The sequence below is a fragment of the Lissotriton vulgaris genome, chromosome 3_1, assembly GCF_964263255.1.
Source record: "Lissotriton vulgaris chromosome 3_1, aLisVul1.2, whole genome shotgun sequence".
Classification (NCBI taxonomy): Eukaryota; Metazoa; Chordata; class Amphibia; order Caudata; family Salamandridae; genus Lissotriton; species Lissotriton vulgaris.
This window is the reverse complement of record NC_141689.1, coordinates 654,473,868-654,545,956: the sequence shown is the minus strand read 5'-3', so window position 1 is coordinate 654,545,956 and position 72,089 is coordinate 654,473,868.

Here is a 72,089-nt window from a genome sequence, read left to right as displayed (position 1 = left end):
AAATAATGCACCCAGATCCCAAACAACTGAACCTAGCGATCTGGCTCCTGAGGTCATAGAGTTTGGATATTTAGATCTACCACCAGAATGTATGGAAATCATTAAACAAGCAAGACGTCCTACCACCAGAGCATGCTACGCAGCAAAATGGAAAAGGTTTGCTATACACTGTAACAGTAAGCAAATCAACCCTCTGGACGCATCCACTAAACAAATCATTTGCTATTTACTACACTTACAGCAATGTAACTTAGCATATACCTCTATAAGAGTTCACCTCGCAGCTATAGCAGCGTACCTACAAAACAGGCAACATCTTTCCCTGTTTAAAGTACCAGCAATTAAAGCTTTCATGGAAGGACTCAAAAGAGTCATTCCACCAAGAAGACCACCTTCCCCAGTCTGGAATCTCAACATAGTACTTACCAGACTAATGGGGCCACCCTTTGAACCTATGCCTAGGTGTGAAATACAATTCCTCACATGGAAGGTGGCCTTCCTCATAGCTATCACGTCACTTAGAAGAGTAAGTGAGCTGCAGGCTTTTACAATTCAAGAACCATTTATGCAGTTACACCAAAATAAAGTGGTTCTTAGAACAAACCCAAAATTCTTACCAAAAGTCATTTCAGCATTCCACATCAATCAGTCAGTGGAATTACCGGTTTTCTTTCCAAAACCACAAACAGTAGCAGAAAGAGCCTTACATACATTAGATGTTAGAAGGGCCATACTGTACTATATAGAAAGAACACAAACTTTCAGAAAGACAAAACAGCTATTTGTTGCGTTTTCTCCAACACACAAAGGCAATCCCATCTCTAAGGCGGGCATTGCAAGATGGATTGTAAAATGCATTCAAATATGCTACTTAAAAGCAAAGAGAACATTAACTGTTCCTCCTAGAGCTCACTCTACACGTAAACTAGGAGCATCTATGGCATTTTTGGGAAACATCCCACTAGATGACGTATGCAAAGCAGCTACCTGGGTTACACCACACACCTTCACAAAACACTATTGTGTAGATGTGCACACAACACAACAAGCTAGAGTGGGACAAGCAGTATTAAAAACTTTATTTCAAACAGTTGCAACAGACACTGGCGACCACCGCTAGGGAGAGAACTGCTGTATAGTCTATTCATAATGTACCATCTGCAGCCCATATGCCTCGAACGGAATATGCTACTTACCAGTATGCATCTGTTCTTGGCATAGAGGGCTGCAGAGTGGTACATGCCCTCCCAGCCTCCCCGGAAACCTGTGTCTGTTGCAACATTATTCTTATTTAGATACACTTACATGGGCATTCTTGTCTGTATTCTACTACACTACTCCATCTAACCCTACTATGGAAAAACAATCTAAGGATGGAGCCGATGCCCATGCGCACTACCAACTAAGGGAGGAGTCACCAAGATACAAAAGACTCTCCAAGAGAAAAACAAAGTGCAATCATCCGAGCCCAACACCAGATGGCGATCTATTCATAATGTACCACTCTGCAGCCCTCTATGCCAAGAACAGATGCATACTGGTAAGTAGCATATTCCATCTGGTAGAGACGATTCTAGCCGCAGATTCCTTCACAGCCCGCCCTTCCTCCCCGTTCTGCGAGGACCTTTTGCTTGGTCTTATGCATTGGCTTCCCTGTGGGTGGCTATTTCCTCAGTGAGTGCATTTTGTTGCGTTCTGACAGGATGATCGTCCTGTTTACTGTTTCCTTCCTCCATTTTTGGCACATTGGAGGGGAGGTTTATAGGTACTTCTGTGCTTTGTGCTCTGGTTGCCCTAGGTTGGGGCCTACCTTGTACCCCTCCTCTTCCCCTTCCATTTCTAGGGGTTCTGGCCCCTTTGCTATCTCTAGGTTGGGGTCTTTTTGCCCGGCCTCTGTCCCTGTTCCTTATGGGGGTTGTCACGTTCTGTGATGGGACTGTCGTGGAATCTTGTCCTGCCTTGTTTGTCCCGGATTGTTTCCCCTTCATTGTTGTTGGTTGGGGTCGTATTCCTGCTGCATATTATCATGATATTTTTTGGTTTACTCTTTTTCTCCTGGGAGGCTATCTCCGTACTGGAGGGATTGCTGTTCAGGGGTGTGCTCTGTTCTTTCTTCTTTCCCTGCCTTTGTGTGCTACAGTGTCTGGCACTGCTCCTTATGGTATTGTTCCTTACCATCCCTTTTTCTATTTGTTCTACTCTTTCGCACACTGTTCCTATACTCTCACAGTCTTGTCTGTTGGCTCCGCGTTGTGGCGCGAAAAAGTTCTCCGGAGAAAACTGACGTTGGCGCGCTGGGGTGGGACTTATGTGACCTCGCTGACGTCACGTTCGCGGACATCGCCAGGGCGGAGTTGTGTGATGCCGTCACCCCGGCGCGCAGGTATGCTGTGGCAAAATTCCGGATCCAGTCTCACGCCTGGCGATAATTTTACGTTAAGGAATCTGCAGCTAGAATTGTCTCTACCAGATACATCGTTACCGAAGGTAAGTAACTCGTACATCAGGGAACCTGTCCAAACATGTCCAGATCTCAGAGGGCACTGCACGACAATTGCAGTGGTGGCTCCATATCAACCTTGCGGGTGTTCACGGACAACACCACCGCCATGTGGTATTGCAACAAACAGGGCGAGGTGGGGTCGTGGACCCAAAGTCAGGAGGCTCTGCGCCTCTGGACATGGCTGGAACATCAAGGCATGACCTTGGTGGGTTAACACCTGTCAGGTTCTCTGAATGCCAGGGCGAACAAACTCAGCCGCTGGTGCTTGATGGATCATGAATGGCGTCTGAACTCAGCCGTGGCGCAAGGTCTCTTTCTGCAGTGGGGAGAGCTTTGGTTAGATCTATTCGCCACCGATGAGAACGCGCAATGTCATCAGTTCTGCGGGTTAGGATTTCAAAGGCGGCATTTGCTCAGCAACCCTTTTCGTCACGAGTGGAGCTGCAGTCTGTTGTACGTCTTTCTGCCTATACCACTTCTGCCCAGAGTGCTGAAGAAGATTCAGCACGACCGGGCTCAAGTCATCCTTGTGGCTCTGGATTGGGCACGAAGATACTGGTATCCCGAGCTACTAAACATGGCGATCGATCCCCCGATCCGACTACCTCTTCGGAAGGATCTTTTGTCTCAGCAGCAGGGGACGGTCCTCCACCTGAACCTGTCCAGCCTCAACCTCCATGCGTGGAGATTGAGCGGCGACAGTTGACAGCTTTCGATCTTCCTCCCGAAGTCTGTGATGTCATTCTGGCAGCCAGGCGTCCCTCCACTAAAACGGTATGCGCCTGCAGATGGAGCAAGTTTGTGGCATGGTGCACAGCTAAGGCTGTGGATCCCCTTTCTGCCCCTCTTTCCGAAGTCCTTCTGTTCCTTCTTTCTTTGGCCCAGCAGCTCTCTGCTCTGGGCACTATCAAAGGTTATATTTCGGCCATCTCTGCCTTTCTATGTCTTCCAAAACAGCCTTCTCTTTTTAAGTCACCGGTTGTTAACCGTTTCCTGAAAGGCATTACGCACAAATTTCCTCCTGTGTCGTTCATAATGCCTCAATGGGACTTAAACCTTGCCTTGACAAATCTAATGTGCGCTCCCTTCAAGCCCCTTCATAACTGTCCTTTGCGTCTTCTCACTCTCAAGACGGCTTTCCTGTTAGCTATCACCTCTGCCAGAAGAGTGAGTGAGCTCCAGGCTCTTTCTTCCAAACCTCCTTTCCTTTCTGTTCAGGTGGTTTTAACACCTTCGCTGCGGCGGCAATTCCGCCGCAGCGCTAAGGGGGCGGGGGGGCCGCGCGGCGCTCACACGCTGGTGACGGAACCGTTCCGTCACCAGCCTCGGGTGAGCTGTGCTGATGACGGAGCGGTTCCGTCATGGCCCGCCCGCTCAATAGAACGCCCAGCGCAGGTGCGGAATCCGCGCCGCGCAGGCGCATCAGGCGGGCCATGACGGAACCGTCCGTCATCAGCACAGCGCCACCGCGGCTGATGACGGAGCGGTTCCGTCATCAGCGTCGAAGAGGTTAAGGACCCATCCTTCTTTCTGCCAAATGTTGTCACGTCCTTCCACATAGGGCAGACCATCACTTTGCCCACCTTCTTTCCGCCTACGCATCCTTCAAAAGAGGAAGAGAGGCCCCACGATCTGGACCCAAAACATGCGATCTCGTTCTCATGCTTGATTCCGGTCCAGAGAAGACCTGACTTGGCAGTTCGGACTGGACTGTTCCCATGAGCACAGGGTCAAGGCTGATTTGCATATGGCCATGTCTGAATTGGGGTGGTGTGGTGAGCAATAAAACGATAGATTTAGGCCCGATCTCTGTACTGGGGTGAATGTATGACATTGTTCTGCATTCTGTCCATTAAACTGTTGTTTTTGCATTTGTCACCCCGAGTGGGACAGGTATGCTCAGACGTGAGTCCCATGCCCTACACACCTCTGGAGTCCAGCTATCCTGGCTGATGAGGGCTGATAGCCAGAAACCGCTCCTAGGATGCTTTATTCCGGTCCAGGGAAGTCCGGTCCAGGGAAGACATGGCTTGGCAGTTAAGGCTGGACTGTTCCCATGAGGCACAGGGTCAAGGCTGATTTGCATATGGCCATGTCTGAACTGGGGTGGTGTGGTGAGCAAAATAACAATGGATTTAGGGCCAGATCTCTGCACTGGGGTGAATGTATGACATTGTTCTGTAATCTGTCCATCAACAGTTGTTTTTGCACTCGTTCTATCTGAAGCGCACACAATAGTTCTGGGTGGATGACCAACTCTTTGTTGGCTACGTGGGCGCCAAGAAAGGTTGGGCCTTGCACAAATGAACCATCTCTCCGTGGGTTGTTCTGTGCATAAAAGCATGTTACTCGTTGGCCAAGAAGGAGACTCCTGTGGGGCTGTGTGCCCATTCTACCAGGACAATGGCAGCCAATTCTGCCTTGGGACGCGGCGTTACCTTGCAGGGCATCTGTCAGGCAGCTACGTGGGCCTCACTGCACACATTTACCAAGCATTATTTCCTTGACAGTCAAGTCCGGAGTGACGGCTTCTTTGGCCGTTCTGTTCTCCGTGACTTTCTGGTATAATCTTGTTCGCAGACCCACCACTGGGGTTAGTATTGCGTGGGTATCTATTCTAAGGTAAGAAATGTATCACTAACGTGCGTCTTTCAGATGCACAAGTTTCTACTTATGTAACAATATATCTGTAAGAGACATTAGTTAGTGATAGATTCCTTACCACCCCACCTATTCTCCCCGTTCTGCGAACTGATTTCTAGGGTTAAGGTCATCCCTTTCAGGACCCTAGTTTCATGGCACCAGCGGTCAGTTTCTTGCATGCCTCGGCGTTCCTGGCACGGAAAGTCGTGTACAGAACTGATGTCAGCGCGCATATGTGGCGCCTAAGTAGTCTTTGTGACGTCATCTCGGCGCTAACGAATCCAGCGACGGACGCGGAGCCGCCCGACACCACCTACCGACGCGCAGGGTTACTGCAGGCGAAAAACTTTGCGGATCCAGTCTGATGCCTGGGGATATTCTAAGGTAAGGAATCTATCACTAACTAATGTCTCTTACAGATATATCGTTACACAGGTAGGAGCTTGTGCTTCACTCCTTTCATGGCCACCGAAGTAACTACCAACATTGGCAACCCTATTTCGTCAGACTGCCCCGCAAGTTCAGCATTCTCTGTGGGGTCATGGACCAACGTCGCTCTGCACCAGAGGTTCGGGAGGCCAGAAGTTGAGCCAAGCAACAATCCCCTCATCCATCGCAAAACCCTCCTCGTCCAATCCCCCAAGATTATTCACGGCCAGTTGTTGGCAAAATATGCCATCATCTCCACCACTGGTGAGACAGCAACTTAGACAGGTGAGTGTTGAAAATAGTCTGAAGGGGCTACTCCCTTCCCTTCCCTTCGATACTACCCCTCAAACCATGCCCCCAGTGTACTCCGCGAGGAAGTCAAAACTCTCTTGGCCAAGGGAGCCATAGAGAGGGTTCCCTGGCCAGAAATAGGCGGTGGTTGTTACTCCCGCTGTTTTCTGGTCCCAAAGAAGGACGGAGGACTTTGTCCTATCCTCAACCAGAGAGTCCTCAACTACTTCCTCAAAAAGGAGAAGTTGAAGATGCTCACCCTTGCTCAGGTCCTGTCTGCCCTGGACCTGGGAGACTTGATGGTAGCGCTGGACATGCAGGATGCCTATTTTCATATCCCCGTCCTGCCTGCCCATCGTCGCTACCTGTGGTTTTTGGGGGGTCACAAGCACTTTCAGTTTCCCATAGTGGAGTGGTGTGGCTCACTGGTTAGAGGCGGCAGACCCGAGAGCAGAGGACGGCCTGGGACCAGGGTTCAATTCCCGATGCGGCAGGGTCGTGGACCAGGGTCAGCGGACTCGATAATTCTCACCTCGGTGCCTACTCTAACCAGGGATCACACTCGGCAACTCTGGGCATTAGCTTGCCTCATCTCCACAATGGCCCCCCACATACGCCGGGGATGCCTGGTTTCACCTTGGAGATACCCAGTAGGGACCATCTCACAGGGAAAGCAAGGACGGGTTCCCCAGCGGTCTACTGCGCAGACATACTCCTTCGGGAGTCGATTCTAGCGCATTACAAACCCACAAAAAATAATTAATTAATGCTCCCTTTCGACCTCACAAGTGCCCTTTCAGGTGTTCACAAAGGTGATGGGGGTGGTCGAAGCTTAGCTGCGGAGATCAAGGGTTCCAGTCGTCCCCTATCTCGACGACTGGTTGTTGAAGGCAGGTTCACCCAAGCAGTCGTCTCCCACCTCCAGACTACAGCGAACCTCATGCATTTGGTGGAGTTCACTACCAACGTGCCAAAGTAGCACCTAATTCCCTCTCAGATGCTTGCTTTCATTGGAGCAGTTCTGGACACAGTACAGTTTCGGGCCTGTCCTCCTGAACGAGATATTCAGGCTATGTTAACAGTGTTTCAATCTCCATCCTGGATTTCAGTGAGAATGACTGAGGGTGTTGGGCCTCTCATGTCCTCCTGCATTCTGCTGGTGGACCATTCAAGGTGGCACATGTGGGCTCTGCGGTTTGACCTGAAGTTCCAATGGGCACAGCATAGAGGAAATCTTACCGACCTGGTTCAGATATCAAAGGGCACTGCGAAACACCTGCAGTGGTGGCTGACAAACCGTGATTGGGTCAGAGGTTGACCCCTCCCCCACCCAGATCTCACTGTAGTGACGGATGCCTCTCTTCTGGCATGGGCAGCCATCTAGGGAAGGTTGATACCAGAGGAGTCTGGTCTCTGGCGGAAGCCAAGCTCCATATCAACCTATTGGGGCTTCGGGCAATCCGATTGTCACTGAAAGCCTTTTTACCGTCCATCAAGGGAAGGCTGGTACAGGTGTTCAAGCCATGTGGTACTGCAACAAACAGGGCGGTGTTGGGTTGTGGACTCTGTCAAGAGGCCCTGTGTCTCCGGGCGTGGCTGGAACAACAGGCCATTTCCCTGGGGGTTCAGCCTCTGGCTAGTTTTCTGAACGCCAGAGCAGACAAACTCGGCTGAAGGTGCCTTGCGGTTCATGAGTGGCATTTCCATCCGGAGGTGGTACAAGGTCTCTTTCAGCAGTGGGGAGAGCCTTGGTGAGATTGGTTTGCTTCCGAAGAGAACACGCAATGTTAGCAGTTTTGCATGTTGGAGTTTCCAAGGCAGCTGTCGCTCGCCTTCGCTTTTCATTTCAAGTGGAGTTCAGGGCTCCTGTATGCCTTTCCACCTATACCGTTCCTGCCCAGAGTGTTCAAGAAGATCAGGAGCAACTGGGCACAAGTTGTTCTTGTGGCTCCGGATTGGGCACAGAGTTTGGTGTCTTGAGCTTCTGACTATGAGCTATGAGCGTATATACAACAAGAGAGGAAGGGAATAATGGCTACTCTCCCACCCTTTATTTCAATACCTATTATCAACAAAAGAGCGCCAATACGACACAAGTGAAATCCTATATCACAGTGAAAAAAGGTGAAACCTACCTAAATGTGAAAAGCAATGAGGGAGGCAATGAAGATAGAAAAATTATTTATTTTCTAAAAGAACCCTCACTCACCCTAGAGGTGACATGCTTCATCGTGGGGTTCGGTCACAGGGGGGCCGACTATCCCCACCTGTGTGCTACCATGCCTGCAAGTGCAGCAGAGCTGGTATGTGTGAAGGGAGTGATCAGTGAAAAAGGTGTGTTGTAAAAGATCACAACTGTGCCTCAACAAACTTTATTAAGGGCCAGTTGTTCACATTAAAAACTGTGGAGTCACTGGAATTTTTAATTTTAATCCAGGGACTTTAAAAAGTGCATGGTCAACATGTTTCTGCTGGTAGTGCTATAGTCAGCTCAGCTTTCTTCAGGACCAGATTATAAAAAAAGGAAACAAATCCTACGGGGGTCCAAGCACGCTAAGGCCTGCCCACACCGTTAGGAAACAAAAGAGAAGAACAAGTAATTTTTACTCTCCTCGAACCAACTCACGGTTTTACCCGTCCTTAGGACTCCTGCTAATCGTCAGGTGGAGTTTCTGTAGATAAACAGACATTTCAATTATTTTAACGTGCATCCCTTTTGAAATACATGACCAATATAAAACACGTTCATTTTATCTTATATTAGAATTGTCCCCTCAACTACTTACAAGACAATTCATGTTTGTGAAATTCAATATTTTTAAAGTCAAAGGTGATTGGAATATAAATTTCCAAATATCTACTGATTTCTGAATTATTTAATTTCAACAGGATGAGCTATGAGCATCGATCCTCCGATCAGGCTGCCGCTTCAGGAGTATCTTCTGTCGCAGCAGCATGGGAGGGTTCTCCACCCAAACCTATACACTCTCCGCGTCTTTGAATGGAGATTGAGCAGTGACAGCTGGGACATTTTTACCTTCCTACCCCCTTTCTATGTGTGAGAAGTTGGCCTGATATATAGTGCTCACTATTCTAGTGATCACTGTGTATCATACCAAACGACCCTTATTGATGATTGGTTGTAAGTCAACCTTATAGACCAGCTATCCTAGTAGCGTGGACAAAAGCAGTCTTTAGGCTAAACTCTAGAGGGCGTGTTAAGCCAGCTGTTTTACCATCACATATACCCCTTGAACACCAAGTGAAAGGACACCACACAAGTTGTTATAAAAATAAAGGACATTTATTAATAACAAGTCTACCCTGAATTCTTTATGAGTCAGGGAGCTAAGCACAATACAAAACTCTTAAGAAAATACTTCAAGTTACACAAATGCCCGAGGGCCCGAAAAACCATATACACTAAAAGTGGAATGCGAAATACTAGCAGGTAAGTAACAAGATCCAGAGGCTTCAGGATCGCTAGGACTACACTACTGAACCCTAAGGTTAGGAGCAGGAGGCCTAGGGAGATCGGGTGCAGAGTGTGCACTCTCACGCGGGATGCGGGACAAAGTCTATGGAGGCTAGTATTTCTAAAGTTACTGTTTCCGGACGAATCCGACTAGGTAGACTTAAAACGAAAAAGGATCTGGACACTTGGATAGTGAACCAGCGTTGGAGCACCGAAATGCTCAGGTTACCTAGCCCAGGGGCTGCGGCTGCATAGGGTTCAAAAGACGTCGGGAATCCTCGTTGTAGTCTATGGAGCCTGAAAGGAGAAGTTGCTGGCAGGCGACCAGTGAAGATGTTTGGTGTGATCCAAGCCTGGATCGGTGATGGAGATGACCTGAAAGCAGAGGGGACTCAGTTCTTAATCACTAGCCAGTGATTGTGTGGGCACCAGGATGGCACCGGATGAGGTCACCGCGATCAGGTGAGTGGGCGACGCTGGACTCTGCAGTCACACGGGCCAGGAGGCATTGTCGGTGACCAGGCTGGAGGTGCGAGCTGTCCCACGAGGGTGTCTGCTGTCGGCGATGCTGAAACCAGGATTTGAGCAACAAGCCTTGGCTAAGGCAAGCCCACGCTGTGGAGTCAAGATGGCGTCTGGAGTGGACCAGGGGGGTCCGGGGTGCTCCTCTTTTGGAAGGGAGCAAGGGCCAGTCTGGAGCAACCAGACCAGCGGTGAAAACGTCGTGGTACGTCGTCAGGAGGGCCACTAGCCAACGGGCAAGTGACCGGACAACGCAGTAAGTAGCAAAGAGCAGAAGGGCCCCACGCAGGTCTCTTGGATGCTGGGGGGCTGGACTTCGGTGCTGGAGCTGCTCTGGGTTGGGGTTTCTCAAACCCCAGTGCACTCACTCGAGGATCCCTCGGGGGTCGTACTTGTTAAGCGTCGTGCAGGTTTTGAAGATGGCCGGTCCCTCAGGTCTCGTCACACCCACGGATCTCAGCTGGGCTGATGATGCAGGTAGAGGTCAGAAATGCCAGGGAATCCGGGTCTCGTCGAGCTGGTCAGTCTTGATCCGGAGGATGGACGTGCAGCAAACCGCGATGCTTAGGTGGTGCCTGCGGGTGCAGGGTGGCTACTCCTTAGCCACAAGGGAGAGTCTTCAAAGAAGGTCAAGAGTTCCTTTCGTGGAAAGTAGTTCAAGATTATCCAATTTGGGAAGGGGGCCCGCTCCTACCTTTATTCTAGGTAACGGGCTGGCACGCGACTAGGTCCTGCCCATGGGTGGGACCAGGAGGAGGGTGGTTACACCCCTCTCCTTTGTCCGGACTTTCCCCAGCTCAGGGGCTGGGGTGCCCCTGGAACTGGTTTGAGCCGGCATATGCACAGTGAGCACCGGGGTGCCACTTGCAGTCACCTTCCTCTCAGCCCTGCCTGCCTGGGATACACAAAACCCTGTCTGGGATGGTGCTAGCACCGCCCCTGACAGAAAACCCTTTGTCCGAGCTCTCCTCGCTGGAAGGACTCCCAGCAGCAGGAGGTCAGACTTGTGTCTGTGGTGGCAGCATCCATTTTGTGATGCTGAGGCTCGAGTTAACTTTAACCGGGGTTCACAGTTACATACATGTTGTGTCCCTCTAGAAGGGTGGAATGCTAACCCCGTCGCCAGAATTGGCGAGGGGTTAGTATTCCAATTCGTATGACACCTTACTCGACATGTTTTGATAAAGCGATACCAAAGACAGCAAATAACCGCGAGGATTATAATGCACTTAAGAGTATATGGTACGCGTTATCATGGAACAGCTATTAGGACTTGGTTCCGCAAGCTGCAAATGGGCTCAGCTCATTCCAGAGCACCATCTCACATAATTCCAAGCACTCTGCCTTCAGGATTGTTAAGGCCTGCCATAGGAGTAACTGATAGGAATCTATGTGTCAGATTTAGGGTTAGATATAGGAATACTATACCTAAAGCAAAGGGTGATTACACCACCTTGCCCCAGCTGTCGTGCAGCCAGTTGTGTCAGATTTGGATGGCCAGCCAGGGGTGGCATAATACATGGTGCAGCCCCTGGTAGGCCCTGGGTACACCTATGCCCTGGATACCTAAGGTATGCTGTACAGGGACTGATAAGGTGGCCCAGTACCAATTGGTAAATGCACCTAAGGTACATGTGAGTCAATTTAGAGAGAGAACAGCTAGGCTGTGGATCTGATTAGCAGGCCCACAGCCAGGGAAAGTCTTAAACCAGTGAAGCAAAAAGCAAAAATCGGGGGTGACCATAGGATTGCAGACCCCACTCTCCTACATAACCCCCCCCCCCCAAACTTAGGGACATTAAACTAACCTTGACCAGGTGAGTCTTCTTGTTCTAAGTGGAAGTACCGGGAGAGACCATCTGCATTACCATGGTCAGTCCCTGGGCGGTGCTCCACTGTAAAGTCCATCCCCTGTAGGGAAATGGACCACCTATAAAGTTTGGGGTTTTCACCCTTCATCTGATTTAGCCATAAGAGGGGCTTATGGTCGGTCTGAATCTTGAAGTGAGTGCCAAACAAGTATGGCCTCAGCTTCTTCAGGGCCCAACCCACAGCAAAGGCCTCCCTCTCTATAGCTGACCAACGTTCCTCTCTAGGGGTCAGCCTCCTACTTATAAAAGCAATGGGCTGGTCATGACCATCAATATTCAGTTGAGAAAGAACAGCTCCCACACCCAACTCAGAAGCATCTGTTTGGACAATGAATGGCTTGGAGTAGTCTGGACTCTTGAGAATAGGTGCAGTGCACATGGCCTGCTTTAGGTCATCAAATGCCTTCTGACAGCTAACTGTCCACTGAACTTTCTTTGGCATTTTCTTACTTGTCAGGTCATTAAGTGGAGTCACAATGGTTCCATAATTTCTGACAAATTTCCTATAGTAACCAGACAGGCCCAAGAAAGCTCTGACCTGTGTCTGGGTGGTTGGAGGAGCCCAGTCCTTTATGGCCTGTATCTTGCTCTCCAAAGGTTGAACTTGGCCTCCACCTACAAGGTGGCCCAAGTATACAACTTGACTCTGCCCTATCTTGCACTTGGTAGCCTTGATAGTGAGGCCTGCCTTTTGCAGGGCCTCTAAAACTTTCCTCAGGTGGATCAGGTAATCCTCCCAGGTGGAGCTAAAGACAGAAATATCATCTAGATATGCTGCACAGAAGTCATCCAGCCCAGAGAGAACTTGGTTCACCAACCTTTGAAAAGTGGCAGGTGCATTCTTCAAACCAAAGGGCATCACCACAAACTGATAATGACCTCTGGGGGTAGAAAATGCTGTCTTGGCCTTGGCATCCTCAGCTAACCTGATTTGCCAATAACCAGCTGTCAGGTCAAATGTACTCAAGAACTTGGCAGAAGCCAATCTGTCAATGAGTTCATCTGCTCTTGGTATTGGATGGGCATCTGTCTTAGTGACAGCATTGAGACCCCTGTAGTCTAAACAAAACCTCATCTCTCTCTTACCATCTTAGGTGTGAGGTTTAGGCACTAGAACTACAGGACTAGCCCAAGGGCTCTCTGAGGGTTCAAATACTCCCAATTCCAACATTTTCTGTACTTCTTGTTTGATACAGTCCCTGACGTGGTCAGGTTGCCTGTAGATTGTACTCTTTATAGGCAGACTGTCACCAGTGTCCACCTCATGGGCGCACCAGTTTGTCTGACTAGGTGTCAGAGAGAACATTTGTCTAAAGGATTGAAGAACCTGTTTACAATCCTCTTGCTGATGCTCAGAGAGGCTGTCAGAAAAGACTACACCATCTACTGACCCATCATCAGGGTTCTGAGTGAGCAGGTCTGGGAGAGGGTCACTCTCTTCCTCCTGTCCCTCATCTGTAGCCATGAGCAAGCCCATGTCTTCCCTGTTGACAAATGCCTTGAGCCTGTTCACATGAAGTACTCTGTGAGGGCTCCTGGGAGTTCCAAGGTCCACCAGGTAGGTGACCTCTCCCTTTTGCTCAATAATGGTATGGGGTCCAGACCACTTGTCTTGGAGAGCTGCTGGGGCCACTGGCTCCAACACCCACACCTTCTGTCCTGGGTGATACACAGTCAGGAAAGCCTTTTGGTCATGCCAAGCTTTTTGAAGTTCTTGGCTGGCCTCAAGGTTTTTAGATGCCTTCTCCATGTACTCTGCCATCCTGGAGCGGAGACCAAGTACATAGTCCACTATGTCCTGTTTAAGCTTTTTGAGAGGTAACTGCCATCCTTCCTTCACAAGACACAGGGGTCCTCTCACAGGATGCCCAAAGAGAAGTACAAAAGGGCTGTAGCCAACCCCCTTCTGTGAGACCTCTCTGTAAGCAAACAGAAGGCAGGGTAAAAGGATGTCCCATCTTCACATAAGCTTTTCAGGTAACCCTTTTATCATCCCTTTTAGGGTCTTGTTGAACCTTTCAACAAGCCCATTGCATTGTGGATGATAGGGGGTGGTGAACTTGTAGTTGACACCACACTCCTTCCACATAGCAGTCAAGTATCCTGACATGAAGTTTGCACCTCTATCAGAGACAACCTCCTTAGGAAACCCCACTCTGGAGAAAACTCCAAGCAGGGCCCTGGCCACAACAGGAGCTGTAGTGGTCCTAAGGGGAATAGCTTCTGGGTACCTGGTGGCATGATCCACTACCACCAGTATAAATCTGTGCCCAGATGCTGTTGGGGGGTCCATTGGTCCAACAATGTCAATCCCCACTCTTTCAAAGGATACCCCACCACAGGTAGTGGTATAAGGGGGGCCTTTGTTGTGCCACCTGATTTGCCACTGGCTTGACAGGTGACACATAAGCGACACAACTCTTTCGTGTCCTCAGACTTATGAGGCCAGTGAAAGTGTTGGGCAAGCCTGTCCCAAGTCTGGTTCTGGCCTAAGTGACCTGCAAGGGGAATTTCATGGGCCAAGGTGAGAAGGAAACCTCTCAGAGACAAGGGGATGGCCAGCCTCCTGGTAGCACCAGGCTTGGGGTCCCTTGCCTCAGAGTAAAGGAGTCCATCTTCCCAATACACTTTATGGGCACCTGTGGCATTCCCTGCAGCCTCAGCAGCAGCTTGCTGTCTGAGGGTTTCAAGAGATGAACAGTCTAACTGTGCTTGTCTCAAGTCTGCCCTGGAAGGTCCCCCTGTCCCAAGAAACTCAACCTGTCAAAGGCTCAAGTTCTTCTAGGACAGTTCCTTCTGGGGTCTTTGGGTCAGTCTCATGTGAGAGCTGATCCTCTCCTTGAGGCAAGGGGGAAGGCACTGCCTTAACCCTACTGTTCTTTCTCTTGGTGAGTGTCTGGTCCATTGTTCCAGGATCCAGCTCTAGTTCAGCTGGGCATTTTTTGGCCTGTGACCTAGTCACAGCAAGGAGATGTGCTGACAAACCTAACATTTCCACATGAGTCCTATACTCCACATCTGACCATAGGGAGGATTCCAAATCATTGCCCAAAAGACAGTCCACTGGGAGGTCTGAAATAACAACAACCCTTTTGAGGCCATTTACCCCTCCCCAGGAGAAATTAACAAGTGCCATACTATGGGTGGTAGTGACATTGCTAGCCTTGGTCACTAGGTAGTCTGAACCCAGTATTACCTGATCAGGGTCCACAAAGTTTGGTGTCACCATAGTGACACTGGCACAAGTGTCCCTGTAGGCCTGAGCCAATTTTCCATTGATTAAAGGTGTCTGTCTGTATTTGCCCAGAGTACTGGGACTTATTGTAGGGGTCAAATCCATGTCCCCAGTACAGACAAGAACAGCCTGGGTAGGTACTCTGACTAGGTCAGAGCCTGCCTCAGATACCAATGTCAACCCCACTAAAGTCTTAGGGGGAACACTACCACTACTAACTGAACTAGGGGTTGCAGGTGCCTTAGGGGCAGTAGTGGTAGGAGCTGGGCCTTTCTTGGTGCACTCACTAAACCAGTGAGTATTACTTTTACAGTACTGGCACCATGGTTTCTTCTGACCATTGTTCTTCTTCTTTTGGGAGTTCTGGGACCCACCCTCCTTAGATTGTTGGGGCCCTGTTGAAGACTTCTGGTCATTTTGTTTACTCTCATTACCCTTCTGGTCTGCTTTCTTCTGGCCACCCCCCTGGTTCTGGTTCTGCTGCTTGACCCTTGTCCTGACCCATCTGTCTGCCTTCTTTCCCAATTCTTGGGGAGAGGTCAGATCTGAGTCAATAAGGTGCTGACGCAACAACTGATTTTGACAATTACTTAAGATTTGTTCTCTCATAATTAGGTTATACATCCTGTATAATCAGTAACTTTACTTCCCAGTAACCAGCCTTCAAAAGCCTTAGTGGCACAATCTACAAAGTCAGCCCAATCCTGAGACTGAATTTTCTGAGTTTCTCTCAACAGCAACCTGTACTGCTCAGTTGTTAGGCCAAACCCATCAATCAGTGTATTCTTCAGGACTTGGTCATTGTTAGCATCCTCAGCTCTAGTAGTGAGGAGCTTATCTCTACCTTTGCCTTCAAAGGAGAGCCACAGAATAGCTGCCCACTGACTCTGGGGGATGCACTGGACAGTGCAGGCCCTCTCCAAAGCAGTCATCCATTTGTGGATGTCATCCCCTTATTAAAAGGGGGGCACTATTTTACTCAGGTGTCTAGTATCAAAACCCCTGTCCTTATCTCTAGGGATAATACTGCCACCAGTGGGGTCTGCCCCACTCAATTTCTGCTCTCTGGCAAAGGCAAGTCTCTCTTTGGCAAGGGCAAGTTCTTCCCTCTCAATCCTCAGATTGACTTCCCTCATCTTAGCTTCATGCTCTCTTCTCTGAGGGGATGTCATCCCTCTGTGAGAAGATGCCTGAGAGCCATTGGTATGAATAGATCTGTTAGAGCCTCTGGAATGAGACCTAACTCGTCTACTCCCAATGTTAAGCCTGCCTGAGAGTGGGCCTGGGGGTCCCCCAGTTCCATTCTCATGCATGCTTAAGTTGGTCCTGGTGAGCCTACTGACTACTACCTGACCTTTGTCTGCCTCATCCCCTGACAACTCCTGTTCCTCTTCCTCCTCTTCACTTTCTGTTCCATTGAGGTTGAGGTCAGGGTCCCCAAGGGTTCCCTCCAAGGGGGGCATGCTCCCATCTGGATTAGAAGGGCCTGTGTTAGAAGCTCTTCTGGCATCATAAGTCTCTAAGAGACCTATCAGAAAGGGAGTGGTAGGGTTAGAACCCTGTTTTAGTTTCCTGGAGGTACACAGTTGTCTCATCTCCTGGAAGCTAAGAGCTGCATATCTGGAAGTGACCTGTGGAAGGTCATCAACCACAAGGGGGCCCTCTGTGTTCCCTCCTGTGGTAGACCTGCTTTTCTAGTGAGGTGTAAGTGGTGCACTTACCTACACTATGGGTTTGCCTACTGATCCCTTGCTAAGAGTTGTAGTCAGGGTGTGCTAAGCCCTGTTACACTACAACAGCTGGTTCAGTAGAACTCAGAGTATTCTAAGCTAAGTTATATGTACCTTGGTACTTATGTGATCTTTCAAATGATATTCTTAGGATACATGCGAGGTAAAACAACAGCAAGCTCAAATCCCAACCGCTGCATACCAATGTGAGAAGTTGGCCTGATATATAGTGCTCACTATTCTAGTGATCACTGTGTATCATACCAAACGACCCTTATTGATGATTGGTTGTAAGTCAACCTTATAGACCAGCTATCCTAGTAGCGTGGACAAAAGCAGTCTTTAGGCTAAACTCTAGAGGGCGTGTTTTACCAAGTTGCACAATTTACACAAATGCCCGAGGGGCACGAAAAACCATATACACTAAAAGTGGAATGCGAAATACTAGCAGGTAAGTAACAAGATCCAGAGGCTTCAGGATCGCTAGGACTACACTACTGAACCCTAAGGTTAGGAGCAGGAGGCCTAGGGGGATCGGGTGCAGAGTGTGCACTCACGCGGGATGCGGGACAAAGTCTATGGAGGCTAGTATTTTTAAAGTTACTGTTTCCGGACGAATCCGACTAGGTAGACTTAAAACGAAAAAGGATCTGGACACTTGGATAGTGAACCAGCGTTGGAGCACCGAAATGCTCGGGTTACCTAGCCCAGGGGCTGCGGCTGCATAGGGTTCAAAAGACGTCGGCAATCCTCGTTGTAGTCTATGGAGCCTGAAAGGAGAAGTTGCTGGCAGGCGACCAGTGAAGATGTTCGGTGTGATCCAAGCCTGGATCGGTGATGTAGACGGCCTGAAAGCAGAGGGGACTCAGTTCTTAATCACTAGCCAGTGATTGTGTGGGCACCAGGATGGCACCGGATGAGGTCACCGCGATCAGGTGAGTGGGCGACGCTGGACTCTGCAGTCACACGGGCCAGGAGGCATTGTCGGCGACCAGGCTGGAGGTGCGAGCTGTCCCACGAGGGTGTCTGCTGTCGGCGATGCTGAAACCAGGATTTGAGCAACAAGCCTTGGCTAAGGCAAGCCCACGCGGTGGAGTCAAGATGGTGCCTGGAGTGGACCAGGAGGGTCCGGGGTGCTCCTCTTTTGGAAGGGAGCAAGGGCCAGTCTGGAGCAACCAGACCAGCGGTGAAAACGTCATGGTACGTCGTCAGGAGGGCCACTAGCCAACGGGCAAGTGACCGGACAACGCGGTAAGTAGCAAAGAGCAGAAGGGCCCCACCCAGATCTCGTGGATGCTGGGGGGCTGGACTTCGGTGCTGGAGCTGCTCTGGGTTTGGGCTTCTCAAACCCCAGTGCACTCACTCGAGGATCCCTCGGTGGTCGTGCTGGTTAAGCGTCGTGCAGGTTTTGAAGATGGCCGGTCCCTCAGGTCTCGTCACACCCACGAATCTCAGCTGGGCTGATGATGCAGGTAGAGGTCAGAGATGCCACGGAATCGGGGTCTCGTCGAGCTGGTCAGTCTTGATCCGGAGGATGGACGTGCAGCAAACCGCGATGCTTAGGTGGTGCCTGCGGGTGCAGGGTGGCTACTCCTTAGACACAAGGGAGGGTCTTCAAAGAAAATCCAGAGTTCCCTTTCGTAGAAAGTAGTTCAAGATTCAAGATTATCCAATTTGGGAAGGGGGCCCGCTCCTACCTTTATTCTAGGAAAAGGGGCTGGCACGCGACTAGGTCCTGCCCATGGGTGGGACCAGGAGGGGGGTGGTTACACCCCTCTCCTTTGTCCGGACTTTCCCCAGCTCAGGGGCTGGGGTGCCCCTGGAACTGGTTTGAGCCGGCATATGCACAGTGAGCACCGGGGTGCCACTTGCAGTCACCTTCCTCTCAGCCCTGCCTACCTGGGATACACAAAACCCTGTCTGGGATGGTGCTAGCACCGCCCCTGACAGGAAACCCTTTGTCCGAGCTCTCCTCGCTGGAAGGACTCCCAGCAGCAGGAGGTCAGACTTGTGTCTGTGGTGGCAGCATCCATTTTGTGATGCTGAAGCTCGAGTTAACTTTAACCGGGGTTCACAGTTACATACATGTTGTGTCCCTCTAGAAGGGTGGAATGCTAACCCCGTCGCCAGAATTGGCGAGGGGTTAGTAATCCAATTCGTATGACACCTTACTCGACATGTTTTGATAAAGCGATACCAAAGACAGCAAATAACCGTGAGGATTATAATGCACTTAAGAGTATATGGTACGCGTTATCATGGAACAGCTATTAGGACTTGGTTCCGCAAGCTGCAAATGGGCTCAGCTCATGCCAGAGCACCATCTCACATAATTCCAAGCACTCTGCCTTCAGGATTGTTAAGGCCTGCCATAGGAGTGACTGATAGGAATCTATGTGTCCACTTTAGGGTTAGATATAGGAATACTATATCTAAAGCAAAGGGTGACTACACCACCTTGCCCCAGCTGTCGTGCAGCCAGTTTTGTCAGATTTGGATGGCCAGCCAGAGGTGGCATAATACATGCTGCAGCCCCTGGTAGGCCCTGGGTACACCTATGCCCTGGATACCTAAGGTATGCTGTACAGGGACTGATAAGGTGGCCCAGTACCAATTGGTAAATGCACCTAAGGTACATGTGAGTCAATTTAGAGAGAGAACAGCTAGGATGTGGGTCTGATTAGCAGGCCCACAGCCAGGGAAAGTCATAAACCAGTGAAGCAAAAAGCAAAAATCGGGGGTGACCATAGGATTGCAGACCCCACTCTCCTACACTATGCACCTCTGCACTCTTCCAAAAAAGAAGAGCGTCTCAACTGTCTGGCCCCTAAAAAGAGCGTTATCACTACTATCATCGCACAAAAGAGTTCTGGGTGAAAGACCAACTCTTTATAGGGTATGTGGGAGCAAAGAAGGGGCGTGCTGTTTAAATAAGGACCATCTCTTGCTGGGTTATCCTCTGTATTAAAATATGTATCTGATAGAAACTTCTAGCTGCTAATTCCTTACTTTTGAATTTCCCTGGCGTCAGGCTGGATCCGTAAATTTTTGCTGTGCAATCCCGCTTGCGCGCAACGTCGGGTAGCTCCATGCGGCTCTGCGTGATGTGGACGTCTGTTATGATGTCGCTGTGCCTACATTGGCACCACCCAGGTGCGCGCACATCAGTTCTTTTCTTTCCTTGCCAGTTAAGCGCCGATCCGGGAAGAGCTACCCCTCTGCCACTTTTTGTCAGGCTTTTTTCTTGACTTTTGTCGACATTTTTTAGTACAACCTTGTGTGCGCGGGATGTGAACAGTGAGCCCATATTACTATCGATGCCCGGGCTGCTGGCGCAAGTCGCCTCTTAGTTCCCATTCTGAATAGTTACCAAATAAAGAGACGGGCGCTGGGAGCAGGAATCACAAGAACAGGATGTATTACTCATGAGGAGAGCCTGTCATTTCGGACACGAAACACAGTGTCTTTCGGGAGGTGCTCTAACAAGTTCTCTGAGACATCGCCTTTTATACCTTACAAAACATTCCTTATTACAATAACGACATTGTGAAACAAGGAAAAGACATCCCCGTAATCCTCGTGTCAATCCCGCCCCACATATACCCACAATAGAGGCCCTTGACCTGCTGATAAGAGGAGGGGGGTAATCATGCAGCTGAGTGTTCCGCCGATTCTTAGGATATGTGCGCCTGATCGTACCCCAGGGGGTGGGGAGGCCAGGGTCAATAGTGGGTCTTTTGAAGAGGAGTGACTCCATACAATAAGGGGCAGTAAACAGTATCTTCCCGGCTTAGGTGATGGCCTCGGACCTGTGTGGACAGTCAATTGCGGAGGGAGGGTTTACCAACAGAGGGGTTATTCATGAAAGGAAAGGAGGTGTTGGTCAGGCGCGAGCGTGACTCCCAAGGACAGAGTCGCACAGAGCGAGATGTCTTATGACCCGTGCATGAGAGAGCGGGGGCAGTCAGGTACAGCTGGGGAGGGTTATGTCAGCTGAGGCGAAGGATGCTTCTTCAAGAGGAAATGGGGGGTTTTGCGTGGGTCAAGCAGGAGGGTTGCTTTTCAGAGCAGGGTCGCGCAGAGGGAGAGGGTTTCATGGTCTATGCATGTGAGAGGGGGGGTTCAAATACGCGCAGGAGGGAAGCCGGGGATTCCAATGAGCAGGCAAAAGGCCATGGTGCCTAAAATGGCTATCAGGTACATGTGGGCACGGGCTTTTACTGGCGGAGTGGTGCGGTTAACGTACAGGGAAGGGAATGGAAAAAGACAAATGAACGCCGCTTATGTACATCAATTTCGTGATTTTCCACAGTCGCCGCTTTTTACATAACAAAGTTCATTTTCCTATACTTCCTAGTTAATGGGCGTACATATAAACATGTGTGGTTGATGAAATAACGTTTGTCAGTACTAGCAGATTGCATATAACCATGAGCTGTTGATGTGATTGGCAGAATGCAGCATATAGGAAATTGCATTTGTTGGGTTCCTAACGTTCAAACGTACTACATAGCATAAATGCTTCTGACTTTCAAAAAAAATGTGACCAATGAACATTTTGACCAAGTGGTTGAGGGAGGAATTCAGTCCAATATGATCTCTTCGTCACAGTGTCTTTTTAGCAGTGAGCCATCACTGGTAGGCTCTAGTCCGTGTCCTTTCGTTGGCGCTGTTGAGCACCGGCGGTGGAGCTATAGGTCCAGCTCGGATTTAACCTTTCGCGTTGCAAGGTGCGGTCTGTCTTCTGCTGTTAGACCACAGTCCTGTTCCCTAACCAATCCTTTTTTAGTGGCGCCTTATGCTCGGCACCTATATTTCCGTGGCGTAACCCCATTTCCACCTAAATGCTGTTCTTCCTTTCGGCAAAAAGTCACGTGAAAAAGAGGGTATGGTTCAATAGTCGATGGGAGAGAGAAGGCGGAGTGGGATCAGATTTCCTGGGACACACCAAAGGGACCAAGGGAGCAAAGGATAACAAGCAAGCAGGCCCATCAATCGGGCTTGAAAAGGGGGACGGAGGCTTCAGGCACGCGTGGGTATGCGGGCAGAGGGCTTCAGGACAGCCTTTCATCCTTTCGTTTACCGCATTGGAGAGTGCTGCCTCGTCCCGTATTCCTGTTGTGCTGTGGCTCCACCTTGGGTCGAGGTCGCATGTGTCCCATGATCTGCAGCCAGGCTGTGTGTCACATCCGACCCTTCTCCTCCGATGGTCGTATATCTTTGAATGGGTAAAAACAAGTTTTAGAGAACTGGCAGGAGAAGACATTTTTTACATTTGAATTCCACTCGCAATCCTAGTACCTGGGGGTTATGCTCATTGGTCATAGTCAGAAGTCTATTACCATGAAGTAAGTATGTGGGTATTTCTACTGTTTTCGCACCAAATCTAATCGGCGTTCATTCATGACACATATGAACAGAGGTCAGACTCCTGTCACTTGCATATTTCATCAAAAACTCCGAAATTGGCAACATTCAGGGGAGACTCGTCCTTCTAACCCGAGCCTTAACAGTCTTACATATCCCTTTAGAGCTGGCTAACTCTTTCAAACAGAGTGGGGGTGCAATCATTGAAAGTCAGGGTTAAACAGGTTTTTCTCGAGGGGCGGCAGTTAATCATGGTCATCAGTTTATACGTCAGGGTCAGCAGCTGGGGTCAATCAAGTGGGGCGGGGACGCTTCGGGCATTCGCGCTTGAGTGCAAAGGGGTGGGGCAATCTGGGCATTGGGGGTCAATCTGGACATTGGCGCTTGTCTCTAACGAACTGAAAAAATAGGGTGCCATTGACATATAGTTCCCCTATGAAAGGCCAAATTAGGGGACCTTAGTCATCTTACCTGTCCTTTCTTTCTTAGCCAATTCGAGTTCATTTATTTTGCAGAAAGGAGAGGTAGTAATATGACAAGTTACAATCTTTTTAGTTTTTGTCAATTTCGCTGAACACCTTCGTGTTCGATAAGTATCCAATCAGACCGGTGCCAGCGGGGCACAATTTTACCATACAAAGGAAGATGGAACAGGGGGACTCTCGTAGAGAGCGAGAGTCGTCCGCAACCTAAACGAGCCATTCGGTACACGTATGACATGGAGAGAGAGAGAGGGAGAGAGACAGGGAGATAGAGAGGGAGAGAGAGAGAGAGAGAGAGACGTGTACGGTAATAGGTCATTTAGTGCATTCACAACACAGAACGGTAGGGGTCAGGTAACACGGAAACACAAACAGAGGGAAGACATAAATCCCTGCACTACACACACACAAACTCAAACAAGGGAAGACAGCACGTGTTTTACATAAAAAGAAAATATTCACGACAAAACATAGAACAGTTATTGGCCATAAAGATCTCTTTCTGCATGCTGCGCATCTTTAATATCCTATTTACCCACGGGCTGAGCTCTTTTTACCTTTTCCTCCTTTTTCCTCTCGCTTGCTATTTTTACGAGCGTTCTCAATTGCTAATACTTACACCTCGGTCAGCCGGTCAGAAATTAACCTGGTCAGGCTATTGCCCACGGTTGGATCTTAAACCACTTTAGAGTTTCTTCTTTTGGTGAGAAGTTCTTCAGGCGGAGGCAACGGAGGGTATTGATCGGGAGAACAGTCGGACAGCTTAGTTATATCTGTAAGAGTGTGAGAAGGAGGTGGTACATTTTGAACGTCAACAACATTCCTACTTTCCCAGACGGGTGGTGCCTAGGTAACCCTTTCCCCAGAACTATTCCTTGTCCTTTCCCTATCTAGTTAAACGTCTAGTTGCACTATCTGGTGTGCTGGTTCGAGTCAAATTCCGTCATACAGTACTAACCCGTCAAGTTTCTATGTCAGTCCATCCTTCCAGTCGCTACGTTCTAAGGCGGAACAGTCATGCCTAAGTCTACGTCTTTAAAAACTCGTTAACATAAGTACTATGCTCAGATCCCCTTTTTCTCCTTTTGTCGGTCGTTCGATCATCGTTCTTCCATACTTCAATCGACATTCCGACGTGACCTGCAGAAGGGAGGAGAAAGAAGGGGGTGGGGGCAGCATTCAAAACACATCAACGCACAAAACCTGAAGAAAAGATTTTTACCTACCACATACTTGACCTATCTCCACGGGGTCCATTTTCTACCATCTCGGCGTTTTAAGCCCAGAGGAACCAGTAGTGTTAGATAGATAATCATCGATGGTCTGGGTCTCTACATGAATCACTTGATCGTGGCCTTTTAGGTCATGTACAAGGGTGGTGGTCAGGTGGTATTTCTGTGCTATCGCTTAAGGGCGTCTAAAACATTTTTCCGGCTGCCTGTGACACATAATGTAGCCGCTAAGTATCAGGCCCTTTTAACATTCAGCTTTAATCAGGCTTATTTTTTGCTCATATTGGAGACAGTAGTAACACATTCAAAACTCATTAATGCAACCACTACACTTATGCTTTTCCTCTTCAAAATACCTTTAATTAGAAATGTTGGCGCACAAATACGGACCTACAACCCAGTGGGCCGGCTACAGAGAATGAAGTCGGTGGCTACTCATTTCGTAAAGTGCAGCAGTGCAATAAAATCGTATCGAACTTTCTTAAGGGGCGAGTATAATGCTTGCCAAGAATTCAGGCTTTCAATAATATCATCTCATTGCCCAACTATTTACTCGAGACCTAACGTTTATCAATTCATGGTCCAAATGTTCAATCAGTGCTTATTTTATACCAATTCATTGCTTCCAAACATAATTAGTACCCACCCTAAATCAGTTCATTGTCCCAGCACATAATCAATATCCATCTTATATCGCTTTCTTTTCCAAGCACATACTCAATATCCATCTTATCTACTTTCATTGTCCAAAAACTGCCTACATATCTTGGAGCATCAAGGCTGAGCAATCAGAGTGCAACAAGGAGTTTGAAAGTCTCATTTTGTATCGGCGCCATTTTGGGGCGAGGTCAGGCATGTCCCAGTAGAGTCGGAATGCTTCCACTGACTCGTGGTTGGACCAGAACCTGTCTTGGTAGTTCAAAAAGTTTTTCGCAATGGGGTAACAGACTAGCAATATGAACCATCAGTCAAAAGTGGGGAGGGCGGCAACAATCTTTCCTACCGGGTCATTCTGGTGTTCCACCGGAACTGAACAAATCTGTAGCTTTGCAGGATTTTAGTATTTCCACACTGAGGCTGGCGCCGGCAGGAGTGCGCCGACGTCTCGTGGCTCCATCGGAGTACGGGGGGCGCCTCGTGGAGAGGTCGGCCCCCCCGGCTCTTTTTAGAATCTTCAAGGTTGAGGAGCACAGGGCGTGTGCCCGTCCCGGGCAAGAAACCGCCTTTTGATATGGACCCTCTTCCAGCAGGAGCGTTGGGGTGTCGCTGGAAGCCTCCACCTGGAGGGAGGTGGGGGAGGCTCGTTCGCGCCGCCTCCCCCTTCCAGCGACCCCGCGCCGTTCTTCGGCTCCAGCGCTTTGGTATGGCCGTGCCAGGCAATGAAGATGGGGGGGGGGGGTCGGAGGCAGCAAGACATCCCCCCTCGTCATGTGGCGGGACTACCTGCAACTGAGGCGTTGCCGCTGGCGGGAACACCTGCAACTTTCCAGAGTTGTCCAAGACATAATTGAAAAGAGGTGTAGTTGCGGCCATTATAGCTGAAAGAAGCGCCGCCGTCCTCGCCTTGGCTCCGGTCTTCGATGAGGGCCGGATCAGGCAAGAGAGGGGGGGGGGGGGGGGGGGGTCGGTGGCTGAGGCAAGACATCCCCCCCCCCATGGCCCGCAGGGCAGCAGAAGAGGGGAAAAGGAGAGACCATTACGATTTTCGGGCCGTCCGCCCTACAGCCTCCCCTTCCGATGGCGGCCAGCCAGGCCCTGCTCTGCACGCGCTGATGCCTCGCCTTCCGGATGGGCGTAACCACGGACCTGTTGCACTTCGGGAGTTTCCTGAATGGGGGTAGGTGTTTTATTGATTTGTATCGATTTCATGTTGCCGTTATTTGGCGTGGCGGGCAATGAGGCAGACATGTTTGGGGCAGGAATAGGCAACGGAGCCTAGCTACCTCGTGGCTGTCTTGCTGTCAAGTTTTCGCCATTTTATATGTCTTATTTACGAACTATTCCTAATGTTTCTTATTTTTAGTGAAGTCGAAAGCTCATCAGGGGGTTACTGACTTAGCCCGATTCCTTTTATTTTTCCTTCTTTTCCTTAGCTTGTTTCAAACTAAAGTTTCTGTTAACAGGGTACGGTGATCACTTCATATTTTTGTATGTCCTTTTCATTAGGGGTACTCCTGGACGGACCAGATGAGTTACCTCCAATAAATGGTCCGGGTGGAACTAGATTATCAATCAGTGGGGAACACATGCCCCTTCATTAGGGTATCATCCTGGGCGGACCAAATGATGCACCTCCAATTACTAGGGTAGCATCCTGGACGGACCAGATGGCCTACCTCCAATAAATGGTCAATGAGTGGGGAGCATATGTCCCTCCAGTAGGGCAGCCTCCTGGGCGGACCAGGTGAGCTACCCCCAATAAATAGTCAATCAGTGGGGAGTGGGTAGGCCTGACGAATCATAAAGGGGCATAACCTACCCTTTACTACTTGCAAAGACTAGACAGAATATTGCTATTCCACGTTATTTGCAAACAGAAAATACCTCAAACGAACAATTCCTTGGACAACAATGTCCAGTCAATCAATCAATCAGTGGGGAGAAAAACAGGCATGACGGATTACAACGGGGACAAACGTCTGCATTACCTGCCCTTCGCTATATGCAAAGGGAGACAGAATATTCCTATTCGTCTCTGTTTGTGGACAGGGAAGATCTCAAAGAGCAACAATCGATTATTAATCGATATCAAACAATCAGTGGGGAGAAAGGTAGGCATGACGGATTACAACGGGGACAAAAGTCTGCATTACCTACCCTTCTCTATCTGCAAAGAGAGACGAACGTTCCTATTCGCCGCTGTTTGCAAACAGAGAATGTCTCGTTCTCAAGAAGAGAACCAATATTTCAAGTAGCCACCAAAGCTAAATGAACCAATAAACAAACAATATCAGTATTCAAATACCGATTCCAATACAATCAATCAAACAATCAGATGGATAAAACCATCCTACCAATCAGGCGTAAAAACGCCCTACTTAATCTTACCCGGACCGGACCATGCGGACAGTTCTTCGTCTTCCTCCTCCAGCGCCCGATCGTTCTCTTACTCTATGCAGCATTCCTGTGGGATTCCAGTCAGGACAATAGGTCGCTCAAGAGAGGTCCGTTCAGAATCGGTGAAGTTCTTTCAATCGGCAGCCGGACAGGGCCCTCTCAAGGCAGGTATACTCCAATCATTTAGATGTTCACCTCATCGTCTGGATCTCTCTTACTAGACCTTATGTCACTGATAGACCCCGCGTAGGGACGCCAATTGTGAAAAGTGAGCCCATATTACTATCGATGCCCGGGCTGCTGGCGCAAGTCGCCTCTTAGTTCCCATTCTGAATAGTTACCAAATAAAGAGACGGGCGCTGGAAGCAGAAATCACAAGAACAGGATTGATTACTCATGAGGAGAGCCTGTCATTTCGGACACGAAACACAGTGTCTTTCGGGAGGTGCTCTAACAAGTTCTCTGAGACATCGCCTTTTATACCTTACAAAACATTCCTTATTACAATAACGACATTGTGAAACAAGGAAAAGACATCCCCGTAATCCTCGTGTCAATCCCGCCCCACATATACCCACAATAGAGGCCCTTGACCTGCTGATAAGAGGAGAGGGGTAATCATGCAGCTGAGTGTTCCGCCGATTCTTAGGATATGTGCGCCTGATCGTACCCCAGGGGGTGGGGAGGCCAGGGTCAATAGTGGGTCCTTTGAAGAGGAGTGACTCCATACAATAAGGGGCAGTAAACAGTATCTTCCCGGCTTAGGTGATGGCCTCGGACCTGTGTGGACAGTCAATTGCGGAGGGAGGGTTTACCAACAGAGGGGTTATTCATGAAAGGAAAGGAGGTGTTGGTCAGGCGCGAGCGTGACTCCCAAGGACAGAGTCGCACAGAGCGAGATGTCTTATGACCCGTGCATGAGAGAGCGGGGGCAGTCAGGTACAGCTGGGGAGGGTTATGTCAGCTGAGGCGAAGGATGCTTCTTCAAGAGGAAATGGGGGGTTTTGCGTGGGTCAAGCAGGAGGGTTGCTTTTCAGAGCAGGGTCGCGCAGAGGGAGAGGGTTTCATGGTCTATGCATGTGAGAGGGGGGGTTCAAATACGCGCAGGAGGGAAGCCGGGGATTCCAATGAGCAGGCAAAAGGCCATGGTGCCTAAAATGGCTATCAGGTACATGTGGGCACGGGCTTTTACTGGCGGAGTGGTGCGGTTAACGTACAGGGAAGGGAATGGAAAAAGACAAATGAACGCCGCTTATGTACATCAATTTCGTGATTTTCCACAGGGATGTCTGGTAGGAAGATAGGTTTTAAACCATGCAGGAATTGTTCCCGCATGATGTCGGTTACCCATCCCCATCGCAAGTCTGTGGTGTCTTGAACGCAGCCACAATTCAAAGTCATGTTCAGACTGTCGGGCGATAGCTCCGAAGACCTTGAGGGAGCGGGCGATGAAGTTGCTTGCGGCCCAGCAGTTGAGTCCGGTTTGAGGAAGAGGAGGTCGCGGGGTCGCTCATGGGGCGCTAAGTCCTCTTCCTCCCAATCGAGGTCATCTGGACACTCGGGGAAGAGGCACAAGAAGAAGTCCAAACTGACTTCGACTTCACCTCAACTGGCGTCCGTCGTCAAGAGAGATCTGAAAGAGACACGTTAGTGATAGATTCCTTACCTTAGAATATCCCCAGGCGTCAGACTGGATCCGGTAACTTTTGCGTAGCAATACCCCTGCGCGTCGGTAGGCGTCGTCTGCGGCTCCGCATCCGTCGTTGGCGTCGTTCGCGCCGGAATGACGTCGTCGGAGTACTTAGACGCCGCCCATGCGCGCTGACGTCAGTTATTCTTTTTTCCGCGCCAGCTAGCGCAGATCCGGAGAAGCTCTACCCCTAGTAATTTTTTGACTAAACTTTTGATCATTCTTTTTCTTCGAGTCTTCGACTCTATCGGTGCCGGTAGGGATGCCCGGGTTCAAGCCCTGCTCGAAGTGCGACCGACTGATGTCGGTCACGGACCCCCATCGCCAGTGCCTAGGCCTCGATCACGACGACCGCACCTGCTCCGACTGCCGGGCCCTGACGTCGAAGGCTAGGCAGGAGCGGTCCCGCAAGCGGCTCGAGCTCCGGCAGTCGGCCCCGCGCCACTCCATATCCCGGTCCCACGGGAGGTCGAGGGACAGGTCGCGAGGTCGGAGTCATCGCAGCTCGGGAGTGGACACCGGTCGTCAGGCTCCAAGTTCTCAGGTAAGAGGCATGAGAGGTCGGAGCGACGTCATCGTTCCTCCGACCCACCCCGACGCTCGCACGATGCGGCCGGGGGCTCGGGCAACACCGCCCACGCGGCTCCATGGGAGTCGCAAGCGTCGCCGCCTGCCCCACACCTTCGGGTCCCTGGGCACAGCGCGACGCCGGAGGAGATCGAGTGGTACCTCATGGCCATGAGGTTCCTCCCTCCTCAGTCAGGTTCCGTGGCGCCTTCGGGCCGAACGGTCCCGACTGGAGGCCCTAGCGGGTCGGGTGCTCCGGCCCCGAGGCCGCCGGGTACTCCGGCCCTGACGCCGCCGGGTGCTTCGGCCCCGGCGCCGCCGGCGACTTCGGTCCTGGCGCCGCAGAACATCACTGGATCCGCTTCCGGATCCAGGTCGTCGCCGGTCGACCTCACCGGCGCCGGCCCCACAGGTGTCGCCCCCGGCGCCCGCTGTGGATTCCGTCCCCAATGTTCCCTACGGTCCGACTCTGGCGCCGGAACGGCGCCGCTTGGCGCCGCTTCCGACGGCCTTTGGAGATTTTTATTTCCACGAGGAGGCCCCGTCTACTAATCCTGTTTTACAGGAAACGGGTGACGAGAAGGATTGGGAGGGGTCTGAGGACACTCTGGCACAGGAGTGCCAGTCTCAACAGGACTGGACATATGAGCTTGGGGAGGCCAGTGGTCTTGACACATCGCCAGACACTGGGTTTGCTTCCCCTCCGACTGAGGCTTCGGAGGAGGGGTCTACATATAGTGTAGTGTTGACGAAGGCAGCCAAGGCCTTACACCTTGAGCTCCCTGTCGCGGCCGTGAGGACTAACCTCCTCACTGAGGTCCTCAAACCGCAGTCAAGCTCCAGCGAGCCTCTGCTGCCGTTCAATGGGGCCTTATGTGACGTTCTTGTGGGCACTTGGTCCAAGCCCGCCACAGGCCCGCCTGTGGATCGGAACGTGGCCAGACGCTACCGCCCGGCCCCAGGCGACCCAAGCTTTTTGTCCACTCATCCCACCCCCGAGAGCCTGGTCATCCAGGCCTCCAACTCCCAGACCGCATTCCCGTCGGCCCTGCCTGACCGGGAATCCAAGAGATACGAACAGTTCGGGAAGAAGGTGTTCTCGTCTGTTAGCTTAGGGCTGCGGTCTGTAAATACCGCCTGTCTCTTGGGCAGCTACACCCACACTCTGTGTGACACGGTTGCGGGGGTGCTGCCACAATGCCCGGTGGAGGTCCGGGCTAAACTCGCCCAAACCCTTGCAGCTGGATACAACGGACTCACTGGGCAGGGCGATGACAACCACGGTGGCGGTTCGACGCTACGCCTGGTTGAGGTCCGCCAACTTCTCGGCCGATGTCCAGACCACACTTCTGGACATGTCGTTCGATGGCCGTCGCCTCTTCGGCGACAAGGCAGACCATGCGCTGGAACGTTTTAAGGATTCCAGGGCTACGGCCAAGTCCTTGGGCTTCACGGCCCCACGCCAGCAAACGGGTGCCTTTCGCTCATTTCGTGGCTACGGAAGGGGCGCCCCCACACGTGCTGCCAGCCACGCGCCGCAGAATGTTGAACAGCGCGGTGGCGGCCGTAGAAACCGCCGTGGCGGCGGTCGGGGACAACGGCGAGGCCAGTCCACACCTCCCTCAACAGCACCCGCCTCAAAACCTTCCTAGTCCGAGTTTTCAGGCCCATGTGACCCCTGTGGGAGGCAGGGTTCGCCATCACCTCTCCCACTGGCGCATTATCACGTCGGACAGGTGGGTGCTGCAGATCGTCTGAAGGGGCTACTCCCTCCCCTTCGAGGAGACCCCTCCATCCATGCCACCGCAATGCCACCGCGTGTCGGGGGATCACTTGCAACTTCTGCAAGAGGAAGTCACGGCCCTCTTGGCCAAGGGGGCCATCTAGCGCGTTCCTGGGCCAGAAGTAGGGTGTGGATGTTACTCCCACTACTTTCAGATACTCAAGAAGGGCAAAGGGGGCCTACGCCTTATCTTGGACCTGCGGAACGTCAACGGCTTCCTCCGGAAGGAGAAGTTCAAGATGCTGACTTTGACTCAGGTCCTAGCTGCCCTGGACCCGGAAGACTGGCTGGTAGCGTTGGGCTTGCAGGACGCTTATTTCCACATCCCTGTCCTGCCGGCCCACCGCCGTTACCTGCGGTTCACGGTAGGCCAAGAGCACTTTCAGTTTACCGTGCTCCCCTTCGGCCTTACCAGCGCCCCACGGGTGTTCACGAAGGTGATGGCGGTGGTCGCAGCTCATCTGCGCAGGTTAGGGGTGTCAGTCTTCCCCTACCTAGACGACTGGTTGTTGAAGGCGGGCTCGCCCCAGACAGTCGTCAGCCACCTCCAGACTACGGCCGACCTCCTGCATTTGCTGGGGTTCTCCATCAATGTGCCGAAGTCGCACCTGTGTCCCTCTCAGAAGCTCCTCTTCATCGGAGCAGTTTCGGGTTTACCCTCTCAAACAGCGGGTTCGGGATATACAGGCTCTGATTCCCATCTTTCAGCCGTTATCCCGAGTCTCTGTCAGGTTGACGCTGCGGCTTCTGGGGCTGATGGCCTCCTGCATCCTTCTGGTGCATCACGCCAGGTGGCGGATGCGGGCTCTGCAGTGGGACCTGAAGTTTCAGTGGGCCCAGCATCAGGGCAACCTGTCCGATCATGTCTTGATCTCGGAGGGCACTGCGAGACAACTGCAGTGGTGGCTCACGGACCGCGACTGGGTCAGTGGCAGATCCCTCTCCCTAACCCACCCGGAGCACGTGGTTGTGACGGACACGTCCCTCCAGGGCTGGGGAGGCCACATGCGAGAGGCGGAGATCAGAGGCCTCTGGTCTCTGGCGGAGTCCTGGCTCCATATCAACCTCTTGGAACTTCTGGCGATTCGTCTAGCACTGAAGGCATTCCTCCCCTCTGTCCGGGGGAGTGTAGTGCAGGTGTTCACGGACAACACCACCGCCATGTGGTACTGCAACAAACAAGGCGGGGTGGGGTCGTGGACCCTATGCCAGGAGGCTCTGCGCCTCTGGCAGTGGCTGGAACATCAGGGCGTGACCCTGGTGGTTCAACACCTGGCAGGCTCTCTGAATGTCAGGGCGGACGAACTCAGCCGTCGGTGCATGATGGATCACGAATGGCGTCTGAACTCGGACGTGACGCAAGGATTCTTTCAGCAATGGGGAGAGCCTTGGTTAGATCTATTTGCCACAGAAGAGAACGCACAATGTCATCAGTTCTACGCGTTGGAATTTCCACTTTCGTCGCGAGTGGAGCTGCGGTCTATTGTACGCCTTTCCGCCTATACTACTTCTGCCCAGAATGCTGAAGAAGATCAGGCACGACGGGCCCAAGTTATCCTGGTGGCTCCGGACTGGGCACGAAGATACGGGTATCCCGAGCTACTCAGCATGTCAGTCAATCCCCCGATTCGTCTGCCTCTTCGGGAGGACCTTCTGTCGCAGCAGCAGGGGACGGTCCTGCACCCGAACCTGTCCAGTCTCCACCTACAAGCTTGGAGATTGAGCGGCGGCAGTTGAGGCCATTTGACTTGCCTCCCGAAGTCTGTGATGTCATTCTGGCAGCCAGGCGTCCCTCCACAAAGTCGGTATACGCCTGCAGGTGGAACAGATTTGGTGCATGGTGCACAGCAAAGGCTGTGGACCCTCTCTCTGCACCCCTTTCTGAAGTTCTACTCTTCCTTCTTTCCCTTGCCCAGCAGGGTTCTGCTCTGGGCACTCTTATAGGTACTCTGGGTACCTATCTGCTCTTTCCGCCTTCTTACGGCTACCTGATCAGCCTTCCTTATTCAAGTCCCCCATTGTAAATAGATTTCTGAAGGGCATCACACACCTGTTCCCTCCTGTTCCCTTCGTGATGCCCCAGTGGGACTTTAATCTTGTACTCACTTATCTAATGTGTGCTCCCTTTGAGCCGCTCCATAACTGTCCTCTCCGTCTTCTTACTTTGAAGACTGCTTTCCTGGTTGCCATCACCTCTGCCAGGAGAGTGAGTGAGCTCCAGGCTCTTTCTTCTACTCCACCTTTCCTCTCTGTTCATCCGGACAAGGTTGTGTTGCGGACAAGACCTTCCTTTCTGCCCAAGGTTGTCACGGCCTTCCACATCGGGCAGTCCATTACCTTGCCCACCTTCTTTCCGCATCCCTCTAAAGAGGAAGAGAGGCTCCACCGTCTGGACCCAAAACGTGCGCTCTTTTATTACCTAGATCGCACACGCCAGTTCCGGGTGGATGACCAACTCTTTGTTGGTTACGTGGGCGCGAAGAAGGGAAAGGCGGTACACAAGAGGACGATTTTGCAGTGGATCATCTTGTGTATTCAAGCATGTTACTCCATGGCCAAAAAGGAGCCCCCTGCTGGATTGCGGGCTCATTCCACTCGAGCCACGGCAACAACAACTGCCTTGGGCCGAGGAGTCCCCTTACATTACATTTGCCAGGCAGCTACGTGGGCCTAGCTGCACACGTTCGCAAGACACTACTGCCTGAACAGTCAAGTCCGGAGGGATGGCTTCTTTGGCCGTTCCGTCCTCCAGGACTTTCTGGTGTGATTATTGGTTCGCAGACCCACCACAGGCGTTGGTATTGCTGGGGTATCTATTCTAAGGTAAAGAATCTATCACTAACGTGTCTCTTTCAGATGCAAAAGTTACTACTTGTGTAACGATATATCTGTAAGAGACATTAGTTAGTGATAGATTCCTTACCGACCCACCCATCCTCCCCGTTCTGCGAACCGATATCTAGGGTTAAGGTCATCCCCTTTCAGGGCCCTACTTTCATGGCACCAGTGTTGGTTCTATCATGGCTCTGCGTATCTGGCGCGTAAAAGCTGTGTATCAGAACTGACGTCCGCGCGAATGGGCGGCGTCTAAGTACTCCGATGACATCATTCCGGCGCCAACGACGCTGATGACGGACGCGGAGCCGCAGGCGACACCTACCGACGCGCAGGGGTATTGCTACGCAAAAGTTTCCGGATCCAGTCTGACGCCTGGGGATATTCTAAGGTAAGGAATCTATCACTAACTAATGTCTCTTACAGATATATCGTTACACAAGTAGTAACTTGTGGGTCAGGAGCACTGACACTCTAGGCACGGTTCTGCAGAGTTCGCGCCTCCCTCCCTTTCTGGGAGGCCGAGCAACTCCCGTTCAAATTAAATATTTTTGCAAGGCCATGCACCACGTGTTTGAGCGGAACAACCCCGTTGGTGGGTGAGCACTCTGGCTCCGTGGGGTTGGATGGGGCCCCATCGGGTTCGATGCTGTTTGCTTCGGCCTCGGCACTGGTCCTGGATCCGGTTTGACGCCGGTTGTGCCAACACGACCTGCCCCGGCGTCGAACCCGAAGTTGGTGCCTGCGACATTGCCAGCGCCCGGCAGTGGCATAAACTCCATCCTCATTGTGGATGTGCTGGGCTCAGGAGAGGAATGGGAGGAGTCTGGAGACGAAATAGAGAACCAGGATGTCTCTGAGGAGACTATGGAATGGTATGGGGAACTTGGGGAAGCCAGTGGTCTGGATCCTTCCCCAGACACTGGCATAGTCTCTCCATCTACAGTGTCTATGGAGGAGGGGGTGTCCTATGCAATGGTGGTTAAGAGGGCAGCTGAGGTCCTTGGACTGGAGCTGCCCTCAGTGCAGGTCAGGACTAATCTCCTGACCAAAGTGCTTCAGACTGGGGCTTTCACCTCTGACCCCCTTTGTCCTTTAATGATGCACTTACGGGTGTCCTTCTAGGAACATGATCCTAGCCTAGCACAGGGATCCTGTGAATAGAATGACTGCACGCCGCTGTCAAGCACGGGAGAGATGCAGCAAAATTCACCACGCGATGTGGTTTGGATACGACTGATTCGCTGGGCATATCAATTTCAACGACAGTGGCCTTGAGGTGCCACGCCTAGCTTCATACAACTGGCTTCTCGGGGGATGTCCAGTCCAATTTGATGGACATGCCCTTTGATGGAACCCGCCTTTTAGGGCAAAAGAAAGACCCGGCCCTGGTCAGGTTCAAGGACTCTCAAGCTACGGCGAGATCCTTGGGTCTCTCCTCCACTCCTCGTGGTAGTCTTCCTTTTGCGGCAACTGAATGGGTTTCCAGCCTCGTCAGCCCTATCCTAGCCACTGTCCCGCTCATACTATCCAAGTTGTGCGTGGACGCAGTTCATTCTGCCCTCGGAATGGAGGACAGAAATTGTCGGCCACACTGCCCCCGGCAGCCGCAGCCTCCAAGCACTCCTAGGCTAATTCTGCAGGACGACACTACTCCAGTGGGTGGGAGAATTTGTCATCTCCCTTGCTGGGTCTTGCAGATCGTTCAGGAGGGCTATTCTCTTCCTTTCTTTTCCTCCTACTATTCCGCCAACTGAGGAACAGCTGGCGGAGGATCATTTGAAGTTGCTCCAAGAGAAAGTTACAGCTCTTTTGACCAAGGGAGCTATAGAAAGGGTCCCAGCATCAGAAGTAGGTGGTGGCTGTTATTCCCACTACTTTCTGATTCCGAAGAAGAACAAGGGGCTTCGGTCCAGTTTGGATCTTCTGACCGCCAATCTCTTCCTTAAAAAGGAGAAATTTAAAATGCTCACATTGGCTCAGGTCTTGTCTGCCCTAGACCAAGGAGGCTGGATGGTGGCGTTGGACCTGCAGGATGCATATTCCCACATTCCTATCCTGGCGGGCCACAGGCGTTACCTGCAGTTCAAGTTAGACCACAAGCACTTTCAGTTTCTGTGAATTCAATTTGGGGGCATACCTGAACTGCGGAGTGGTTGTCTGTGTCCCGCTGCTGGTCTCCCTCCCGCTGCTGCACTTTCCCACTGGTGCAGCGAGGAGCGAGGGGACTACTAGTTCCAGGAGCCTTTGCTGCGGAAGCCGCCACCGCCTACACCTCGCCCGGAGGCGCTAAAAAGCGAGGAGAGCCCCGGTGGAGCGGGGCTCTGTGAATTTAATTTGGGTGCATACCTGAACTGCGGAGTGGTAGTCTGTGTCCCGCTGTCCCGCTGCTGGTCTCCCTCCCGCTGCTGCACTTTCCCACCAGCGCAGCGAGGAGCGAGGGGACTACTACTTCCAGGAGCCTTTGCGTCGAATGCCGCCACCGCCTACACCGCGCCTGGAGGCGCTAAAAAGCGAGGAGAGCCCCGGTGGAGCGGGGCTCTGTGAATTCAATTTAGGGCATACCTGAACTGCGGAGTGGTTGTCTGTGTCCCACTGTCCAGCTGCTGCTCTCCCTCCCGCTGCTGCACTTTCCCACCAGCGCAGCGAGGAGCGAGGGGACTACTAGTTCCAGGAGCCTTTGCAGCGGAAGCCGCCACCGCCTACACCGCGCCCGGAGGCGCTAAAAAGCGAGGAGAGCCCCGGTGGAGCAGGGCTCTGTGAATTCAATTTGGGGGCATACTTGAACTGCGGAGTGGTTGTCTGTGTCCCGCTGCTGGTCTCCCTCCCGCTGCTGCACTTTCCCACAAGCGCAGCGAGGAGCGAGGGAACTGCTACTTCCAGGAGCCTTTGCGGCGGAAGCCGCCACCACCTACACCGCGCCCGGAGGCGCTAAAAAGCAAGGAGAGCCCCAGCGTCACGGGATCGCGCGTGGGTCGTGCCGGGAGAAGCCCGGGACAAGGGGGGGGTCGTCTGTGGCTATCAGGGGCAGGCAGTGGCTGGGCTGGGCCACCCCCCCTTGATTCCTGCACCTGGGACTAAGGTAACAGAACTGTTTGCATGATGCCTTCAACCAATGCTCCTGTGCGAACCCAAAGGAAGCGTGCATGTACAGCAAGAGGGTCCCGTAACAACCCAGATACTCCCTCAGTAACTCTGCCCACAGCTATTGACCTAAAGTTGCAAAAGGCGATCGGGGTAGTCACTACGGAAATTGAACTTTCGGAAAGACGTCTATCTGTTACCCCTGACTTTCCTCCTCTGTCAACGACAATTTCAATTAACTCTGTAAACCCCTGTGATTCATCTGTAACTGAAAGTCTCCGCTTATGTGACTCAGCGACAATATCCTCTTCTTATTTAGAACCTACCGCTGTTCCTGTCCAAATATCCAAAATTCCAAAGAGAGATAAGAAACGAAAACGGGGCAAATCAAGGGGACTCAAGGGGATAAAGGTAGGAGAGGGCAATGGGGAGGGCAATTCTAATGGTCCCAGCCTAGAGAATTCCTATGGCAGTAATAATGCGCCTTTGGCGCCACAACTTTATCCACTGTGGGCCCAGGCACTATTATCGGATCTTCTTACCCAATGCAGGGCCATTGTAAAGGAAGAGATTGCCCCTCCCTACGCCCATGTACAAAATTTAGTGGCTAGCGAGGGCAAAATACAAGCTAATAAGCAACAGAGCTACAATACAAATCTATTACCCAGGCAGCAAGCTAGGGCTGAGATCCACCAGATTCCTACTGGGGCTCAGTCAATCCACCAATGCACAGAAATTGCCACGGCCCTGGTTCCAATAAACCCTAAAGATGCATCCTCCAATATTGATAAGGCAGACAAGGTTACCCCCCCAATTGGCTGGGCAAGCCCTGGCAGAGTCCCGCCCCAAAGTAAGGAGGGAGGATCTAGGGCAAACCCAGCGAATGGGGGCAAATCCAACTTACAATGGGGACATTGTGAATACAACCATGAGTGGAAATAGGGAGGAACTCCCCATACATGGGGAAATAGCAAGATCGCCCCTCCCTACCATCAACTTGCCTCCAGCGGCAGCACCTTGTTATCTTGGCAGGTATTCCCGCACTTAAAGACAAAGTAAATGAGTCTCAACTAGATCTTAGAAATAAGATACTGTTTTGGTTGGCCAGGCAAAAGTATTTTCCATATACCAGGGCCGGTGAGATATTGATGGTGCGTAGGGTGGCTTGGATTGGTCCCACTAAAAAAACAATCCCGGGGACTGTGTGATTATTAATTTAAAGTACCCTGAAGCCGTCCGCAGATTTTACCCCGCCCCACGAAGTACTGGGGAAGTCTACCTCCCCCGGGACTGTGCTAGTTGGCGCATAGATCCTTATTTGGTGCCCACTAATGTCCCATCCATATTCAATATCCCGGTGGCCAATGAGTATGCCCCTTTAGACGACGTAGATTGACTGAGAGGTCCGGAAGCTTTTATTAATAACAAATCTGGAATTCAGGCTTTTGTGACCGTATCCGATGCAACTCAGGAACAGACAATAGTCGCTATGGGGGCGGGTATGGAGTCACGGAATCAGGATTCCTCTCTACATAAGCGGTTATGTGAATCTGGCGGTTCCCTTATATCTATTCCTAACCCTCTAGCCCATGTTCCCATAGATTCTTTGCGGGGGGTAACTACGCAGCTGGATAAAATTAGAATACTGTCCTAGAACGTGGCAGGTCTAAACAATAAAATTGCCTGCCCTGATTGGAGGTCTTTCATATATCAATATGATATGTGCCTGTTTCAGGTACTTGGGCTAGGGAGGAAACACTAAGACTAGGTTTTGCTTCATTCAACCATCTGTCAACAATGGGGGGAAGGGGCAGATCCTATGGGGGCCTATCTATATTGGTAGCATCACATCTGAGCTGCACAGTGACACAAGTGCCCACTCCATCTGTAGATCTGCTATGTGTCACACTTAAGTTCCCGACCAATCTTAGGGTAACCTTTGTTAACGTATATTCCCACCCTGTCAGCCTTGGGAAAGAATCTATAACACTGGCCTTGCTCGATACCTTTATTCCCACAGTTTCTGGAAATAGTCAACTGATCATTGCTGGGGACTTCAATTGCCAATATGAGCCCCTACCTGGCATTGGCAATTCTATTAATACAGAAGAAGACGAGCAATGGTCCATACCCGAGCTCCAAATTGCTCCAATAAAGGCTTGGTCACCACTGGCTGTCCAACTCAATTCGATAACTATGGCCCACTCAATGAGAGCTTGTAATGGCCGAACGTAGTCCGATTGTGAGGGCAAGGCCACGTTTAATCGTACTGGCCAAACATCTTGGATAGATTACATCCTAGTCGAGACAAGCTCATGGCCTAGGGTCACTGATTTCGAGATTATTCCCCGTCAAGACAGTGACCATAATGCTCTGGTCTTAAACTTGAGACTACCCGATACTGGCATCTCTGATGGGAGCAAATCAACCCAGAACAGTGAATTGAATCTCTCAAATAATAGGATAAGGCTTAAATGTCCGGTGGTTAAACAATCCCTAGATAAAATGAGTGCCTTATATTCACTTGTCAGTGCGACCTTTATGGAGATTAGTGGCTGTATTGAGCTGGGACAAGAAGTGGTGGCACATAAAGTTGCAAAACTACACCCGGGGCTGGTGCCTGCATTGGCTGACCTACTTAACCCGGTAGTAGAAAGGCAAAGGACGACCCAGAAGACCCAGTCATGGTTTAATGATAACTGTAAATAGGCGAAGACTCTTCTCATTGAGTCAATTGAAGCTCCTTTTGGGAGTCTAGTTAAATTGAGGAGGCAGGAATATAAAAAGGCCATTGCAGACGCTAAACAGCAATGGGAAAATAGCAGGTGGGACAACATAAAAAGTGCCCTTGGCAATAGGAATATGCGGGAGTTTTGGGCAATTGTGAGAATAGGCAGCAGTTATGGTTATGTCACAGACGAGCCGAATATCGCACCCGAGAGATGGATAGAGCACTTCGGGGCACTATACTCGATGGAAATAGGCTCCCTCGCGAATCAAGAGACCCCCCAGAACACTCTCAAGGATATACAATCTTGTTCAGAAGCTGACTCTGTATTGACCACCCCCAACCTAGTCCTAGACACAAAAATCACACTGCTGGAGGTCGAGGGTGCGATAAAAAGATTACCAACAGGCAAAGCCCCTGGAATTGATAAAATTTGCCGGGACCTTTATAAAGACCAACCTGAGATTTGGACTGCTTATCTCTCCTTGGTCTTTAATGCCATATTGCAGGGCTCCTCTATACCGGAAACTTGGTTGGGGGCAGAAATAGTCCCAATATTTAAGAAAGGCTGCCCATTAAACCCTGTAAACTACCGCCCAATCAGTTTGATCGATGTGAGCCAAAAACTGTTTGCACAGATTATTCTTGACCGCCTCCAGAACTGGATGCAGGAAGCGGATATATTGAGTCCCTACCAAGCTGGATTTAGGGAAAACACATCTACCGTTGACCAACTTTTAAGATTGCAATTATTATATTGCAAAACGGTTAAAATAGAGGGTGTCAGTCTTTATTTAGTTTTCGTTGACCTCAAAGCAGCATTCGTTTTGGTACCCCGGGATATTCTGTGGGAGGTCCTGGTGGATAAGGGAATTCCAACTTATCTCCTTAATATTCTTAAGAGACTCCAATCCAAAAATTTCGCGCAGGTCAGAAGTGGTAAGAGGGGTACCTTGACCCCTAGGTTTGTGGTCAACAGAGGTGTGAGACAGGGATGCGTCCTGGCGCCCACCCTCTTCTGTCTCTTTGTTAACGCCCTGATTTCACATCATCTGGAGAACAGGCAGTGGCACTCATGTTTGCTGACGACACTCTTCTCCTGTCTAAATCCCCAATTGGAATTCAGCATGCTCTAGACAGCTTTGCCAGCTTTTGCCAGAAAAGGGGGTTGGAGATAAATATCTCAAAAACAAAGGATATGATCTGTAACCCTCCAAAGACCATTTGTGCTAATCCCTCCCTAAATGACATTGTACTGGATAGAGTCACTGTATTTTAGTATTTGGGCATCACCCTTAGTGATAACATGAAGTGGGGACTGCAGTTAGCTAAGGCTAAACTTAAGTTGGTGCAGTTGACAGGGGGTGTTTTAAAACTGCACCGTGAATCCTCAGCTAAACCGGTCGCTTCTGTCCTGGAAATTTACAAAGCCAAAACCAGAGGAGCCATCTTGTACGGGGCAGAACTGTGGGGACACTGCCGACCAGAAGATATCCTTAAGGCGGAAAATTGTTTTCTGAGATCTCTGCTTTCCCTTCCAGTCAGCACTCCCCTTATCCCTCTAAGAATGGACCTCGATATTAGACCCATAGATGAAGTAATCAGTTTCCGCCCCCTGGTATATTGGCGCAGACCATGGGTAACTCCTGAATTAAGGTATTTCAGAGAGTAAGTTAAGGAACTCATGAAACTCCCCAGAGCAGCCAAAATTCAATGGTTTGCCCACATAAGAAAGGAGAGTAAGAGGCTGGGGCTTCCGGATCTCTGGAGTGAGCCTGAGACGGCGTGCTTGAAGATGTCTCGAGCAGACTTGGTAAAATTCAACTGCAGGTTGTTACCACTAACTCTGCGTTGGGTCCCATAACTCTAGCCTTTCAGACTCTCAAAGATGAGTACAAGCTTGAGCCTTTCTTGGATGAGATTGTTAGGAAACTCTACACCCAATTCAGGCATGGCACACTGCCTCTCAGGGCTTTCTCGCACAAATGGTCAGATAACAAACTACTCGAATGCCCGGCGTGTGGGGCAAAGGAGGAGTCTGTGCCCCATGTCTTCTTTTTCTGTCCATCTTATAAGAAAATCCGATAACGTTGGCTTATCCAACTTTGTAGAAATCTGGGGACAAAGCAATACCAACAGGCACTTAGGATTTTAAAATATGACACTTTCCAACCAGTTGTATTTCTGTTTCTCGTTTCCTAAACGCCTTGTGGAGAAGGCACTGGCTATACGTTAAGAATTAGTCCTGTGTCTAATGTATCTCCCAGGCCTCCTGGTTATGTAATGCCTTTGATCTGATTACGTATAAATTTTAAACTGTATATATATCATTTTTATGTTTTTAAACCTCTTTTTAGCTTTCATGGAAAGTAATCTGTGTACTTTTATGTTATTGATATCTGTGTTGTGATGCTTTTATATTGAGTGTTCTATGTATTTTTGCATCGTTTAAGGTCTTTGACCGAAATAAAGATTACTTGACAGACTTTCAGTTTACCTTGCTCCCCTTCAGCCTTTCCAGTGCCCCTTGGGTGTTCACCAAGGTGATGGCAGTGGCTGCTGCTCATCTGCGCAGGTTAGGTGTTTAAGTCTTCCCCTACCTAAACGACTAGCTGTTGATGGCGTCCTCGCCCCAGGTGGTCGTCTCTCACCTTCAGACTACGGCAGACCTCCTGCATTCACTGGGGGTTCTCTACAAATGGGCTGAAGTCACACCTGACTCCTTCTCAGACGCTCCCTTTCATCAGAGCAGTTCTGGGCACAGTGCAGTTTCAGGCTTATCCTCCCGAGCAGTGAGTCCAGGACATTCAGGTTATGATTCCAATATTTCAGCCTCTATCCTGGATTTCGGTAAGACTGACTCTGAGGCTGTCTGTGGTCTCCTGCATCCTGTTGGTAAGACACCCCAGGTGGCGAATGCTTGCTCTGCGGTAGGACTGGAAGTTACAATGCACACAGCATCGGGGAAGTCTCACCGACGTGGGTCAGATCTCGGAAGGAACTGCGAGGGATCTGCAGTGGTGGTTAACGGACCGAGATTGAGTCAACGGCAGACCTCTCTCCCTTCCGCTATCAGATTTCACAGTCATGATGGATGCGTCACTTCTAGGATCGGTGGCAACAAGGGAGATGCGGAGATTAGGGGTCACTGGTCTCCGGCAAAGACAGGGCTCCATATAAACTTGGAGCTTCAAGCAATTTGGTTGGCATTGAAAGCATTTCTTTCCTCTTAAAAGAGGAAGTTAGTTCGGGTGTTCACGGCCAACACCACCGCCATGTGGTACTGCAACAAGCAAGGCGGGATTGGGTCATGGACACTTTGTCGAGAGCCCCTGCGTCTCTGGGCATGGCTGAAACAGCGGGGCATAACTCTGGTGGTGCAACACCTGGCAGGTTCTCTGAACGCCAGGGCGGACGATCTCAGCTGTCGATGCCTTCAGGATCACAAATGGCATCTCCAGTCTGAGGTGGCGCAAGGTCTCTTTCAGCAGTGGGGAGAACCTTCGTTAGATTTGTTTGCCTCCTAAGAGAACATGCAATATCAGCAGTACTGCGCGCTGGTGTTTCCAAGGCGGCTATCACTTGGCGACGCGTTTCGTCGCGAGTGGAGCTCAGGCCGTTGTATGCCTTTCCGCCGATATCACTCCTGCCTAGGGTTCTGAAGAAGGTGAGGAGCAACCAGGCCTAAGTCATCCTTGTGGCGCGGAACTGGGCAAGGAGAGTCTGGTATCCAGAGCTTCTGAGTGTCGATCCTTCGGTCAGGCTGCCTCTTCGGGAGGATCTTCTGTTGCAGCAGCAGGGGAGGGTCCTCCACCTGAACCTGTCAACTCTGGGCCTTCATACTTGGAGATTGAGCGGCGGCAGTTGGTGGCTTTTGACTTTCCTCCCGAAGTCTGTAATGTTATTCTGGCGGCCGGGCCACACTCCACTAAGTCGTTATACGCCTGCATTTGGCTGACATTTGTATTGTACTTTACAGAAAGGTCTATTTTCCCTCTTTCTCCTTCTCTTTCTACTGTCCTTTTGTTCATTCTTACCCTTGCCCAGCAGAGCTCTGCTTTAAGAACTCTCAAGGGTTACTTTTCTGCTCTGTCAGCTTTTTTATAGCTGTCAGACCAGCCTTCTCCCTTTAAATCTGCTATTGTAAATAGATTTCTGAAAGGGTTAGTTCAGTTATTTCCACCTACACCCTTTGTTATGCCACAATGGGACCTTAATTTGGTGCTCACTTATCTAATGTGCGCTCCTTTCGAGTCTTTGCACAATTGTCCCCTCCGGCTGTTGACCATTAAAACAGCCTTCACAATGACGATTACATCGGCCCGGAGGGTGAGTGAATTGCAGGTGTTATCCAGCTCACCTACTCATCTTATGTCCTTTCCGGTCATGTTGGTGCTTCGCACCAGGGCATCATTCTTCCCAAAGGTTGTGACCCCATTTCATCTGGGCCAATCCATTACTTTTATTATTTTATTTTATTTTAATATTTGAATTTGTAGGGCGCAACAGCTACCCAAAAAGGGTTTCCCGGCGCCAGACGGACCTTGTGCTGAGCAGAAAGGCAGGTTATGAGCAGAAAAGCAGGGCATACAGCTAAAATTATTGGTTAAATAACAAAGTCTTTAGTGATTGTCGAAAGGTAGAGTAGACAGTTTCCTTACGTAATGCCAGGGGGAGAGTATTCCAAAGGGACGGACCTAAATAGGAGAAAGATCTTCCCCCTATCCTGGCCAGTTTGACTCTGGGCACCACAAAGGTACACTTATATTCTGACCGCAAATGACGGGTGGGAACATAGGGGTGAACAAGTGACTGAAGATACTGAGGTGCAGTGCCAATTTTGATTCTGAACTTCTCCAGTATTAGGGGTGTCTTTCATAGATTCACATGCTTGAATATAACCCGTCGTCGAAGTGGGAGTCCCACGGTACATAAAATAGCAGTAATATATGCATATATAAGTAAAATTATTATAATTATAAAAAAATACATATACATATATATATAAAATACAGTAAACTCAAACGTACCATAGAACAGAAAAGGGAGAAACTCAACTTGGTAACATATCAGTGTCATTATGTTTTGGTCCAAATTCCAGCCAATCAGGCTGGAGTTCCCTCTAGAACCTTCTCCTCAGAAGCCCAAGACCTCAGATTTTCTACCGCCCATCTTGTGAAGGGAGTCTCCCTGAGCTCTGCTCAGTTTTCTTCAACTCTAGCTGTTTATTTCTTCAAGAAATGTCTTCAAATAAGAAATCTTTATTTAAAGCCTGCCCCTCTTGTGGTAAACTGCGCCTTTTCAATGAGGATCCACACAGTAAATGCATTTACTGTCTCTACCCAGACCACGAAGTAAAAAACTGTAAGTACTGTCGCACTTTTCCTCCCAAGACTCTGAGGGATAGAGAGGCCCGTCTCCTACCAAACAAACTATTACTAGGTGGCTTTCTTCCACCATTACCTTTTGTCATCAACGGGCTGGCAAGCCTCTTCCAGCTCCAGTACGTGCTCATTCAACTAGAGCTGTGTCAGCTTCTACTGCCCTCTTAGCAGGGGTACCTATGCGACACATTTGCAGGGCTGCTACGTGGTCGAGCAGCCATACTTTTACGAAGCACTACTGTCTGCAGTCAACAGATGCCGCAGATGCAGCAGTAGGACAAGCGGTGCTGCGGAATCTTTTCCATTAAAGGTGAGCCTCTGTTGCTACCCGCCTCCAGTCATAAAGGTTTTTTCTCTTTAATATGATATGTCTATTATATGCTTGAATTTACTGTTACCTGTAGGAAGGTGGATATCTGACTATGGTTGCCCCCAACTTTTTGCCTGGTATTTTGCTGGTTTTTCGACTTAGTTGACCTGGGGCCCTGCTATTCAGGACCCCAGGCCCACTGCTCTCTCTGTAAAATAGATTCCATGTACTCTAGGTACATATCTAATTGGATACTGAGTCACCTTATCAGCCCCTGTACAGTGTACCTTAGGTACCCAGGGCATAGGTGCACCCAGGGCCTACCAGGGGCTGCAGCATGTATTATGCCACCCAAATCTGACACAACTGGCTGATCAATCAGCTCGGGCAAGGTGGTGTAATCACCCTTTGCTTTAGATATAGTATCCCTATATCTAACACTAAAATGGACACATATATTCCTATCAGTCACTCCTATGGCAGGCCTTATCAATCCTGAAGGCAGAGTGCTTGGAATTATGTGAGATGGTGCTCTGGCATGAGCTGAGCCCGTTTGCAGCTTGCGGAACCAAGTCCTAATAGCTGTTCCATGATAACGCTATACCATATACTCTTATGTGCATTATGAACCTCGCGGTCAAATGCTAACTTTGGTATAGCATTATCATACGAATTGGAATACTACCCCCTCACCAATTCTGGCGACGAGGGTAGCATTCCACCCTTCTAGAGGGACACGACATGTATGTAACTGTGAACCCCGGTTAAAGTTAACTCGAGCCTCAGCATCACAAAATGGATGCTGCCACCACAGACACAAGTCTGACCTCCTGCTGCTGGGAGTCCTTCCAGCGAGGGAGGCTTGGACAAAGGGTTTCCTGCCTTGGGAGGTGCTAGCACCACCCCAGACAGGATTTTGTGTATTAGGTAGGACAGGGCTGAAAGGAATGAGACATGCCTGGGGCACACAAGGTGTCCCTGTGCATACTCCGGTCTAAACCAGTTCCTGGGGCACTCCAGCATCAGAGCTGGCGCAAGCCCAGACAAAGGATAGGGGGTGTAACCACCCCCCTTCCTGGTCCCACCCAGGGGAGGGACCTAGTCGTAGTGCAGCCCCCTTTAGCTGAATAAAGGTAGGAGCTGGTCCCATTCCAAATTAGATTATCCTGATCAACTCTACAAGAAGAAACTCTGGACTTCGACGTTCTGCTCCACAGAAGACTGAAGAAAATCTCTCTTGTGTGCAAGGAGTGTCCACCCTGCACCAGCAGGCACCATCAGCGTACAGCGGCTTCACTTTGTCGTCTTCCTGCAAGGATCCAGACTTCAGAGCCCGACGAGACCCTGACTCCCAGACCTCTCCGACCTCTACCCACATCTGCAGCACAGCTGAGACCCGTGGGTGCGACGAGACACGTGGGACCGGCCATCTTGAAAGAAGCAGCACTTCGCTCCAGCACGACTTCCGAGGCATCCTCGTCCAAGTGCTTTGGGGACTCAGAAGCCCCGACCCCGAGCAGCTCCTGCACCGAAGATCAGCCCTCCAGCATCTACGAGATCCGCGTGGGCCCCTTCTGCCTGTTTGCTGCTCGACGCGTTGTCTGGTCACTTGCCGGCTGGCTAGTGACCTCCTAGACGATGAACTCCGACAACTTTGCTGCTGGTCTGGTTGCTCCAGACTGGCCCTTGCTCCCTTACCAAAGAGGAGCACCCCGGACCCTCCTGGTCCACTCCAGACGCCGTTTCCACTCACCGCGTGGGTTGCCTTTGCCAAGGCCTGTTGAACCCGAATCCGGAGACGACACCGCCGACAGCGAGAGCCTGCGTGGGACAGCTCGTGCCTCCATCCTGGTCGTCGAAGACACCACCTGGTCCACGTGGCTGCAGAGACAAGCGTCCACCTTCACCTGATAGCGACGACGACATCTGGTTCCACTCCTGGTTCCACTCCAGTCATTGGCTAGTGACTTTGAACATTGTCCCCTCTGCTTTCAGGTTCTTCTCTTCACTGATCCACCCTTGGATCACACCGGACATCTTCCTCCTGACCGCCTGCAGCATCTTTTCCTCCAGGCTCCATAGACTTCAACGCCGGAACCCGACACGACTTGGCACTTATGCACCCGCAGCCTGTGGGTGAGGTAACACGAGCATCTCGGTGCTCAAGGGTAGCTTGACTCTCCTAGTGTCCAGTTCCACAGTCGTTTTTGTCCTATCTAGTCAGGGACGTCCGTACTCACCTTTTCTTAAAACTGTACTGTCCATAGACGTTTGTACGCATCTCGCGTGTGAGTTCACACTCTGCACACGCGTTCCGTGGGCCTCCTAGTACTTACCTCAAGTTAGTATAGCGTGGTCCCAGCGATCCTACAACCTCTGGACAGCTCCATTCCTTTCATTGACTTTCACATTCCACTTACTTAGTATATGGTTTGTCGTGCCCCTAGGGCACCATTGTAAATCGTGCAACTTTAACGTATTTTTCCTAAGAGTTTGTCATGTGCTTAGTCCTCTGACCTCATAAAGAGTTCAGAGGTGTATGTTAGTTAATAAATACTTGTTTATTTTCATAACAACCTGTGTGGTGTCCTTTCACTTGGTATTCAAGGGGTTATACGTGGTAAAACAGCTGGCTTCACATGCCAAAAGAGTTTAGCCTAAGACTGCTTTGTCCATGCTACCATTAGGATAGCTGGTCTATAAGGTTGGCTTACAACCAATCACCATAAGGGTTGTTTGGACTGATACAAGGTGATCACTAGAACTAGTGAGCATCATATATAAGGCCAACTTCTCACATTACCTTCATGACTTATATGATGATTACTGCTTTCTACTCTTATTCAAGCATGTGAATCTATGAAAGACACCCCTAATACTGGAGAAGAACATAAGTTACTTACCTGTAAACTGTGGTTCTCCAGTATCGGTGTCTTTCATAGACTCACATGCGACCCTCCCGTCCTCCCCTCAGAGGCTCTCTTCTCCTCAGACACTTTTTGGTTACTCTGTGCTACTAAAATCTGAGGTCTTGGGCTTCTGAGGAGAAGGTTCTAGAGGGAACTACAGCCTGATTGGGTGGAATTTGGACCAAAACATAATGACACTGATATGTTACCAAGTTGAGTTTCTCCCTTAGGCTTTCTATGGGCCTATTCTGCTCTATGGTACTTTTGAGTTTACTGTATTTTATATAAATGTATATGTATTTTTTTATAATTATAATAATTTTACTTATATATGCATATATTTCTGCTATTTTATGTACCGTGGGACTCCCACTTCGACGACAGGGAATATTCAAGCATGTGAATCTATGAAAGACACCAATACTGGAGAACCACAGTTTACAGGTAAGTAACTTATGTTCATATAGCTCAGAGCTTTGAACTTGATACGGTTCTCCACCCTGAGCCAATGTAAACCGCGTAGTTGTTCTGATGTGGAGGAGGTCTTTGGTATCCTGCAAAGGAGCCTGGCCGCAGAGTTCTGCACCATCTGCAGTCTATGGGTAACTGCCCTGTTGGATCGCAGGTACCGTACATTCCCATAGTCAAGTCGTGAGGTGATGAGGGTGTGGACCACAGTTTTTTGGGTGGCGGCAGGCAACATCCAAATAATTTTCTTAAGCCATTTTAAAATGGTAAAGCAGTGTGCAGCGGTTTTCACTGTTTGCTGTTGCATGGTCAGTGCATCGTCAATTATGATGCCCAGATTACGGACATAGATGGAGGGCTTTGGAAAATTACCCATCTCCGCTGGCCAATGCATTGGACTCCAAAGGTCTTTATTTTTTCCTAGAATTAGTATTTCGTTTTTTTTCACTGTTTAATTTGAGGAGATTGTGACTCATCCAGGTAAAACTTTGCTAAGACCCTGTCGAAGAAGAGAGGGAGCAGAAGGGTAAGAGTTGGCGAGGGAGAAAATGAGCTGTGAATCGTCAGCATAGGTGAAGAGCGTTAGACCGGCTTTTTCCACAATGTCTGCCAGTGGTCTGACGTGCAGATTAAAGAGCAATGGGCTCAGGATCAACCCTTGGGGCACTCCATATGGAGATGTGTAAACCTTGGAGCAGGGAGTGGCAGATGAAATTAGAAAAGTGCAGTTATCGAGGAAGGAAGTAATCCAGTCAAGAGCTGAACCACGTATGCCAAAAGACTTCAGTGTGTGGATTAAGAGAAATGAGAGATGGTGTCGAACGCAGCACTAAGGTCTAACAATATTAGTGCTACTGTCTGTCCGGCATCCATATGCTGTCTTAGTCTTTCAGTGACTCCCAACAGTACTGTCTCTGTGGAGAAGCCCGTGCGGAAACCGGATTGAGAGGGGTGGAGAATTTTATTTGTTTCAGTAAATTGCGAGAGATGGAGATGAATATGCCTTTCAAGAATTTTTGAGAAGGCTGGTAAAAGGGAAATTGGTCTATAGTTGCCTGAAACATCTGGATCAGCGGTGGGTTTCTTCAAGAGGGGAGTCACCATGGCATGTTCCCAGAGTGCCGGAACCTTGGACTCCAGCAGTGATGGGTTTAGAACATTTAAAATCACCTGAAGATGGGTGGAGTCTAATTGCTTCATTATGGAAATTGGGAGAGGGTCCTTGGGTGAGCCAGATTTGATTTTGTTCAGAATGGTTTTCAAAGAATCAAGATTTAGAAGTGGCCAGGAATCTACATGTGGTGTGAGGGTAAGAGATTCCATTGGAGCTATGTTATTTAGGACATTCACTGGTATCAAGGGAGCACAGTACAAAAGCGGTCCGGGATCTTTCAACGATGTAGAGGTAGCGGACTTTGGTGGAGACATGTATTGCGAAACATTCATGTAGTCAGTGGGGAAATCGTCGTACTGGGCAGAGTTGTGGTTTGGATCTGAGACGGTCTGCAAGAAACAGAGTTTGTGATCTCTGTCTGAATTTTTTCGATTTTAGATGTGAAGAATTGGGCAAGATCGTCACATTGACGCTCATCTAATGGCCGTTGTTTTGGAGCCGGCCAGTTCTTTCACTGTACTAAAAAGAGTTTTGGAGCAATTAACAGCTTTGGAAATGGTGACTGAAATAAAACTGGCCCTAGTAGAGTTGCACAAGTTGTGATAGATATTTCTAGCTTTGGTGTAAACGGTTTTTGATTCAGGGTTGTAATCTCTCCTCAATTTGTGTTCTAGCGCTTTGCATTTTGATTTTTCCCTTTTTAGGGTGTCATTAAACCATGGTGCGGGGGATCAGTGTGTATTCAGTTTTTTATGCGTGCGAGGGAGACAAGAGAGCCAGTCATGAATATTTGTGGCTAGTGCGTCAACTTTGAGTTCAGCAGGGGGTACATCTGAGCATAGAGATTTATTTAACGCTATTAGGTCAAGTTTTTTCCAGTTTCTTTTCATGGTCACCACAGAGGGAGTAGAAAAGGCCGAAAAGAGAGGAAGGGCTGGACTAAATTTGGAAAGAAAATGGTCAGACCAACTCAGGGGTACTGCCTAATTACACTTAATCTGGGGAAGACTAGAAAAAATCGGGTCAAACGGGTGACCAGCTGTGTGTGTGTTGGGCCAGAATTAAGTAAGTTTATGTTTAGTGCAGATAGGTCAACAATGAAATTGCTGCATGTTGAATTACCACCACCTTTGCTCTCCCGCATCCCTCTAAGGAAGAGGAGCGTCTCCACCGTCTGGACCCAAAAAGAGAGTTGTTGTTCTACCTTGACCACACAATTGAGTTCCGGGTGGTTGAACTATTTGTGGGGTATGTGGGAGCAAATAGGGGAAAGGCAGTGTTGAAAAGAACCATCTCTAGCTGGGTTATTCCCTGCATTGAAATCTGTTATGCCTTGGCGAAGAAGCTGCCTCCTGAGGGACTAAGGACCCATTCCACAAGGGGAAAGGCTGTGACTACGGCCTTTGCACATGGTGTCCCAGTCCAAGACATATGTCAGGCAGTGACGTGTGCATCGTTGCACACGTTCGCAAAACATTATTGCCTTGATGGTCAAGTGCGCATGAAGGGCGCTTTGCCCGCTCAGTCTGCAAGCCACCACCGGGATGGAATGGCTTGGGTATCTGATTCAAAGGTAAGAAATGTTCAGCTAGAATTCTCTAATGACATCACGCAGAGCTGAATGGAGCCACCCAACATCGCACGCAAGGGGTTTTGCTCAGGAAAAGTTTCTGGATCCAGCCTGACGCCTGGGAAATTCAAAGGTAAGAAATCGGCAGCTATATAGAGTCTCTACCAGATAATGCGTTACCGAAGGTAAGTAACTTGTTCTACACCTTGGCTAAGAAGCAGCCTACTGAAGGCCTTAGGGCACGATACACCAGGACAAAGGCAGCCACCTCAACCCTCCATTGTGGGATTCCAATTGCTATCTGCCAAGCAGTCACGCGGGTAGCTCTGCACACGTTCATCAAACACGAGTGCCTGGGTTCTCACGTCCTCAGCAAGAGCCTGTTTGGCTGCTTTGTTCTGCGGGATTATCTAGTCTAAAGCTTTTCCTCTCTCCCACCTCAAGGGAAGGTGTTGCTTGGTTATCTGTTCAGTGGTAAGGAATTTATGGCTAGGTGTCTCTATCAGATGGACAAGTTGCATACCTTCAGTAACAGAATTGTTTTTAGTGTCAGGCTGTCCCCCCTTCAGGGACCTAGCTATATTTTTTAACACTTCATAGTCAGTCACTTCATGTCTCTGGGCTTCTGGCAGGAAAAATCGTGAAAGGTTTCTATGTCAACGGGCCAAAGTGGCAGTTATATTGATGACGTGGATGTCACAACGATGAACACAATGCCGCCAACGTGCCGTGGAGTTGGCCAATGCCACCTACCAGCGCACAGGGGTACTGCTAAGAAAAATATTCCTGATCCAGTTCGACATCTGGAAGTGCAAAGGTAAGGAATCTACAGCTAGATCATGTTTCTACCAGATAAGGCGTTAACTGCAGGTAAGAAACTTGTTCTTCTGCTTCGCTATCTGAAGTCGTACTATTCATTCTTTCCTTTGCCCAGCAGGGATGTGCTCTAGGGCCTCTAATGGGCTATCTCTGCTCTTTCTGCCTTCTTGCTGCTTCTCATCTCGGTGCCTACTCTAACGAGGGATCACACTCGGCAACTCTATGAATTAGCTTGCCTCATCTGCACAACGGCCCCCCACATACGCCGGGGATGCCTGTTTTTTTTTTTCTCACAACCAATTTTATTGAGCAAATGAGCATTGAGAATGTGGAATCTCCACAACCGAAGATCACCACGACAATATCAATACAGCAAATCACGTAGGCAGCAAATGATGAAACAGACTCAAGAATAGGCTCAGTATAGAGACCCCCCAGTGGCCCACCCTATCCCACAACTCCACCCCCCCCAGCCCCAAACACCCCCCAACCCCCCCTACCACACGTGTATAGAAAGCAATAGAGCAAAATAAGCAGGTGTAGTGCCACCAGAGCGTCGCTGCTTCGGGCCAACAATGTCACTGTGGTCAAATGTCCTCCTCTCGCTCCGCCGGGGGATCCAGGGACAGACCCCGGTAGTCGGCCCATCGCTTCCATATTTTGTAGTGTTTGCGCGGGCAGCCCCTCGCCTCAAAGATCGGCCTCTCCAGACCCATGAAATAATCCAGCCCAGCCTTCCATGCAGACAGGGGGGGGCGCCCTCACAGCTTTCCATGCCGGGCCAGATCCCGCTTAGCCACGACCAGCCCCAAGAGCAACAAGTGGCGTTTATATATGTTACCCCCAACCCCCTCCATAATGTGCAGTAGTCCTAGCCGGTGGGTACGCGGAAGGTCCCAGCCCAGGACCTCGGACAGACAACTCCACACACCCCTCCAGAACCCAGTCAGCCGGCCACACGTCCACACAGTATGCATCAGGGACCCAGGCACCGACCCACAGCGCAAGCATTCCGGAGATGCAATCAAACCAGCTTTCCACAGTCGTTCACGCGTATAGTAAGCGCGGTGCAAGTATTTAAATTGGATGAGCTGGAGCCGGACAGCAATGGCGGTTCCACGTGGGGATTCCAGCGCCTCCCTCCAATCGTCCTCATCAAGAGGGCCCACGTCCACTTCCCACGCCGCCCGAAGAGAGTGCAGGGTAGAGGAGCAGTGGATAACTAGTGTCTGATATATCCTGGAGACCTTTCTGTCCCCCAGATCTCCCATAAACACTTTAGCTTCGACCGGGCTAAACTCCGGCAAGGAATCGAGACCGGCGATGCTCGGGGTGAGGGCATGTCGCAGCTGGAGGTAGCGGAAGAACTGGGACTGAGGCATTTGGAACTCCGCGCGGAGCTCCTCGAAGGATTTGAAGGTGGTGCCGGACATGACCTGGCCCAATTGTGTAACACCTATGGCTTCCCAACCCTCAAAGCCGGTCAGGGCCGCCAGCTCCGGGAGCAGACCATTATGCCAAAGCGGCGTTTCAGCCGTCAACTTGCCCCACCATCCCATGTGGCGCAGTGCCTGTCGCCACACAGCAAAGACCACCCTGGTAACCGAAGGCAACCCACGGCGCAGGCGAGCCGAATACAGGATGGTGTGGAGCGTGCGATCACCCATGAGCGATCGTTCCAGGGCGTATGCCGGATCTCCTCTATCGCCGTACCACCATTCGTTAAGGACAAGCAGTTGGGAAGCCTGGTAGTAGGAGAGGAGGTCCGAGGTGGCCAGGCCACCACAGTACGTAGACAAAAAGCACGTCTGCAATGCCACCCTGGCCGCACCGCCATCCCACAGGAAGCGGCCCAACACCGAGTTAACCTGACGGAACCACTCCTGGCCGATAGGGTATGGGAAATTCTGGAGTTGGTACAGGAGACGCGGAAGCGCCACCATCTTGAAGATGGCCGATCTCCCAAAGATAGTGAGCGGCATCCTGGACCAAGTCTTGACATCAGCCTGGACCCGTTCCCACACTGGCAGGACTCCACGTGCCCAGGCCACGACCCGCGACTCCGAGAGGAAAACGCCCAGATATTTCAGGCCATTCATCGCCACTCGCAACCCGTCAGCCCAGGGGTCAGCAACCACTCCGCCACCCAGCACCCACAGGGTCGATTTATTAAGGTTAAGTCGAAGACCCGAGACCTCGCCAAACGCACGCATGATCTCCAGAACCCGGGGACCCGAGAGCCGTAGGTCGGTGAGAAAGAAGAGGACGTCATCCGCATACAGCGCAATCCTATCCACCAGGTCCTCATTCCAGACAAAACCACGCAACTGGGCATCCGCTCGCACCCGCGACGCCAGGGGCTCCATGGCAAGGGCAAATAGGTACGGGGACAGAGGGCAGCCCTGCCGAGTACCCCGACCTATATGGAAGCGCCCAGAGGTAGCTCCGGCCACTCGGACCGAGGCCGTTACGTTAGTGTAAAGTAGGCGGACGTACGACAAGAAAACCGGGCCTAGGTTGAGGCGGGCTAACAGGGTGAACAGGTATGCCCAGCTCACAGAATCAAAGGCTCTGTCCATATCCGCCAGTAGGAGTGCCGCCTGCTCATCTCTAGTACTCATAGCATCCACCGCCGCCTGCGCCCGTCGGATATTATGCCGAGTGGCCCTACGAGGCATGAATCCAGCCTGGTCGGGGTGGACCAGGTCAGCAATGTGGGGCAATAGGCGGTTCGCCAAGGCCTTAGCCAGAATCTTGGCCTCGATGTTTAAAAGGGAAATTGGCCGGTAAGAGTCGTGCCTGTCTGGCGCCCTGCCCGGCTTCAAGAAGACCACGATCTCGGCATGGCACCAGTCCGGTGGCAGCTCCCCCTGGGTCCGCGCCGCCTCCAGTGCGCGCCGATAGTGAGGCCCCAGCTGGAGGTGAAACTTTTTATAGAATTCGCATGGGTAGCCGCTCGGGCCCGGCGCCTTTCCAGTATTCAGTTGATCAAGGGCCTCCCCGAGTTCCTCAGCTGTGAGCGGGGCGTCTAGAGCGGTCCTGGTCTCATCGGGAACGGCCTGCGGTAGCAGGTCATCAAGATATGCGGAGATCTCACCCGTCTCCAGGTGATCACGGGGGGCGTATTGCGTCTCGTAATAGCGGGCAAAGCTAGCAGCGAGCAAGTCCGGGTCGGTCATAACCGAGCCGTCTTCCGCCGTAAGACCCGGCAACACAAGGGGCTGGAAGGTCGCCTGGCATAACCTGTGAAGCATAGTACAGGACTTGTCGCCCCACTGATACACCCTGCTGCGCGTGGCGAGCCACGCCTGCCGGGCTTCGTCGTAAAGGACGGAGGCGTACGACTGCTGGGCTTGCAGAAGCTGCCGTATTATGCCTTTGTCGCCCCCAATACGACCACGCTGCTCCAACTCTTCCACGCGGGCGGCGGCGGTCACAATGGCCTCCCGATGCTTCCGCCGAGCAGCCACGCACCAAGCGATATCAATGCCCCGCAACGTGGGTTTCAGCGCCTCCCACACCACCATTGCATCCACATCTCCCACTAGGTTCTCTCGCCAATAGTGATCAATCGCCTCACGCAGGTGATGCACGTACTCAGGCTGTTGCAACTGCCAAGATGACATCCGCCATCGAAACGGCTGTCTTTTTGAGGGAAGGGTTATGGTAGCTAGGACAGGGGTGTGATCAGACAAACCTCTGGGGAGTATCACAGCATCTCTGACTCGACTCAGACAGGCACCCGGCACAAATAGATAATCAAGTCTCGAGAAGGACCCATGCACCGCCGACACATACGTGAATTCACGCGCAGCAGGATGAAAATGTCGCCACACATCGACCCAGCCCAGGCCACTCACAGTTGCACGCAGTTTGGTGGGAGCAGCAGCAGGGGGGGGGATCCACTACAACTGGCACCCGCCTCAGGCGATCCAAGCCCGCATCCATAACCTCGTTCCAATCGCCTCCCACCAGGGTCAGCACCTCCGGAATCTCGTCACATAACGCAAACAGCCGCTCGGACAAGGCCCATTGCAAAGGGGGGGGGGGGCGTACACGCTACCAAAAACCACGTGCTCGGTACCCAGCAGGCCCTTGATGAAAATATATCGGCCCTGAGGGTCAATCCATTGCTTTTCATGCACGTAAGCCACCCTGCGATGGGCCAAGATAGCCACCCCCGCGAGCCCCTCGTAAAGCCCGCATGGTACACTTGCTGAAAACCGAGCCTCTGTAGGCTAAGGGTCTTAGAGCCCAGCATGTGGGTCTCCTGAAGCAGCAGCACATCCACCATCTCTTTCTTCCACCAACGTAGCACGGCCCCACGCTTGATTTTATCCAGAATTCCTCTCACATTCCATGTCACAACACGCAGGGTCTTATGAGGAGACACAGTCGTATGATCAGCCATTATCAACACAGTGCCCAGCACCCGGCCCTCCGCACCACCCCGGCGCACCCCACAAATCAACAAAATCAAGAGCAACATACACGTGTGGTCCCACCCCCCCAACCACAACACTCAGCAGACCCCCCCAGACCCAAACCCCCCCAAACATCAGCAACAGAAGAACACCCCCCCACGCCCCGGTCCCCCCACCCCAATACCTCAGAGAACATTGAAGTATCTGTCGCGGCATGGAGAGACCCGGGTCCAAAACGGAGAACCCAGGGCCCGCCATACCAATGGATCCCAACACCCCGATTAGCACACACTCACAACCCCCCCACAACACCCACAACCGTGAGGGTCTGAGGTCCACAAAAGGCGCCTCCCGAGCCCCATTGCGTTCCCGCTAAAAGTCATAGGATTCCTCAGATGTGTATAGACTGGCATAAAGAAGTCATAATAGAACAGTCTCACCAGCCAATGTAGGGCAACTCAGTACCCGGCAAACAAGGTCCAGTCCCCATCTAAGTTCAGCTGCCGGTATCAGAGTGTTCCGAGTCCCTCGCACCATCTGTCTGCGATGCACTGGCGGAGGCCGACCTCTTCCGCGATCGAGACCTCCGGTGTCGACCCTTCCGGTTCGGGCGGTTCGTCCGCTCCGGCGACGACCCCTGGGACCTGCCCGGGTCCAGCCCCGGCTGGGCATGTGGCCTGAGTCGCACCGCCTCGTCGGTCCAACGGAATACCTCCTCGGGCGAATCAAAGAAATGTGTCCGGGACTGGTACACCACTGGCAGGCGGGCCGGATACAGGAGGGAGTATTGGAGCTTCAGGCCCCGCAACTTGGCTTTAGCGGCCACAAAGGATTGTCTCTGCTGCTGCACCATCTTCGTGTAATCGGGAAAGATCATGATGGTACGATTTTCAAAGGTGAGCGAGCCTTTGTTCCTCGCCTCCCGCAGTATAACATCGCGGTCATGATAGTTCAACAGCCGGGCGATGACTGGCCTAGGACGCTCACCCTCCGGAGGCCGCTGGGTCAGGGCCCTGTGCGCCCTCTCGATAACAAAGCACGTGGACAGTGCCCCTTCGGGGAGCCAGCTCTCCAGCCACTGGGTCAAGAACCGCTCCATGTCGTCCTTCTCGCACCGCTCCGGAAAACCAATGAAGCGGAGGTTGTTCCTCCGTGCGCGCCCTTCGGCGTCCTCCACTCGGGCCGCCAGCGTCCTCTGGACTCCCTCCACCTCCGCCAACCTCTTCTTCAGGGCGCCAATGTCCGTTTCGGTCACCGTGATTCGGGATTCGGCCTCGGTGATCCGCTCCACCGCATTGCGGAGGTCCTGGCGCAGCAGTGTAACATCCGCTCCTACCGCCCCAATTTTAGCATCAAGCATGTCCCGGGATTGGGTGATGGCCGCCAGGATCGCTGCATTGTCCGGCCCAGGGCCACCGCTGCCACCAGCCGCCCCAGAGCCACCACTAGGCCCCGTGAATTTATCAATAGGGCTATGCTTAGGCGGGCCGCCTCCTCCAGCCCTGGTCATGGCCGATCGCGGGCTCGCCGGGACCGCACACCGGGCAGGGCGGGCACCACTCCCGACAAGGCTCAGGAACCCCTGGGGACAGCCACGAGCGCTGGAGGCCCCAGGCCCCGGGATGGAACGTCGATATAGGAGTCCCCAAGAAGGAAGTTGGCAGGCCGGCACAGGCCCGAGGTCGTGAAACCCGAGGTCCCGGCTTCACCAAGGCGGGACAGGCCTCCACCACGCCTCGTCGCCACGAGTGTCTGCCCAAGGCGCAGGAATGAGTGGCGTCGCTGTGATCCGTGGGCAACCGTAGCAGTAGAGCTGAGCCAAGAGCGGCGCAGTGGATGCCACCACCACCCGCGAGCCCGCAACCGCCACGGGCGTCTCGAAACTCGAGGACCCCGGTCTCCAGCCGGTCACTAGGCCGCACGTCGCCTCTTCTTGATCACAGGAGAGAGAAAAGCGCAGGATCGATACACCGGAGCAGGCAGGGGACTCTACCGAATCGGTGCCAGTCACTGGGTATCAACTGCGGGCTCGGGGGCCAGGATAAATGAACGGATTAAGTCCGGGCCGACGGGAGCTCTACAAGGCTGTGACCGCCATCTTCGCCCGCCAAGCCACGCCCCGGGGATGCCTGGTTTTACTTTGGAGATACCCAGTAGGGACCATCTCACAGGGAAAGCCAGGACGGGTTCCCCAGCGGTCTACTGCGCAGAGATACTCATTCGGGAGTCGATTCTAGCGCATTACAAACGCACAATTAATCTCTTCCCTCCTTCGCCATTTATTATGCCTCAGTAGGACCTTAATCTGCTCTTGACATTTTTTATGTTCGCTCCTTTCGAGTCAATCCATAATTGTCCCCCCAGGCTTCTCACACTGAAAATAAGCTTTATTGTGGCAATTACATTTCCCCGTAGAGTGAGTGAGCTGCAGGCCTTCTCATCTGAGCCTGCCTTAACTCTCAGTCTATCCTTACAAACTTGTGCTTCGCACAAGGGCCTCCCTTCTACCGAAGGTTATCAATCTATTTAATCACCGTTTATGTTTCACTATGTTTTTTATTATTCTCCTCCATATCCCATTAAAGAAGAGGAGCAACTCCACCATCTGGACCCAAAAAGAGCACCATCTGGACCCAAAAAGAGCGTTATTCCTTGACCTCACACAAGAGTTCTGGGTGGACCACCAACTGTTTGTGGGGTATGTGGGTGCAAAAAAAGGTAAGGCAGTGCAGAAGCAAACTATCTCTAAATGGGTTGTGCTTTGCGTCAAAATCTGCAACTCACTGGCCAAGAAGCAACCTCCTTAAGGCTTGCGAGCTCATTTCACCAGTACTAAAGCTGTGACCACTGCATTAGCACGCAGAGTACCAGTCCTGGACATCTGCCAGGAGACAATGTGGGCTTCCCTGCACACATTCACCACACAGTACTGTCTGGATAGTTTGGTCCGTAGAGATGGGCACTTCGCCCGTCTGGTGCTAAAAGACTTCATTGTGTGAAATTGGTCCGCAGACCCACCTCTGGGGATGGTATTGCTTGGGTATCAATTCAAAAGTAAAAATCTGCGGGTAGAAGTCTCTATCGGGTGAACAAGTTGCTTACTTTCGGTAACGCCTTATCTGGTAAAGACTCTGTCTAGCCGAAGATTGCTTACCGATCCACCCATCCTCCCCACTCTGTGAACGAATATCTAGGGACAGGGTTGAATCCCTTTCAGGATTTTAGCTTTACCCACCTGTGGTCAGTGCACTTAATGGCTCTGCGGTTCTGGCACGGAAAGTCGTGAAAAGAAACTGACGTTGACGTGCCCACGTGGCGCCTATATAGGTACTGCGATATCCATTTCTGTGCGGATGACGTACCCAGAGCCTCTTGATGCCGTCGACTGGCATGCAGGGCTACTGCTCACAAAAAATCTTTCTGATCCAGTCTGTTGCATGGGAAATTGAAAGGTAAGGAATCTGCAGCTAGATATAGTCTCTACCAGATAAGGCATTACCGAAAGTGAGTAACTTGTTCTACGCTGTCCTAATTCAGAGATGTTTACATTATCTTTACCTTGTCCCTCTAGCTTTAGACTTTATTAGTTTGTTAGATTTAACTCAAGACATATAAGAATTACTTTCTCTAGCACAAAACACCAAAAGTCAATCTTACATTCCCATCTCTCTACTCCATTGCTTTCTTTTAATAAAAAGTGACCTTATACATACATAATAAATACAATAAATGAATCAAAGTACAAATCTGAGCGAGACTTATAGCCACAGATTCCTTACCATAGAATTATACCCAGGTGTCAGAATGGATCTGGAAATTCTTTGTGAGCAATGTGCGCTTGTAGGTAGTGTTCAGCTCTGCGTGGCATGGTCCATGCCAGAAATTATGTTTGCTGTGCATTTATAGGCGCCACCCAGGCTCTCTGACGTCAGTTCTTTTCTTTCTGCGCCAGCAGAGACGATCCAGGAAGAGTTATCCTTTAGTCCTCTTTTGACTAGGTTTTTTTAATGTTATTTCAAAGCCTTTTTTTAGGTCTTACCTCCTAGTGTGACAGAAATGTCATTAAAGAAGGCCCACTTCCAGCCCAGACGTCAGTGACGGACCTGCATCTTGTTTGCCTCTGGTGCCTCTAGCGGGACCACGACCTGAAGGAGTGCCACACCATACACCAGAAGGCCTTTAGGGAGTGGTCCCTAAGCTTCTGGCAGCTTGGCGTGCAACGCCACGATGATCAAATGATAAAGGTCCAGTTCAAGAGTAAGGGAGTGGTCACGTAGCCCGACGTTATCATCAAGCCATTCTTGTAAGTCGAAATCCCACAATAAGAAGTCGTCGAATCGTGCTTCAACATCATCTCGTCCGTCGGTGCTTTAACGTCATCTCGTCCGTCGGCCAACAAGACAAGGGAGTGTCACCACTCAAGGCCTGGCTAGCTGTCAAGATGGGGAATGAGAAGGCATTGGATGCGGCGCGTGCATGGGAGTTAGTGGTGCAGGCCTTGCGTGATTCTTTGGTAGAGGATGAGGATGGTGAGAACTAAGCCGGTGGACACCGCGGGGCGAACACAAACGTATTATAACCCGCACTGTAGTGGATCCATCCAACTCGACAGGACGAGGCATACACCTTAGCAGTTGCCAGGGGGGGGGGGGCTTTGGGGGGGTTGGTTAATGGGAGTTTGGGGTGGGTCGGAAGCCATTAGATGGTAGCCCGCCAGGGCGCCTTGAATCTACTAGGATGGTGGGTACTGTGTGGAGTGCGGAATGGCTGGGGGGAGCGGCCAGGCATGACAGAACCATAGCGCCTAGGGCAGGTCCCGACATGGGCGGCACCACTGATTATCACTGGGATGGCTGACGGGAGCGATGTTGAGGGTGGGGGGGTAAAAGCAGATACGTAAAACGACATTTCAACCATGGTCCCTATGGGACGTGCACCGTGATGTTTTCCTATTGAATGGAGTAATATGCCGCCCGGCCTCCGGGATGCGGGCTGAATGGCTGTGTACGATTTGGATTTTTTATTGAACGGGGGGATGTCACGAGTGAACTGGCTGACTAATTGTATCCTGTGGTTTATAACTCTGCAATAAAAATATATTTTAAAAAAAAAAAACACTCCAGGCCTGGCTCTGCGTTTGAGCCTGCGCCTGGGCCAACTCCATCCCTCCCGGACTTTCTGGGAGCCGGAATGACCCCCAACCAATGCAGAGAAATTTATGAGGTTATGCACCTTATATTTGGGCAGTCTGTTCCCACCGGCACTAATTTTTGCCCCGCAGATTCGGGAGGTGCCTCTTCTGGATTCACTTTGGTTGCTCCATCACCAGTCAGGCCCCAAGGACCTACGGATGGATCTAAACCAGTGCCAGTCTGTAGGAAGCTGGCTTATTACGTAGTGGGCCAATGTAAGGGTACACCATGCAAAAAGTCCAGACGGCCCTTATTAGTTTATAGGACTTACTTTAATAATCCCAAGTGCTCTATTTGTGGCAGTATGGTGGAGAAGCTAGCTTGGGCTTATCATGGGGTAGTGTTAAGCACATACAGAATCAATAAATGGTTCACACACTCAAGAAAAAATCTGAGACTAATTTATAAAAATAAAGATTAAAAAATATTTTTAGACCTCAAGATCATCGAAATTAGGTAAGTACTTTCTGAGGTATGGATTTTACAAGAAAACCGTAAAATACGCAAATTATATTTTTGAGGTATGAGCCTTGAACGCTGTGATATTATCCTATGAGAGGATAGACATGTGAGAAGTTAGCCTGGCATATGATGTCCACTATTCTAGTGGGCACCTTGCACCAGTTTAAACGACCCTTATTGATGGTGGTTGTAAAGTCAACCTTATAGACAAGCTATCGTAGTGGTAGCATGGACCAGCAGTCTTAGGCCAAAACTTCAGAGAGCATTTAAAGCAAGCTGAAAGTACACCACACAAGGTATGTATAAAATATATATGTATTTATTTCTAACACAACCCCTCTGCACTCTTTATGAGGTCAGAGATCTAAATACATCACAAGTTACTATTTTAGCATACTATAAGTTGCACAAATACAGTTATGCCCTAGGGACCTCACAAACCATATACTAAGTAAGTGGTATAAAGACCACTTCAGAAATAGTGAGTAGGCCTAGGGAATCGCTGGGGCTACACTAAACAACCTATGGTTAGGAAGTAGGAGACCCACGGGAGACGCGTGCAGTGTCTAAACACAGTCGCGAGTTACTATTGACTTATAATGGAGAACATAAGAGTTACAAAGTTACAGTTTTAGGACACTTCTGGATGGACTACGGTAAAACCCCTTTAAACTAGGACACTTCGAGAGTCAAGACCCACGGGAGCACCGGAGTACTCGAGTTACCTCACCCAGGGAAGCCGGGTGCATAGGTGTCTTTTCGTGTCGGGTTTCGTCGATGTTTTCTATGGAGATCTGCTATGAAGTGCTGCAGGCGACCAGAGGAAAAGTGTCCGGGTGGATCGAAGATGTGAAGTACCTGAAAGCAGAGGGGACAGAGTCTGGATAACAAGCCAGTGACCAGGAAGGAACCAGGCGATGTCGAGTTGATTTCAGGTGAAGAGGTGAAGCTTGTCTCTGCAGCCATGAGGACCAGGAAGGGTCGACGATGACCAGAAGCTGGATTCGAGCTGTCCCACGAAGGATCTAGTTGACTGCGGTGTCGGTATCCAGACTGGACCCAACAAGCCTTGGTAAACGCAATCCACACCAGAGTTGAAGATTGGCTTCGGAGCAGATCAGCAAGGTCTGGTGAGCTTCTCCTTTGCAGGGATGCTGGAGCATGCCTGGAGCAACCAGGAAAGCAGCTTGGTTTCAAAGGAAAGTCTTCAGAGGGCTAATTAGTCAGCGGTCTAGCAACCAGGAAGACTCGTTGAGCTGAAATGCAAGAGCGGGCCCCACGTGGAGTGTGGAGGGCTGAGCTTCGGTGCAAATGGCGCTCGGGGCAGGGGCTTCTCATACCCCAACGCATAACTGCGAGGATGCCTCAGTAGTTTCATTGTTAGCAAAATGCAGGATGTCCAGTGTGTCCGGTCCCATGTCTCTCGTGTCCGCCACGGGTCTCAGCTTTGCTGTGGATGTGTGTCGGAGTCAGAGAAGTCTGAGAGTCCAGTTCCTGTGTCTCTGAGTCTTCGGGTTCCGGCGGGAGCGTCGACAAAGCAGACCTGCAAGTTACTGGGGAGATGTCTTCAGTCTTCTAGTCAGAAGGTCCAAGAGTTTCGTATCAGAGTTTCATTACAGGATTATCTAAAGTCCTGGGGACACAGCACCTATCTTTATACTAAGAAAATGGGCTGGATTTCCTACTAGGTCCCTCCTATGGGTGGACCTGAGAAGGTGGTGGTTACACCCCTTTCCCTTTGTCCAGTTTCGCGCAAAAGTGCCCCAGCAACTGGTTTGAACCGTGCAATGCATGGAGCACCTTGTGTGCCCCAGGAAGTTTCTGGAAAAGCATCTTTCCATTCAACCCACCCTGCCCCAATACACTACAGGCTGTCTGGGGAGGTGCTAGCCCCCCCCCCTCGATAGGAAACCTATTGTCCAGGCCTCCCTTGCTGGAGTTTCCCCCAGCAGCAGGAGGTCAGACTCGTGTCTGTGGCAGCAGCATCCATTTTGTGATGCTGAGGCTCTGTTTAACTTTAACCGGGTAAAGTAGTAACTACATGTCTTTTCCCTCTAGAAGGGTGGAATACTACCCCCGCTGGCTGCCAGAACTGGCGGGGGTTAGTATTTCAAAGTGTTTGACAGCTTACACAACATTTTTGATAAAGCCAAACCAAAGTTAGGATTAACCGCGGGGATTATAATGCACTTAAGAATATATGGTATGGCTATATCATAGAACAGCTATAAGGAGATGGTTCCGAAAGCTGCAGAGGGGCGGCTCAGCTCATGCTAGGGCACCCTCTCACATAAAACCAAGCAATCTGCCTTCAGGATTGTCAATGCCTGCCATAGGAGTGACCTATAGGTGCAAATGTGTATATATATATACATATGAGGTATGTCCAGTTCTCAGCGAAAGTAGCGCAGCGCGGTCAGCCACACCGACAAGCAGGAACCAGCAAGACCCAAAATGGTGCAATTTGATTTTATTTAAAGTTCAGCCCAGCACCAATCCGCCATGACGCGTTTCGGCTAGAGATAGCCTTGATCACAAGATATATATATATATATATATATATATATATATATATATATATATATATATATATATATATATATATGTAGCAATCCCTGCTACCTCTCGCCCGGAGCCCCGTCCTGGAAACCGCTGCGCAGGAAGAAGAGAGGAGACCTCAGGTGCAGGTGAGCATTAATTTTTATTTCCTCGAGGAGGCGGCACACCTCAGCATGACGTTTCGGCCTTCAAAGAGGCCTTGATCACATGACGCACGCTAGGGAAGAGGCAATTTTTAAAGTGCTAGTGCTCAGTGAAGTGTAATAACATTGGTGGGTTAAGGTCACATGTCATACAATAAGTATCATAGACATAGACAACAGATTGTGAGCACAACACATCACGGGATAATCCCTGAGTTCCGCCCATGTTGCAAAATGCAGATACTAGTATTTAAAGTGCAAATGCTGTCTAACCATTGTAAACAATACAGTATAGGAGTCACTGGCAAATCCAGTAAATAGACAGTGCAAATTTAGGCAACAGTGCAAAATATTGAGTAAAGTGCAAATAGTGTCATGCACATAGTTGTTCTAGCTGTCAATATACGCAATCCACATCATGTACAATATCATGTTTAAAATCAGGTATAAAAGAACATATCCATAAATAACGAGTTCATAAATATATAAATATATATATAAAAACATGAATGTACAAGCATCTTGCCAATAAATATATATACACCCAATAAACACTATTTACACAGGATGAGACCTCAAGTGGACTAATAAAGTTTAACTGCATGAATGCATGTAAAGCCTTGTCACTGAGGTCGCAGCACCCTATTCGTATTGCACATACAAATTGCTCATTTGCCTATGTAGAGCTGGAGGGTTGGGAGGAGAGGAGATGTTAACCCACCGCAAAGTTAGGAGACCATCGCAGCCTCTCCTCCCACGTCCTCCGGCTGACACTGGTGACCCCAGATTAAACCTCACCATGTCAATGATGTATCTAAGTAAGTTGTGAGAAGAACGAAACTGTGTACATATATATATAGATAGATAGATAGATAGATAGATATAGGTATATTATGTCTAAGTAAGGGGTGATTACACCACCTTACCCAAGATGACTGATCAGCCTGTGGTGTCAGTTTAGATGGCCAGCCTGGGGTGGCATAATACATGCTGCAGCCCCTGGTAGGCCTTGGATGCACCTATGCCCTGGGTACCTATGGTACACTATAGAGGGGCTCACAAAGGTGACCCAATACCCAATCAGGTATGTACCTAAAGTACATGGTATCAATTTAGAGAGAGAACAGCTGGACTGTGGGTCTGATTAGCAGGCCCACAGCCACATTAAAGTCGAAAAACCAGAAAATCACAGCAAAAAGTGGGGGTGACCATAGGAAGCAGACCCTACTCTCCTACCCAACCCCCCCCCCCCTCCAATCTCAGGGACATTAAACTAACCTTGACCAGTTGAGTCTTCATGTTCTAAGTGGAAATATCTGGAGAGTCCATCTGCACTGCCATGGTCAGTTCCAGGCTATTTTCCACTGTAAAGTCCATCCCTTCTAGGGAAATGGACCACCTAAGCAGTTTGGGATTTTCACCCATCATCTGATTTAGCCACAAGAAGGGCTTATGGTCTGTCTGAATCTTGAAGTGAGGACCAAACAAGTATGGCCTCAGCTTCTTCAGGGCCCAAACCACAGCAAAGGCCTCCCTCTCAATAGCTGACTATCGTTTCTCTCTAGGGGTCAGCCTTCTGCTAATAAAAGCTATTGGCTGGTCTTGACCATCTTTATTCAGTTGTGAAAGAACAGCTCCTACACCCAACTCCGAAACATCTGTTTGGACAATGAATTCCTTGGAGTAGTCTGGACTTTTCAGAATAGGTGCAGTGCACATGGCCTGCTTCAGGTCATGAAATGCCTTTTTACTGCTTACTGTCCACTGAACTTTCTTTGGCATTTTCTTGGAAGTTAAGTCATTAAGAGGTGTCACAATGGAGCCATAGTTCTTAACAAACTTCCTGTAGTACCCAGTCAGGCCCAAGAAAGCTCTGACCTGTGTCTGGGTGGTGGGAGGAGTCCAGTCCTGTATGGTCTGGATCTTGCTCTCCAAAGATTGAACCTGACCTCCACCTACAAGATGGCTCAGGTTCCTAACCTTACTCTGCCCTATCTGGCACTTGGTAGCCTTGATAGTTAGGCCTGCCTTTTGCAGGGGCTCCAAAACATTATTTTGATGGATCAGGTGATCTTCCCAAGTGGAGCTAAAGACAGCAACATCATCAAGATAAGTTGCACAGTAGTCATCCAGACCTGAGAGGACTTGGTTCACAACCTTTGGAATGTGGCAGGTGCATTCTTCAAGCTAAAGGGCATTACCACAAAGTGCTAAACTCGGGGAGACTTCTGTGAAAGACTTTGCCCCTTTATTCTTCACCTCTCGCGTTCCCCGCTCCGCGGGAGCCGCACGTCTGGAATACCTTGGTGCTGTGTGTGGGGGAGAGCGCTGACTTAGGACGAGGCGCTTATCCAGCAAGAGGCGCATCGCGGGACTGCGAGGACCAGACTGCAGTGCGGCGCACCATCAGCCGCAGCTGGTCCTTTACCCGTCACGCCCAACGCCAGGATATACCACCCCCCACTGCTGATGGCTAACTGGTGCTGCTAAACTCGGCGAGACTTCTGTGAAATACTTTGCCCCTTTCTTCTTCATCTCTCGCGGCCCTCGTCTGGAAGACCTTGGTGCTGTGTGTGGGGGAGAGCGCTGACTTAGGACGAGGCGCTTATCCAGCAAGTGGCGCATCGCGGGACTGCGAGGACCAGACTGCAGTGCGGCGCAACATCAGCCGCAGCTGGTCCTCTTCCCGTCACGCCCAGTGCCAGGATGTAACACTCCCCACTGCTGATGGCTAACTGGTGCTGCTAAACTCGGGGAGACTTCTGTGAAAGACTTTGCCCCTTTCTTCTTCACCTCTCGCGGCCCCCGCTCCACAGGAGCCACTCGTCTGGAAGACCTTGGTGCTGTGTGTGGGGGAGAGCGCTGACTTAGGACGAGGCGCTTATCCAGCAAGTGGCGCATCGCGGACTGTGAGGACCAGACTGCAGAGCGGCGCACCATCAGCCACAGCTGGTCCTCTTCCCGTCACGCCCAATGCCAGGATATAACACCCCCCACTGCTGATGGCTAACTGGTGCTGCTAAACTAGGGGAGACTTCTGTGAAAGACTTTGCCCCTTTCTTCTTCCCTCTCGCGGCACCCGCTCCGCGGGGGCCGCTTGTCTGGAAGACCTTGGTGCTGTGTGTGGGGGAGAGCGCTGACTTAGGACGAGGTGCTTATCCAGCAAGTGGCGCATCGCGGGACTGCGAGGACCAGACTGCAGTGCGGCGCAACATCAGCCACAGCTGGTCCTCTTCCCGTCACGCCCAGTGCCAGGATGTAACACCCCCCACTGCTGATGGCTAACTGGTGCTGCTAAACTCGGGGAGACTTCTGTGAAAGACTTTGCCCCTTTCTTCTTCACCTCTCGCGGCCCCCGCTCCACGGGGGGCGCTCGTCTGGAAGACCTTGGTGCTGTGTGTGGGGGAGAGCGCTGACTTAGGACGAGGCGCTTATCCAGCAATGAGGAAATATAAATTTTATGGTCAAGTTGTGTTCCCTAGCGCGTACCCCACCGTCTCCATGTACCAGCTTAAAGTGCATGTAACTTCCCTCCTGTGCCAGCTATGAAGACGCAAATACATTTGCGTCCAACGTCAACATGTCTTCTTTCAGACCCACCCTGAATGGGTTAATTAGTCCGTTCCTAAGTATGCTATGCCAACGTCTTTTTGTAGTGTACCTTACACGTTTTTCTGCTCTGGCAAAGTAGGCCCTGAATTTCTGCCATTGAGCCTTTTTCCTGGCTTCTGACTCTGAAAGCCTCAGCTCAGCCTGCTGCCTGCCAAGACTGACTATAACCTTCGAGTTATCTGTTCCGCTCCTCGAAAATACATTCCTGCCTACTAGCTTCAGTAAACATCCCCCTCAGCTACAGAGCCAAAGGGCCGACCTGTCTCAGTGCAAGTAATTCATAGCCTCTGTTACCATGCTCCCATGGAAGGCCCCTTGCCCCCACGCTTCTCATGCAGACACTCAGGCGCTCATACACGCATTCATAGTCAGTATAGAATAGCTTCTGCCCCAGAGACCTTTCCCGTTCAGATAATATGGTTCCCAAACATCAGATATCAGATATGATAGAAGTACGAGTTGATCTGACATGCCAGACTTCTGTCTCTTTCCGTCAGTGTAAATGTCAAGTCCCCTGCACCCTCCAGTTTCACGTCAATCACACGTCATGCAGCTGCGCGCGCATCCAAGCTTCCGATTTCTGCTGACATTGCAACGTTTCTGTTAGTGCCACCCCCTTTGTGACACCTACCTGTGACGTTTCTAGCACACACCTCCAGTTCACGCCTAGTCCACGCCCTCTGATTACGTACTAGTAACACGTGGATACTGTTATCTTGTCTTCTCTCAGCTGTTACGCCTACTGCATTGCTTTCTATGATGTAAATTAAGTATATAAGCTATGTACTGTCAATAAAATGTAGCGCGCTCTATCCCTTCTTCCACCCCTGTGGTGGGAAGAACATGATATCCTGGTCTTGACCATTCCTTTTTGAGGAATAAAACCCCTAAGAACTCTAACACCACGGACTCTGGTTTTTTCTTTCCGATTTGAGTTATTATTGATTAAGTACTTACCTGCATAGAAATTAAGACGGTAAATTATATATTTACATCAGCAAGAGGCGCATCGCGGGACTGCGAGGACCAGACTGCAGTGCGGCGCACCATCAGCCGCAGCTGGTCCTCTTCCCGTCACGCCCAGTGCCAGGATGTAACACTCCCCACTGCTGATGGCTAACTGGTGCTGCTAAACTCGGGGAGACTTCTGTGAAAGACTTTGCCCCTTACTTCTTCACCTCTCGCGGCCCCCGCTCCACAGGAGCCACTCGTCTGGAAGACCTTGGTGCTGTGTGTGGGGGAGAGCGCTGACTTAGGACGAGGCGCTTATCCAGCAAGTGGCGCATCGCGGACTGCGAGGACCAGACTGCAGTGCGGCGCACCATCAGCCACAGCTGGTCCTCTTCCCGTCACGCCCAATGCCAGGATATAACACCCCCCACTGCTGATGGCTAACTGGTGCTGCTAAACTGGGGGAGACTTCTGTGAAAGACTTTGCCCCTTTCTTCTTCACGGGGCCGCTTGTCTGGAAGACCTTGTGCTGTGTGTGGGGGAGAGCGCTGACTTAGGACGAGGCGCTTATCCAGCAAGTGGCGCATCGCGGGACTGTGAGGACCAGACTGCAGTGCGGCGCAACATCAGCCACAGCTGGTCCTCTTCCCGTCACGCCCAGTGCCAGGATGTTACACCCCCCACTGCTGATGGCTAACTGGTGCTGCTAAACTCGGGGAGACTTCTGTGAAAGACTTTGCCCCTTTCTTCTTCACCTCTCGCGGCCCCCGCTCCACGGGGGGCGCTCGTCTGGAAGACCTTGGTGCTGTGTGTGGGGGAGAGCACTGACTTAGGACGAGGCGCTTATCCAGCAAGAGGCGCATCGTGGGACTGCGAGGACCAGACTGCAGTGCGGCGCACCATCAGCCGCAGCTGGTCCTCTTCCCGTCACGCCCAACGCTATTTAAGCCCCTCCCATTCTGCGAACGCGGAACGCGCGCAAGCGATCGCCAGGCTACGCCCGGGCAAAGGACGGGCCGTTTGAGGCCGTTCGAGGACGGGCGAGACCGGGCCGGGCCACCACCCCTGGCTCTTCTCCTGCATCTTCAAATAAGATTTCTGGTTGGAGCGAAAGGATCATGTCATCCAGAGAAACCAGGAGTAAAAGCGCCCTCGCTGGAGGAGCTCCTACAGGCACTTTGGACAACTACTTTGTTAAAGCAGGCGCCCTCCTGATTGACGAAATCACAGTACTGAAACAACGCATATCCCAAGAAATCGAGTGGGTAAGAAGATCTTCCAAGCAAGGACTCCTGTTAAAGAACTTGACTATATGCACTTGGCACAGGGGTTACTGGGAATAGTGGGGTAGTGGCTATATCAGATGTAGACATTTTGGTTTCTTTTAACGATCTACCGCACCCATCTACTCCACCTCAGAGCCTCACACAATCAAGCTCCCCCCCCCCTCATTGTTAACAATGTAAGTCCCAAAACTAGAGACACTCGCTCAAAACAGGGAGTTAGGAAAGGAGCAATCCCGAAAAGGAAAAGAGCGAGCCAAAACCCAGGTAGCCGCAAGGCTAACGCTCCCAAGCTTAATCCCTTACCGGAGGCAGACTCAGCAGAATTTAGTAAATGTGCACCCACACTACCTGAGAATGCTCTACCAACATCCATAGTGGATTCATCCTTGCAGGCAACGGAGCCTGCGAACCTCAATTTTACCCTGACCGCAGGAGGCGAAATCTCCATTACTAAGATTGCTGCCCTCCTTAAGTCTCTCCTTAGCCCTTTAGAAACCCGCCTAATAAAGATCGAGGCCAGGCTTTCGACCATAGAAAAATCAACGGTCCAATTAGCAGATGCCCTCAAAGTTGAGAATAAGGCTGTCAGGGGCGGGGCGGAGCCTAAGAACAATAACACGAAGGGTACACTATCTCCAACAGCGAAGGATGATAGACAGCTGGCTAAAACCACCCAGCCCGAGCCGCTCATTGTCCATCCCACAATTCCTCTCCTAACTCAGGGAGCGCCCAAACCGACTCACTCGGGGTCCACCATCTTAGCCAATCCAAGAGCCCCAGTCACGACACAAAGACCTAAGCCCCTAAGTCTTCCCCCAGAGGCAGGACCCTATGTAGTCGTACTAGCTGGCATACCAGAGCTAAAACCGGAAACCATTGAAACGGCCACCTCTCTTAAGAACAAGGTGGTCAATTGGCTTTCTTCAAATCGACCCCTTCCCCAAGGAATAGTGAGTGAGGTTCTCATGGCAAGAAGAGTCCCCTGGGTTGGCAACTCGAGGAAATCAGTCAATGAGGACTGTGCCGTGATTAACTTTAGGGACCCCAGGACTGTATCCTACATCCAGCAAGAGGCGCATCGTGGGACTGCGAGGACCAGACTGCAGTGCGGCGCACCATCAGCCGCAGCTGGTCCTCTTCCCGTCACGCCCAACGCTATTTAAGCCCCTCCCATTCTGCGAACGCGGAACGCGCGCAAGCGATCGCCAGGCTACGCCCGGGCAAAGGACGGGCCGTTTGAGGCCGTTCGAGGACGGGCGAGACCGGGCCGGGCCACCACCCCTGGCTCTTCTCCTGCATCTTCAAATAAGATTTCTGGTTCGAGCGAAAGGATCATGTCATCCAGAGAAACCAGGAGTAAAA